The sequence below is a fragment of the Diabrotica undecimpunctata genome, chromosome 8 (genome assembly GCF_040954645.1).
Source record: "Diabrotica undecimpunctata isolate CICGRU chromosome 8, icDiaUnde3, whole genome shotgun sequence".
Taxonomy (NCBI): domain Eukaryota; kingdom Metazoa; phylum Arthropoda; class Insecta; order Coleoptera; family Chrysomelidae; genus Diabrotica; species Diabrotica undecimpunctata.
This window is the reverse complement of record NC_092810.1, coordinates 14,786,048-14,858,136: the sequence shown is the minus strand read 5'-3', so window position 1 is coordinate 14,858,136 and position 72,089 is coordinate 14,786,048. Positions and strand designations below refer to the sequence as shown.

Below are 72,089 nucleotides of genomic sequence, written 5' to 3'. Positions count from 1 at the left end.
GAGGAGAAGCTGTAGACTTACAAAAAGAGACAGAATTGAAAACGCAGAGATTAAGCGGAGAATGGGAGTGCAATCAGACATAATCGACTATATAGAGGAGAAGAGACTATCCTGGTACGGCCACGTCAGAAGAGCGGACAGAGGACGCTGGATAAACAAAATCACAGAATGGAGCCCGATTGGAAGAAGAAAGAGAGGAAGACCCCGAAGGTCATTCAGAGATGAAATCGACGAGGCTATGGAGAAAAGAACCCTGCGAGATAGAGACTGGAATGACAGGGAAAATTGGAGAAAACGGTTGAGTGAAGGAAGACAGTGAAAACTGTGGAAATCCTTAGTAGTAGTAGTAGTAGTAGTACGTTGAAATAAAAGTGAGTACGCCACTGGATTTTCATATGTCTTTCCCCACTTCTCCGCCTTCAAACGATGAATCACTCTTCCAAATAGTGAAATTATAGTATACTCCTATTTTTTCGTATTTTATTTGAGAAATGTTCGCTCACATTCGTTATCACCAGTTTGTTAATAAATTTTGTTAAATTCTGGGAAACATTATTTGAAAATTTATTTATAAATCAATTATGATTCAGTATCGGTCGAATTCACAGACCACTATAATATACTCACTGTGGAAACCATATTAATTTGCTAAAATATTTTATCCAACCCTTATTGTGAATAACTAACTATTTTATAAACCTGAACAGTTGAATAAGTTTTGCAATCGGCAGTTAGCACAATGGAAACTGTTTTATTTTATTGAAATATGCGAATGAATTTCACTGATTGGAAATGGTTTTGTGATATTTAGCCTACGGAATGTTTAATTATTCAGTAAGGGTATAAAACATTTTTGACTAGTTAATGCAAATTCGAAATTTATATATTTTATAAAAAGATACTGATGATAGATAAAGAATAACAAAAGGTGTTGTGTGCAATAAAAACCTGATAACATTATGCTTTTACTGGTATTTTCCATTAACTGCAGCATATTTCTATTGACCAGTTCGGAGCACACTATAGTTTATTTTTATGAACGAGAGAGTAATTAGCATAATTTTAACTGGTAGCTCCGACCACTCCATGGGCGTGCTCAAGATTAATTGAAAAATTAATTTGAATAATTGTAAAAAATAAATGAATTATTTCAGTGTTATAAAGTGTTATGTGTATGTAAACAAAAGTGACCTCTTTTATCACACACTATATTAGAACTGACTGGCCTACATTAAAAAGGGTTTTAAAAAATTCACATTTTTTTTAATTTTTAAAAATTACAAAAGAGAAAAAGAGTTTTTAAAACCGTCTAAGGTATGTTAAATAGATGAATAAAAATATTAATATAAAACTTACAGCTACTTGTTACAAATCCAAATCAGATTCAGAAGATGAACTTTCAGAACCAAGATTTATAATAACTGGCTCGATCATTTTATCAGTAATATTGTCCATCTTCCACATTTTTTCCTCTTCTTTAATAGTGTGATTTACTGCCTTTTCCCAGTTTTCAGGTTTTACATTATTTACGGCCTCCAAAAACAACTGTTTAACATCATGAATTTTAAAAGTGGTATTTTTTCTTGAAACTTCACTCGTTATCTGTGCCCATACCAGTTCAATCGGGTTTAATTCACAATGATATGGTGGGGATCTAAGTACGGTCATTCCACGATTTTTGACAATTTCATCAATTTCGTATTTTTTAAATTTTTTTTTATGAAGGGCACACAACGAATAAAGTTCCTTTCTTATAGATCCGGGATGGTACGTAATATTTTTTGCACTCAGCCAATTCTGCAAGTCTTTTTTTAACCACTTGGTTGTGGGCAGTCCTTCTATAAGTCTGGAGTGATAACATGCATTATCCATTACTATTACACAGTTCTTAGGAAGAAGATCTATCATTTGTTCGAACCATTCTTGAAAGACATCAGCCTTCATGTCTTCATGGTAGTCACCGGTACGAGTTGATTCAAAAGTTAATAAACCACCTTCAACAAAACCGTCTGAACTGCCAATGTGTACTATTATCAGCCTGCGTCCCTTTCCTGATGGTGGGTTTAAACCAGTAGATAAGTTATTTACAAAAGCGTGCCTTTGACTTGTAACAGTTTCATCCTGCCAAAATTTATTTGGTGTATGACCCTCGTTGATCCATGTTTCATCAAGATAAAATATTTTTCTTTTTTGGTTTCTCATTTCCTTTATGGTTCTTCGAAAATGTCTTCTCCATATGACAATATCGCTTCTTTCTAATAAAATAGACTTTCTGGGATTCTTTTTCCAGCGGAAGCCTATTTCTTTTAAAAGTTTTCATAACGTACTTCGACTCATTTCTGGGTAATCCTTATCATCTCAAACTGAGACAAGAACTTTATCTAATGTTGGAAATTCTTGTCTAAAGAAGAATTCATGCACTTTCCGTCAAAGTCCTTCTTTAAAATGATATTCTATTTGAAATTTTGGTTTCCCTGGAGCATTACGTGGCATTTGAAAACTACCACATTTCTCTTCTTTAATAACTCTGTAAATCGTAGATTTCCCAACACCAAGTGTACTGCTAACTAACTCAACGGTCTCATCAACACTTTCACATAAACGTTTGTCTGTAAATGATTTCAAACAATTAAATATTAATGTTTTTTCATTAACTGTTAGAGGACTAATTTTTCGGCGTTTACACGGCACTTCCAAATTTTCCATAACACTAGTATACACAATAAACTGCACCTTGCAACTGAAGTACCTACTTTTAGTGAACTGTTAAGAATTTTGAATACGCCACTTGGACCTTCCTATATACAAAATGGAAAAACCCACTATCACATTTTCTGTGGAATAAGTTTAGAAGGTAATTATCTAGTCAATTACTGTCGTAGATTCCTGGAATTAAAGAATTAAGTGTTTGATTGTTGAAACCCTTACTTCGTGGAATGCACTCATTTCAGATAAAATAAAACGTTTTATTTTATCTAAAGAATTAAACTTTATTTTGCAAATAGGTAGGTACTTATTAAACTTTTATTGGTTATATATAACCAATAAAATAAACATCTTACATTTCTTGCAAATTCATTAGTACCTGTTAACCTCCATCACTCCGACACTGGCAACCTTATTTAGGGATTAGTATCCCTCACAACTATTGTATTCTATTCTGCTCCAACCTTTATACCTGGTGGTCATACTCAATTTAAAATCGTTTTCCTATATACTTCTGTAAACTTGTTGACAAATATCTGTTTTTCATTGAGTCACCCGTATCAACAGTTTAGGGATTTGCATACATAATTTATTGTTTTATTACTCTCTCATACATAAAAATACACTATAGTTCGCTCCCAAGGTCAAAAAACCCTTTTAATTGCATACTAGTTCGCTCCGAACACCATAACCTAGTTCGCTTCCGTGGTCAAGCGGACTAAGTATTTATCTATTAAGTTCTAGGAAAATTAACACCAGGAAAATAGATACTGCGGCTTTTGTATTTTATATTAGAAATTATATCAAATATTGGTACATAGTTACATATTTATATAAATACAGTGATAAGCTCGCTAATAATTGGCAAAAGATAAAAGAGATGAAACTAGTAGAGATGAGAAATTTAGCCATAGAAATCTATAAATTTACATTATATTCACTGTTTCCCACCCTTAGACGTATCAGAGGAGGATGTCAACTAAAACTGTCACTGTCACAGCGGTAGTTTCCAAACTCTTAGGTCTAAAGGTGGGAAACAATAAACGAAATGTAAATTTATAGGTTCTACGCTAAATTTCCCATCTCCACTAGTTTCATTTCTATTTATCTCACAACTTATATGTTTTCCATCTTTTGCGTTATTTTGCCGGTTAATAGAGAGTTTTTGTGCAAGCAAATACGTATACGTAACGTATCTTTTTGACATATAAGCATGCACATTAATGGTTGAACTACAGTCTATCCCAAACCCTTCTTTCAGTGCGTCACTACTTTTGACGTCATATAGGATTTTAAGAATGTCGAGAATTATTGCATGAAATTTTAGTTAAATCTGACAGTTGAAGGATCGTAATCGGCTAAATGTGAAAAGGTTATTTTTTGAAAATGTGGAGTAAAAATTGTAAGAATTTAAATTTGTTTTTTAATTTACATATTAGAGGTGCCGTCCTGTATAAAAAATTTTATTGTGCAATATATTGGAACGGCAGTTTGTCATAATTCCTATTCTATACATTCCAAGGAAAGTGCTTAATTAGCTAAGATTTATTTATGTGTTTATTATTATTTATTACAAACACTATGGCTAAAATGTATAGTATTTAAACTACTAATATGAATATTTTTTAGAATAATTTAAAACTTACTTCACGAACGGCAGAAACTGGTAATAAAATTGTCCCAGCCTCTTTTTCTAATTGAAAATAATTTAATAATTTTAATATTAGTCTTTGTTCATTCTCGGTATATCTCGGCATATTTAAAATATTTTTATGACAATAAATACAAAATTAAATTTTCACTGTAAAATGTCTGAAAATACTATCCTGGAATGACAATTTTCATTTCATCAGTTGACATTGTCAAAGTACTGTCACTATCGAGACCATCTGCGTCAAATTATATTTATGCGTATCATTGATTGGATATCTATTTAGCGTATTCTAAACTCCAACCAATTATATATCCGTAAGTAGAATTCGCTTTAATATGCAAATACCCGTGAACGATATATAATTTTCTAAGTTCTATCTATAATAATCACAGACTCACGTTTTTTTCTGTTACTTCTAACTTAATGCGTTAGAGAGAATTCGATAAACTGTGACGCACTGAAAGAAGGGTTTGGGATGAACTTATAACGTATCTAGATACGTATTACCTAACGTAACGGGCTGGTACGTTACGTTCATACGCAATCATATCGAGCCAAAGTAACCGAATGAGCTCAGGAATCTTACCCGATTACCAAAATTTCAAAATCCACATTTCATAAGCACACGTGGTACGTGTATTTTTACATTTGTGGTTACGTATATTTGTTTTGATTTTTATAAATAATGGAAAGCAGTAGAAAACGACTTCACTTCAGCAATGAAGATGATTTGTTCTTGTTGAAGGAAGTCGTAGGCAAGAAACCTTACGACCATCCAGAAAGGTGGAATTTAATTCAAAAGCGCAAAATATTTTTAATGGTACCAAAATTAAAGCGGCCGTATAGTCGTTCACGACGTGGAGAAGAAGGGCGTCTTCAATGTCTTCGTCTTCTTCATCATCAATAAAGGCACCCACATTTAATATCGCGTCCATTTCAAAAATTAAAAATTGTTCAAAAAAATATTTGTTATTTATTTTCAATATCAAAAATAGGGTTAAATGACAAGGACAAGACTGGCACTGACAATTTATTAGTTAATCACTAATTCGATAAGGGCAACACCATCGTTACGTTGCGTGCAGAACTTTAACTCTCAATTTAACGTTCATCTTCTTCGATACGTTAGTTCTTTACGTATAGGGAGATATGTTACGTTAGGTAGTTACAAAAACTAGTAAGATTGATTTAGAAATTATATTAGAAATTTTGAATTGTTTTTAAAAATTCCTGAAATAATTTTTGTGCCTATTCTAAAATATAGGTATAATAAGAAAGCAATACAAGTGTAAAAACTAACATAATATGGGATATTCTCTACCATTACAAAATTAAACAAATAAAAATAAAACGAGACATTTATTTCGCTAAAAATCTAAATAAAATACATTTGACAAAATCAAATCTACTAATTTTATTTTGCTTTAATTCCGCTATTTTGTGATCAACAAATTTTTGACGCTCTAGAAGTACTTTTCGGTACATTTTTTTTGGTTTCACAGAACTTCGTATTTTTATATAAGTGTCAATTTGAATATCTTTTAAGACTTCTAAAATTTTTTTTTTTTATTTTATTAACGCATCAACCACGCAGGGTCATTAGCGTATTTAGATTAATACAATATAGATACAATAAGTAAAATATACATTAGTTTACAATAATAATAATAATAATATCTTTGTGTGTTACAATATACATTTTAGATCTTTTGAAGAAGTTGGCAGTCTTTAAGATAGGAAAATATTTTTCGGGTGTCTGTATTTTCTTCTAGGGCATCTCTTAGGGAATTGGGTATATATTTGAGTCGTTCACTATTATATTTGGGACACTGTATTAAAAAATGTTTTACCATTAGAACACTGTTGCACACTTCACACTCTGGTTTATTTTTGCGCTGTAATAAATAGTCATGAGTAAGTCGTGTATGGCCGATATGGAGACGGGTAAGTCTGACTTGCTCTCTCTTGTCTTTTATTTTTGGTTTCCAAAGATGTGAATGTTTGTTGACTTCGTATAGCCTTGATGAGGTGTTGTTTCAAGTTTGTTGCCATTTTTGATTTATTTTTTGTTTTAAGTATGGTTTTAAATCGTTTTGTACCAATATATTACTTTCTTCGGACATCGGGTTAGTTGGTGCGTTTTAAGCCAGTTTATCTACAACTTCATTAACTTCAATTCCTATATGAGAAGGCACCCATAAAAAGTGAACTTGGATGTTCTTATTTGCAATGCTTTTAAGTTCTTCTTTAATAAGAAGTAGAAGGGGGTTGTCACAGTACAATTGAGTCAGTGAGGATAATGAACTTAAAGAATCTGTGATTATTATACATCTTTCTTTGTTTTTGTTTTGTATTAACAATAGTGCTTTTAGAATTGCAAATAATTCAGCTAAAAAGATGGTTGTAATTGATGGCAATTTGAAACTAACTGAGGAGTCTTCCGAATAAATTGCTGCTCCAACTCTGTCTTCATTTTTTGACGCATCGGTGTATACGTTGTAGGTATTGCCATATCTGTTTAATAGTGTATAAAACTCTTGTTTAATGACGGTTGATGATATCTCTGATTTTCTTAGGTTTGTTAGACTGATGTCGATATCAGGAATATATATTGTCCATGGTGCTGGGTTGTGGATTGAAGAGGTATCATAGGTTTTTGGAAATTAAAAATTTAATTTGGATAAGTATGATTTTATACGAAAGTAAAAAGGATGATCAATTTAATGTGTTTGTTGAAATTTATTTGTAAATTGATCAGCAAAAACGTTATGCAGTACTGGATTATTTCGGTTTGATGACACTGCCGCTGCATATGTTAGGCTTAGATATTGTCTTCTAAAAGAAAGAGGAAGTTCTCCACTTTCCCAATAGAGACTTTGAATGGGACTTGTGTAGTGAGCACCTAAAGAAATACGTAGACTATTTTGGATACTATACAGTGACTTCAAATGTGTTTTTTTGGAGGAGTTGTAGACGATGGCTCCATAGTCAAGTTTTGATCGAATTATGGATTTGTAAATAAGTATTAAACTTGAATAATCGGCACCCCAGTTTTTAAAGGCAAGTGATCGTAGTAAATTTATACCAGGTAGACAGGATTTTTTCAGCTGTTGAATATGTGTCTTCCAAGTTAATTTTTTATCAAACGTCATAACCAAGAATCGGATTTCTTCTACATAATCTAGTTTTTGTTCGTGTAGATATAATTCTTTTGTTTGGATTTGATTTCTCTTTGAGAAACAGATTGCTTTCATTTTTGTAGTGTTAAACTGAAGTCCACTTGTAGCTGACCATTTCTCAATGTGTGTTAACGCTTTTTGAATGTGATTTTGACTTCTAAAAATTGAAATATATTAGGGTGCGGATTGTAAAATAACGAATTAAATTTAGAATGGAAACTTTCACAGGCATTGGTTGTACGCTCAAGTGATGAACTGTTTTCCGCCCACATCTCAGGAGGGAAGTCTGCCTCTTCAGAAATATAGTTGTCCACCAAGTAGTCAGCAAATTGTGGTACGGTTTGGTGTTGTGCTGGTAATATTTTACTCAAGTCTAAAGCAAAATACTCACCTAATTCTAATGGATCTAGGAAAGGTAGACCAAACATATATCTAAGGTATTATCCGACTTCATTGTCGTTTGAATACTCAGTAGCCAGACCAACTTTTTGAATTTTTCTCCACCATGATTGTCCGAGATGAAACCTAAATCTTTTTATTTTCGCAGATGGAAACACTTCACTTACAGCTGCATGGATCGCTTTTTCCAAATCGGCATACACAACCTTGGGACTAAAATTTAAGTTCAATTTTTGGCACTCCGTCTTTAAACAATTTAAGGCAGTCACATATGAATTTGTTAACTTATTTGAAAGCAAAAAGAATGCCAACGGCACATAATGTCCATTTTCGAGTCCGTGAACTGTAAATAGTTGAATAAAAAATTTGTGTTTGTGTGTGTGTGTGTTTTGTTTTATGGTACTGGAACTAAGCCATTTAGCCAGAATAAAAAAGTTAGTGCAGTATTTAAAAGTTCCATCAACATAAATTGTTTCTGATTGACTTAAAAATGTTAAGTTAGATACACAAGAAAAAGCAGCAAATTTTCTTACCGGATCATTTTTCAATAAAAATTGTTCTTTTTGGTTGGTTGTCACTTCCACGGAGTTTAACGAGTCATGTACTGACTGCGTGCACTTCAGAATTTTGAAAATAACTTGTTTTCTGCCATTATAAATATTTTTTTCTAATCAAATGTACATCTTCCACAGTAAGATTTTAGTGCCTGTTTGTTTAATTTCGCTGTGTATCAACTTCAATGGTTTTTCACACAAATCATCCATTGCCTTCCGCTTAACACTATTACTTAATTTTGCCGGTTTAACACTGTTTTTGATAAACTTTCATGGGTATGGTTATGACTACATTCGACTACACTGTTACAAATATTTAAAGTTTTAACAAATGCTTTGCAACTTCTTTCTACACACTGCCAACGTTTGATATTATTAGCAAGCATTTTATGGAAGTTATACTTGTAATTGTCAATCACTAACATTGACTTGCCCTTTTCACTTACTTCAGATTTCTCTATCATGAACTAGGTATAATAACATTCAAACTGGAATTAAAGTAATAATGTTAAGATTCGCACCACCCCTATTTCTTATCATAAAATTAGGTAAATTTAATTATAATTACCTATCAATCTTTACAAAGAAATATATCAATTGCAACTTCTGATACGGAAAAACCCAATCAAATATTGAACAAGGGAATAAGAGCTCTAACTTCATAATACTTTAGTGATATTATCGTTATAATTTTAATATTTTTTTAAGTAAGGAGTAGTGTTATATAGTGGCATTGTTTTAAAAAGACTTATTCTTTTTTAAACAATGATTGCAGTGTTGTATTAATAGTTAAATACAAAGTTTGAGAAGACAATATTCAAATATCTTTTCTAAGAAATATATGGCCGGAACGAATTTATCTATGCCCCTTTTCTGTGGAGTATTATTTCGCGGGAGCGAACTAGTATACACCTAAAATTCCTTAAAGACATTAATATACTTAACAAAATTTAATATTTATAATATCATAAATATATTAAATCTAATAGTGATAACCTAAGAAGTTGATGCGAAAATGTATGTAAATAAAAAAAAAGTATTGACGCAAACGAAGTTAAATATTTTGATCTTCTCTTCTATATTATAATTTGTCACAAACGTCCCATAAATATTATATTTAACTCTAAAACACATATTTTGTTTATAGAAACTCGTTTATACGGCAACTATCTGATTTCCTACAACAAAATTAATCCCATTAGTTACAGGTAGTAAAAGATCTACATTTTAACCTGTTCCGTTTCAAAACCAGTCAATATGATGCAAAATAATTAAATCACCACCTGTTTATTTACATGAGCTAAGAAAAACAGCAACAATATTACGAGACCCAGTTTTTAATCACTTTATTTTGATAGGTAGTATAAAGATCTATATTTTAACCTGTCCCATTTAAAAACCAGTCATTATCTATTACCATCCAAAATAGTCCAATCACAACCTGTTTCTTTACACGAGCTAACTAAAACAATAACACATTCCCCAAATAAATATACGACACCTGGTTTTTTAATCGTTTTACTGAAACTAGTTTTTATTTCTTAAATTTTGATTGGAGAGCCGGAATGTGTGGGTTGGATTGTTTGTTCTAGTAAAGCCAATAAAAACTACTAGGGCATGTTAAAATAACTGGTTTTACTGTTTTTTGAAGGTTTGTGAGTAAGGTAAAATATTATTTGATATAACTATAAACCAATAAAGAAAAAGAACGCCTTTTAAAGATGTTTTACTTAATTACTTATTAAACATGCAATTTTTCAATTATTTTATTGCAATTTAAAATCTACAATATATGTATAGAATGTTAAAAAATATCTGATAATTTTTAAATACAAGTTCATCTGATACAGACCAAGGAAAAAATGGATAGATATATAAGAAACGAAATTGGGCAAAAAAAAAATGGAAAAACTTAAAAGGAATTAATAAGCAAATAATATAAAAATATTTTGACGACAAATGACATAAGAATTCATGCGAGTATGAAGACATTGTTTAAGTTTAACAGAAATCGTTGACGAATATTCGTACACTTGGTGAATTATAAAAGAAAATTACTGTTTTATTATATTTTTTAAATTTGCAACCGTATATTTATTATTTTTTGTTGGTTGTCACTTCCACGGAGTTTAACGAGTCATGTACTTCCTGCGCGCACTTCGGAATTTCGGGAATAACTTGTTTTCTGCCATTATAAATATTTTTTCTAATCAAATGTACATCTTTCACAGTAAGATTTTAGTGCCCGTTTATTTAATTTCGCTGTGTATCAACTTCAATGGCATTTCACACAAATCATCCATTGCCTTCCGCTTAACACTAATACTTAATTTTTGCCGGTTTAACACTGTTTGTGATAAACTTTCATGGGTATGGTTATGACTACATTCGACTACACTGTTACAAATATTTAAAGTTGTAACAAATGCTTTGCAACTTCTTTCTACACACTGCCAACGTTTGATATTATTAGCAAGCATTTTATAAAAGTTATACTTGTAATTGTCAATAACTAGCATTGACTTGCCCTTTTCACTTAATATTTCACTTACTTCAGATTTCCCCATCATGAACTAGGTATACCGACATTCAAACTGGAACTAAAGTAATAATGTTAAGAGTCGCACCACCCCTAATTCTTATCATAAAATTTAAGGTAGACTACTAATTACTTACCAATCTTTTCAAAGAAATATATCAATTGAAACTTCTGCATACAACACATACAAATATATACGCTGTACAAAAAAAATTCACTAGTGATGTTACAAATAATGAAATTAGGTGTTTTGTGGGTGTTCCTATTTTGATTGACTACGTGGTGTTACCAAGAAGATATATGTATTGGGAAAATCGTGATGATAATCAGAATGAAAAAGTCGCTAGACCTCTATCGAAAGATAGATTTTCCCATATAATGAAAATTCTTCATATGTGTGATAATAATAGTTTGGACAAAACAGAGAAGTTTGCTAAACTGTGGCCACTATATGATGCATATGATGGAGCTATGGTACCATATTTTGGAAGGCACCCTACGAAACAATGTATACGAAACAAACCCCTTTGTTGGGGTTATAAGCTTTGGATGGGTACTCTACGTCTAGTTTAGATTGTATGGTTTACACCGTATCAACGCAACTCAGTGCAAATACCAGCCTCATACAAAAACTTGGGTCTTCGTTCGTCGGTTTTTTTGTCTTATGCAGATGTGCTTCAATCAGGCTGGCCAAAAACGAGATTCCATGCATCTACTAAATAAGTTAAAAACTAGATCTTTTTTCGGTACAGGTACAATAAGGGACAATCAAACATTAAAATGCCCCCTATTCGCCCCAACAGCTATGAACAAAAAAAGAAAGGGGAACTTACGATTACAGATTAGATAAAAACAGAGGAATTCTGGTTTGTCGCTAACACAACAATAGTGTCGTTACAATTGCATCTACCTTTTGTTCAGTAAAACTACATCACTTAGTCAAACGGTTTTCCCAATATGATAAAGCAATACAATTCTTTTGTGGGTGGCGTAGACCGCTGTGACCAAAACATTAGTCTTTACACGATCTCTATAAGAGGGAAAAATGGTACTTTCCGCTAATAGTACATGGAAATGACATGGCTATGCAAAACGCGTGGCAATTGGACCGAAAAGACGGAGGAAGCCTTGATCAGCTTGAATTTAGCAGGCAAATAGCTTGCAATCTTTTGGAAACCTACAAAAAAGATACCTAACGGGGCGCAACAAGACGGAATCCCAACACGGTCTTACATTCAAGATGTGATGGTATGAACCATGTAATTGTTTATCAAGAAAAACAATCTCGTTGTGGACTTTGCAAGAAAAAGGTTCAATTTTTGTGCGAAGAATGTAAAATACCATTACGCCCTAAACAATGTTTTAAGAATTTCCATACTTTGTAATTATTTTTGTATTAATAAAGTTTTACTTTCTCATAAATATACTGCTTCTTACTGCTGTTCTTTTAAAAGAACATGACATATTTTGACAGCTAATGCAAAGATTGTTATTTTAGTATTTTTTGTCGGTAAATAAGACATATTTTCTTATATCTCCTTTAAGTAAAGATGAAATTAAAAAAAAAATAGTTTCAGTAATATGTGGATTAATTAACGAGAAATATCTCAGATTTAATGCTCATTTGTTTTTTAGTACCGAGTACAGTACATATCAGTTATAATCTTGTATATTTTATGTATATATATATATGTATATAAGTTCTGTTGTTATTGTTGTTTTTGTTTATTCTCTTATTTAACTCACTTAAATTACTGTGTAAAGATTTTTGAAACAAAGCGCGTATCGTCCTAATTTCTCAGTCTACCGCCAAACTATCACACACCTACCACTTTGCCGACATGAGCGGCATCGCTGCGCGCCGTAAGACCAGCATTGCATTCTAGCCTTGGTTTCTACTATAGTGCGTACTAAAGTAACGAATAAAATAAAGAATGGCAAAGTAAAAGAAATTAAGGAAATTAAATTATCCACAGTACAATTATTTCTCGTTACACCTATTCAGTATTTTAACAATTCGTCCAAGATGATTTTTACTGATTTTCTTACTTCGAAATGAATAGTCCTATCATAACCTTGATATTAAGTTTAAGTTTCAACTTTTTTTCAAATCTGTGTTATATAATGTTGTTAATAAGCCACGTACCTAGAGAGATGTCTTCGTTATTGGCATTAAAACAGGCATATGTTGGGACCCCATACGATGTTGAATGGCCTATGGAATGGAAATACATGACCCAACTAATAATTCACGTGAACAATAGCCGTTTGTTATAATGATTACTATGAGTCAAAGTTTATGGCTGGCTGAATTAGTAGCAATTGTCAATTTGCGATGGTGGAAAATTATTAATTTTGATAATTACTTCGGTGGTCGGATTGTTGCTGTACATTTTCGATTAATTACTAAAGGGAACTTGATTTGCCTTGTATCAGATTTATATTTAAATGTAAATAATCAAAGCAAATATGCTCAAATTAAATAGAGACATGTATTATGAAACGTACATAATATCAAATTGGAAGCTTTTGATGTTTAATAAGAATACGTTAATCAATAGCAATGGTGACTATTCTATGTGAATGTACATAAATCAATATATTCACAAAGGATTACTATCTATCTCGTGTATATCAATTTTTAGGTTTTTGATATAAAAGAAATGCTTTTATTTCCTCTCTTGTATATGAAGAAACATGTAATAAATAAAATAAATAAGCAAGCAATTTTAAGTGAGTTGTTACTTTCTACAAATAAGAATTGAATTCTTATCAATATTATATTTTTCTTCTTAGGGTGCCTGTCTGATCCAAACGTTGGCGATCATTCTGGCTATGATGACTTTATTGGTTGCTATACGGAATAACTGTGTTGAGGTATTTCTATACCATGCTCTCAAGTTAGCAAGCCAGGATATTCTTCTTCGTCCAGTGGCCCTTTTTTCTTCAATTTTACCTTGCAAAATGGACTGGAGTAGCTTATAGCTGCATTGATTACTGATTATATTATGTCGCAAGTATTGCAGCTTACAGCCCTTCACGATGTTGACCAAATCGGCGATTGTGTTCATCTTCCGTAGTATTTCTTAATTGGTAACTTTGTCTGTCTATGATATCTTCAATATCTTTCTGTATAATGATATCTCAAAAGCCTGAAGTTAAGATAGAGTTTCCGCCGTTAATATCCACGTTTCTACTCCGTACAGAAGCACTGAATACACGTAACATTTAAGGAGTCCCAATTTTTGTTTCTAGGGTGAGGTTATGGCTCTTGAACACAGAGCTCATAATCAAGAATGTAGTTTTTACCTTTCCGATTTAATCTCTTGGGTATTGTCAAACGACTCATTGATTATAGTTCCCAAGTAGTTGGGCTGTGAGACACGTTCAATTCTCATTTGGTTCACATACAGATTTGATCCAGTTATGATCTACTTGTTTCTGTTATTTTGTTCATTAAGTTTTGCAGCCCTTCTATGGTATTGGAAAGCACTATTGTATCATCTGCATACCGCAGGATATTGACTTTGACTTCACTTATTGAGATGCCTTCATCAGTATCCTTTAGAGCCTCTTCAGAAATGTGCTCTGTACAGATTAAATGTCAGTGGTGAAATTATTGTACCCCTGTCTCACTCTTCTTAAGATTTTGACCTGATCTGTATATTCTCCATCTACTCGGAGCATCGCTGATTGATTCCAATACAGGTTAGCTATTATTCCGTCTCTTCCGTTAATCCCTGTCCTCTTCAGCACTTCCATTATTTGTTTATTCCTGACTCTATCGAAAGCCTTCTTGTAGTCAATCAGGCAGGTAAAAACATCCCAGGTGATATCGACGGTGTCACGACAGAAAGGAATAAGCGTCATTGACAGTTTTTTTCAGGAGACACAAAAAACGTTTAATATCGCTTAATATTTCTTTTTTTACATTTTTTTTGGCATTTTATTATTATCGAACTGAGGCATTCTGACTTACCATATGTTATTTATAAAATAATTATTATAAACATGAGATATTTAACATTTTGGTGCTTACGCCTTTAATGTTAGGTTCTGTGGTGTTTAAGCCTCTTTGAAAGGCGGTTACCATATTTCGAAAAAAGTATTTTGATCAAAAAATGTCGCTTAGGAACTTGTACGCCTTTTAATTTTACGGAATTATAACAAAAATGGAGAATAAATCTTTTCATTTTAAAGCATAACAATTAAGTAAAAATAATACAAATTAAACAATACACAATAATATATTTATGAGTTTCTTAAAGTTACATTGGTGTAAAAAAATACAAAAATAAAAGTTAATATAATTATCACGTTATATTAAGTAAAATACAACAAAAACTATTAAAACGTACCATTTTTTCTACATTGATAACTAAGTAAGTTGTATTATAAAACTAATAGAAATAAAATGCAAATCAAAAAATTTGATAACAGAAAATAACATTTATCAATAAAAAAACAAACTAATAGAAACAAAGAACCGATATAACAGAAAATTGAACCAGTTGATGAGCTAGAACGTAGTGAGCTAGAACTAATGCTGTCAATTTCAGTCTCATTTTTAAAAAATACTGTCAAGGATAATGAATCTGATTCGGAGTTTAAAGAATCATTTTGTTGTATAAAATCATTACAACCTATCTTACCATTAACTAATGAACTAAATACTATTGCGGCATTATTACTACTATCATCAGTATCATCACTATCTGAGTAAGGAACAAGCTTTTTATCACAGGTTAATAAATCAGTCTCTTCTTCGGCAGTTTCATCAATATTCGAAAATAAACGGCTGTCAATATTCAAATTTAGACTTGAGGAAAACTGAAATCCACAATGGCATCATCATCTAGAACAGAACTAGGCATTTGTAGTTCTTGTTCATGGTCTTTTAGTACAGGCTCTAAAAGAATATCATGCTTTAGCGCTTCATTGAGGACCTCATTTTCAGTGGAAAATGAACCATGGTTTTTATTATTTCCGCTGGATTCCTGCACATTGCTTTTCTGATTTTCCCAAATGGATTGCAATGCAAGATTCATTATTTTATGCCCCCGAGAAACCATTCTAAAAACCTTTAAAAAAAAAAGAAGTAAGCGCCATTCAAATGTTAGTTTTTTAAAATAATATTACTACCAAAATATAACTTTAAAATTAAAAAAAAGAAAACTATACAACAAAGTCAATATATATTTTATTTAGGTTCAAACCTTATTTAAGTCGGTTAAGTAGTAACTTTTCTATGGCAAATCTAAGTCATAGTGTATTTTAAATGGTCAAATGGCGGTTAGATAATCGAAAAAATTTTTTTTGAAAAGGCCTAACCGACAGTCGGCAAAATTGTACATTCTTATGGTATATTATGATTTCTCAAGATAAATAATCTAACTAAACGCTTAACAAAACATTAAATATTAATAATATTTCAAATTATTGTTTACCTTATTGATATAACCACGTTTTCAGACCCAAGACGTAAGCACCACCTTCCACTACGGATTTTGTCGCTTACTGTTTTCGGTGTCTCATCTTTTAAGAAACTCGTTTGGCGGTTAGAAAATTCAAAGCTTGTTTTAGTCGAGTTAAAATTTTTTACAGCTGCGTCATTTTCATAGTCGATAGGACGTAAAATGTATTTTATTTTAATACCAAAACATAAATTTATAAATTTTGGCGCTTATGCCTTTTTGTCGTGACGCCATCAATATCTCTACATTTCTGAAACAATACCTACACGCTAAATAAAGCTTCCCTCGTACCAACGGCGTTTACAAATCCAAACTGATTTAGCGCAATTTGTTTCTCGCATTTGCGGTACAATCTTTTGTGGATGACTTTTAAAAACAGCTTCAGCAGATGGCTCAGTAGGCTGATGGTCCTATAATCTTCACAAAATTTTGCTCCTGGTTTTTTGAACAATAGTACGAACTCCGATTTAAGCCACTATACTGGTATTTTTCCTGCCTTGAATATTTTATTAAATATTTCAGTTATTATTTTTATTTATTTTGCATCTAATAGCATTAGCAGTTCTGCAGGAATTTTATCAAGTCTCGGTGCCTTTTCATCCTTCATTTGTCTAAAGGCTGCCGTTATTTTCCCTGGTAGAATTTCGGGACCTGAATTTTCTTCAATGGTGGGTTCTTGTATTGTTCGAAGGTCGTGGAAAAAATTCTCCAAGTATTCTTCCCATACTTTCTTTTTATCTTCTTTGGTTATGGCAAGATTGCCTTCATCATCTGCTATATTTTCTCTGTTGCGTTTTCGGAACTTTCCAGCTATTTCCTTCACCTTTCGATGGACATTAAAGTTATCATTTCAACTCTGATACTCCTCTATTTCTTGACATTGTTCTGTTTTTTGTTTCTCTTTGGCTTTTTTTATCTTTTTTCTGACGATGGTATCATATAACATCCATCTTTCAATATCATATTCATAAGGTAAATTACTGTAATCTTTTAAATAAACTGGTTTCTCAAGAAAAGCTTTTAATTTATTACAATCTTATTTGTCAGATAGAAAGAATACAGTAAAAGTACGTAATTGCTTTTCTCACCAGTATGTGTCATCTTCAGGACTCCCACAGGGGAGCAAACCAGGACCATAGCTCTTTACCTTATTTATTTACGACTTGCCAGACTGTATTAAATCTTGTAACAGCTTAATATATGCCGATGATTTTAAACTTTTTAAAATAATCTCTATTAAGAAAGGTGCAGTCAAATTGCAAGATGATCTAAGATCAGTTATTCATTGCTTTAATCTTTATGACATCAAAATCTATCTTCAATCAAAATGACATTTTCAGGTTACAAGCGAAGCAGTAACATCTGCAGAAGATGCCAACCCCTAGTGTTGGCGAAACGTCGAGAACTAATCTCAGAACGGCCTAACAGCCCGAAAAAACAGTTTAACAAGTTAGACGATGGCCGTAAAACCCTAACGCAGTTTATCATATTAGTAATGTTGAAATGAACATAGATATAAACTCATTTAAAAGCAATCAAAACATGGGCCAAAAACTTCTGATAAACACAAAAACGATAAGCTCGTGACAAGACAAGACGAAAAGCTCGTGATCGTTCGGTAAAATGTTCCCATGAGATTTTTTTGCATAATGGCTTTCATGTGATACCCGAAAATAAGGTTTAAGAGTTTTTCAAGTTTCAATTTTCTTTTTAAACAAATTGTAACAAATTTGTAACTCAGATATCAAATGCAAGACAATTATTCCATGTGGCACGTGAAGAAGAAGAACCAAATACCAATTTTAAAAGCTAGTTCCAAACCTACGACTTACCCTCCACCAACCATCTCGCTGCCGTTCGCAGTATATCAATTAGTGACACTTCTGGCTACATTAAAATAAGAATGGTTACAAACTGGCATAACAGGTAATAAAAAATGTTTTTTAAACTTCTTAATACTCAAAATATTTCTCAGATACATAGATTAACTCCAAATGCGTAAAACTCATTTGTCCCTTCCTGTAATCCTTAACGGTTAAAAAAACTTAAACCAAAAAGTAATATAAAATACGTTTAAACCGTTCCTGTAAGTATAGCTGACAGGTCTTCACCCAAATAGCAAATAATGCGTTTCAGAAACAAAGTCAGATCTTCATAACTGTCAGCAGAATGATTTATCATGGAAGGGGATTACAAAAAGGGAAAGATAATGGATACTTTTATATTACTGACGGTTACATTATACGCAGTCATAATTAGTAACGTAAAAAGTCAATCATTCGCGATTTGTGAGTTTTAATGAGCTTTTTTGGCCAAGTGGCATAAACTTGAAATAAAAAGTATATTTTTAAATTCGTGAATATTATAAATCACAAAAATGCTGGGGTGTTTTAAGTTTTGCGATATATTTTTAATGTTTTAAAAACAAAAACTACATTAACTAATCTGTTATTGTGATTATATTGCCTAGCTTCTAACTATTTTAGCATTTCCACTACCTTTACTAGCAAAAAATACACGTTATAACTATCGCGGTATAAGGACGGACAAAAGAGACAATGTTTATGTATTTTTTCAGAAATTTCAAAACTACTACATTTGAAATAACTTTGCTAGAGTTCTTTTCAAAGCCTTCTTTTAGTACGATATAGCTTTCGATTTCTCTCTAACGCATTGAGTTGGATGTGACGAAAAACTTCATCCATGTTGGCCATCCTTCAGAAGTGTCAAAGAGTGAAGTGATCGTTGTCGTTCAGGTCAATATTTAACATTATTTCACAGCGCTGTGCATTATTTTGTGTTTTGGATTATTTATTTTTTCATTACGTTAATTTAAAGTGCTTCTTCTTCTTATGGTGCCCTATCGAATTAGTGGATGTTGGCGACAATTCTGGCATACTCCTCTCGGTCTTGTGTGGCTCTAAAGAGTGCATGGGTATCGAGGTTTGTCCAATCCCTTATGTTTTTAAGCCATGAGTATTTCTTTCTTCCGATGCCCCGTTGTCCTTCTATCTTCCCTTTTATAACAAGCTTTAAGAACTGGTACTTGTAATTTCAATATATATGACCCAGATAAGCAGCTTTTCTTCTTTTTAAACAGTCTCTTCTTAACATTTTTAAGTTCTTTAAAAGTGCTAAGATATACGAAAAAAGAACAAGTACTGATACTGAAATTACTTAGCTATTTTTAATTAGAAAAGGGAGCTGGACAAACTTTATTACTAATTTTTGCTTTTCGTGAAGTAAGTTTAAAATAAGGCTGAAAATAAAATTGTTTCACCTATTGTTTATTTCACCGTGTTACTGTGGCGTTGGGATTTTCTTTGCCAGCTATAAGACGATTGAGAAATGCCGGTATCCAAAAATATTCTGAATATTCTATCACAATAAATTAATTAGTAGCATAATATTAAAATAGGAATATGCCATCACGACTTGTGTACAAAGAATGTCTAGTAAATGTAAAATTAATGTACTATATTTCCTTTTTCAAAAAACACACAAAAAATCGGCCTTGGCCACCAAAAAAATCAAAAAAATACTAACAGAAACCGGCGCAAGCCAATAGAAAAAAACTAACAAAAAACCCCAAAAATCCGAGCACGTAAGGCCCAACCCCTTGAGCACCAAGTCGCCGAACTAAACCTAGCTCAGAGCGGAGACTTGAGGCCCAAGTAATCAATTTTAGTTCGCGGATAAGCCACATTAAGATAACAGGGATATAGCCAGAATGCGCTGTCCTGAGTTTTGAATTCGGTTAGGAAACCATGTTGGGGATCTATTACCCAAGATATCCACACGAAGAGCATTTGGCTGAGAGTTGTGCCCCTATCGCGCATCATAGTGCTATAGGGGGGAAAGGGATGGTCTGAAGCATTGGAGCGCGGTGGAGTGACTCCTGTTTTTACTCGAGTTAATAGACCTCGCTCCAATGAATTGTTACACCTGAACGTAATTCTTATGGGTGAACATTTCTCAAAGTCTGGGTTTAATTAAATTGATTGCTTGCTTGCAGTGAGGATCAGTCGTTGACCACGGCCTCACCTAGAGCATAGGGGGTAGCCGGTCGGGACTCTACTCCGTTACAGACTCTGTAGATATTTTTCTTCATATATCAGAAGTTGTTTTATTTCCAACGACGGTTTACCTGATTACTCCTATAAGAAGTTTCAGTCCAAGTCTTTATCAAGACTTGGTAAAAATCCACAACATCTAGTTAATATGGATAAATGCTTGGGGGTACTTCATACAATATACATGAAGCCCCTAAGCAGAATGGATAATTTCATAGGTCCACTTTTGCTGCGACGAGGCCATTGTAAAATTTAGTTGAACTTGACTTTCATTGCGAGAGTTTGTTTTTGACAACCGAAAACCATGGCTTCTACAAACAGGCCTTGTTGTGTGAATAGCCCGAGCGTTTTTTGCAACATATGTGGAGAGTACATTTTAAAGAAAAAGAGAAAACCAGTTTTTAGTTTTACAAAAAGGACATAGCAAGCCTATTTAAAGAAAGAAAGGACAAGAAAATTATTTAAAGTTTGGTATTCCAATGGTATGAAGAGAACTAAAAAATCATTTTGACAATTTTGCTTTTTTTGTCTTGTATATATAAAGGGCATTAATCGTAACAATCGACATACGTGAACCTGGATTCAGCAATAGGGCCAATTCCACATCAGCTTGAGCAGATACCCATTCCAATATTTAGCAGTCTACCTACGTTACCAGAGGATAATCTCGAAACATTATCTGAAGCACTACAGATTAATAGATTTAAGAAAGACGACAGTGATTTTGAAGGGGATTCAACATGTCCTGAGCGCTTTACTCAAGAAGAGCTAAGCGATCTTATCAGAGATTTTAACTTTCCAAAGGATTTTTTCGAGTTGCTTGCCTCCAGATGAAAGGAAAAGAATCTTCGTCGACCAGACACCAAAATTACATACTACTTTATTATATAAAGATCTTTTGCCTTTTTTTCTCAGCAAGATGACATGGTTTTTTGTTACAATATTAAAGGACTGTTAGAAAAAATAGGTGTATCGGAGTATACACATATAGTTCCAAATAGTTTATAGTACGTCCTACATACTTGTAACTGAATCATAAACTACATGACTGAAATTAAATGTAATGCATGGTGTTCTTTTGTGAAAGTTGTGAAAAGTTTTCTTGGAAACAATAAATCGGACAATTACCGGGATATAGTAAAATAAATACTCAACAATTTTAACAAACACAGGTGTCATATGAGTATTAACATTCATTACCTCCACAGCCACTTAGACCGTTTCCCAGAAAATCTGGGTGACCTTAGTGAGGAACAAGGAGAACGCTTCCACTAAGATATGAAAACGATGGAAGAGAGGTATCACAGGAGTTGGGACACTCACATGATGGCGGATTACTGCTGGAGTCTTCTAAAGGCTTGTTCTTTTAAAGCCTTTACAAGAAAATCATATAAAAGGTAGTTTTTAGATGACACCAAATAACAGATTTGTGTTGTGATGCTGGTTAAGTTAGATGAAAAGTTAAGTTTTTTTGGCAGATTGTACAATAAATATCTTACTTGTTATTCGTGTTTTGTTTATTTGATGGGTAACAGCACTACGTATATGTAGGTAGTGCTGCGTTTTATTACCCTATATGTAAGAAATGTGATCTGTTATCGTATTTTCTGAAAACGATCTGATGGAGCAAATTTGGTAGCATTTTTGGATTCAGCAGACCTAAATTACCTAGAAACAGCAAAAAAATTTCCGGCAGCAAACTGTGTGTTTACCAGTGTTATCTAGAAAATAAATATATCAATAGCAAATGATAAAATTTATGATAAAACATTATCAAAATCAGAAATCTTAGAATTATCAATCAATTTACAGGAAGATCCAGCATGGGCGCTATTATGTTTTAATGCTTAAAGTTCAGTATTTTGTGAGACGGCGACCACATCTGCGAAAATAACACTCGTTAAGAATTGGTAATAGTAAGTATAACGCGATATATAGACAGTAAATGCTGTGCTAAAGGGATTTTATTAAAAAACTTGTCAATTGTCAAGTTGCGACCAGAATTTTCTATGGAAGCGATCAAGGACCTTACAACATTTTCCCCTACATTTTGTTAAATAAATTGACAAAATGTTCTAGTTTACCCCGAAGTATTTTTTAATAATAATTAAAAGTGATATTTTAGTACTTTGTATAGGTATCTACTTTGTATATCTACTTTAAATATAAATTATCCTTAGCACGGTAGTGTTTGTTTCAGAAAAAAGTTATTAAACAAAAGGTGAAAGAAATTTACGTTAAATAAAATTATGCAAGAATACTATTTATTAAAAAAAATGTAACAAAATATGCAAAACTATGAACAACGGGTTAATGACACATATATTTATTTAATACCTAAAATTGAGCAAAGTGTTAAATATTATGGAAAACTCCAATGGTGCAATTTACCGTGCCCTTTACTACAACGAAAAGTTTTCTGTGAATTCCGTTAATCGTTTAGACGTGCAAGTTGGTTGAATGTACTATACTTACTGATATTTTATATTTTCTTGGTAAAGAAATAAAAAAGACAAATAATTTTCAAATTTATACTTTATTATTTTCCTATACGTATATAAATTAAAGTAGGGGATAATTGGCCAATTGATTAATACCGCATTGTGCTTTACCACGAACTAATCTAATATAACCTTCTTCTCCCCATGATGTTCCCCAGGAATTCTTGATGAGCCAAAAATCTTTACCATTTTCTTCGGCATATCCTACTGTTAGAACTGCATGATTCAAAGTATCACTAAAGCAAAGTGCGTGATCGAAAATACCTCCTCCGTACAACTGCCATTCGAAGTTAGCACAAACTGCAACGGATACTGGACCAGCAGTTCCTAAAAAAAGTTAAAGTTTATAAGTATTATTATGCTTATTCCAGAATAAGGTTGAAGCATGTAACCTACTACTTATTTATCGGTTGACCCGATTTAAGCACAAAGTTCAATTTGAAGCTTAAAATTCACTTTTGAATTTACCATATTAAGGAAGCTCCTCACCGGAGCGTATTTAAACTAATTATTTATTAATTTATCCATTTAGAAATTTGTCTCATAGCTCGTCAAGAACCGACTTTAACAAAAGTAAATTATTAAAACTCCTGTATGTTTTATTTTGTTGCCGTAAAATGTGTAAAGCCTAAAAATAAATCTAAAGGCTTTTCAAAATAATTCGCAGATGGAAGTAACAAGTAATATCTCTTTGTCAGATGATAGCTCTTAATTATTAGGGATCAGGGATTTAGTTGTATATTTTTAGTCGCTTAAAAGCACAGGAAATATTACCATGACATGAATCTGTATGTATCTACCAAAAAGATAAATTGAAATGGATTTTTAAACTGTAAAACACATTTTTGTTAAGAAACGACTTCAGTCGTTTGGGTAATTTTAATGTAAGGGATAGTGATGCGCAATACATAGCCTCTCCTATTTAAATGTCAACTTCACCTGCCCGTGAGATGATCTAGATCATGATCATCCGGTACATTCTGCTAGATAACAAACGAGGCTCTGGCGTCCGAGTGATTACCGGTATAAGCAATCCTCCACTTACTGACCAACAGCTTCGGGTGGAACCTTCGGTAAGTGAAAGGGCACCTTCTTGTCCTAGAAATGGAAAATCGTTTCTAAAGGCGGACGAACCAGATATGGTCAACGGCGTGGAGATGCATAAGGCAACGGGAAACCAATGCATTAAAGGCTCATAGAGCATCCCTAGTTAATCATCATGACTAACAATACAACCAAACACTCTACTGATCATGAAACTCGAAAAACACGATCCGGCAGAGGAGAAAACTCACAAGACTGCAAGGCCTCCCCGGTCGTCAACATGCAAAGTAGCGACTTGGAATGTTAGAAGTCTATATCAAGCTGGAAAAGTACATAATGCCATTAAAGAAATGGAAAGGCTGGATATACAGGGTGAGTTATGAGAAACTTTACATACTTCTACCATATGTAGAGTCTCTCAGGGAGCATATCATGTGGCCACTAAAAAATGTCAACTCCTCTTCTTTATTAATTAACAGGGTGATTTGTGTAATTGACCATTTATTTCATTTTACTGTAGTGTTTATACGGCTCATTTGATTTTTTTAATTTTTGCATGATACAGTACACTACTATCAAGCATTCGACTGGTATTAGCTAAACTAAAAAATTCCAGGACTGGCTTTGGAAAAATTAATTTAGGGATTCGTATTAAATATTACACCCTGTATAAATTTTTTTTAAAATGCAATAAGTGATTTTCAAACTACATAAATAGCCAATGAAAACGACATATGCGACAATGTTGTTGCACTTTTATTAAATTTTTAGTGAACGATCAAATCTTACCAAAAATAGAACAAACATAATGAAGTATCAAATTATAAGGTAATTAATTTAAACAAATGTTATAAATTTCAAACATTTTAATTGAAATGATAAACTGAGTCACTGCACAATAAAAAACAGTAACTACTAACAATAACGAAGAACAATAAGAAAAAAAACTAAAAATATGTACATAGTTATGATAAACCCATAAATTAGAAGTGGAAAAGATACAATAATGGTAACAAAATAAAAATAATTCAAAATAGATTTTCGAAATGGAACCCTGCAGCTTTTACACATTTTTGTTGCCGAATTGTTAATTGACGTATTGAATTACGGATACTCTGGGGATCGTTTCTAATAGTATTACAACAATGTATGTATAATTCTATCAACTAATTGTTGTCGGTTATTAATATTCACTGCGTAAACTAGTTGCTTCAATCGTCCCCAAATATGGTAATCAACGGGATTGAAATCAGGGGATCTTGAAGACCACGAAATAGGACCTGCACGTCCTATCCACCTGTTGCCATAAACATTATTGAGATGTTGTCTCACTGCCAGTAAAAAGTGTAAGGGTGTCCCATCATGCTGAAAATACATCCCTCGGATAGCAACGTTCGCGTTGGCAAGCAAATTCGGCAAAATATTTTGTAGAAAGTTCAAATAGACCTGCCCTGTTAAAGGACCATCAAAAAAGTGAGGACCTACTAATTGGTTATTTATGACACCAATCCACACGTTAACCGAAAACCTTAACTGAGAACGACGTTCTCGAATAGCATGGGGATTTTCTTCTGCCCACACATGTGAATTTCGTGAATTATTTATCCCGTCTCTGGTAAATTGGGCTTCATCTGTAAATAGTGTCCTGTATAGCGTTGGTCGATTATTGTTAATCCATCTACAAAATTCCAACCTATCGATCACATCTCCAGCATGTAGTCGCTGAACCATTTGAATGTGATATGGGTATAGATTATTTTTTTGTAAGACTCTACTTACTTTTGATTGAGTAACATTGAGTTCTCGACTTACTTGTCTAGTGCTTATTGTAGGGTTTATAGTAACGGCGTCCATAATGTCATCTTCCTGCGCCTCATCTACATGTCGCTCTGTTGTTCCACTAGGAAAAGTGCCATTTTCTCGCAAATAACTGGGACTTCGACGATTAGGAAATCTCCTGCGATATTCTCTACTAGCAGCCCTACCATTTCCATTACAGAATCCATAAACAAATATTATGTCTGCATATTCTGTGGTCAAAAACTGATGTGGCATTTTGAACGAAAGTAACAAAAGCTCTACCAAAACTAACACAATGTACTTAACGTAGATATGACAGAAGAAATATGTATTCTTGTACACATAAATAACAATTGATAATGACAATAATGACAATGGGTATAAAATATCAAGAAACGTCAAACGGTCAACGCCAACCTTCATTTTAAACTTTTTTAGATTTATTTTTATTTAGTACAGTTGATGCAATGTATTATTATTTGACATAAAATTTTAATCATTTACAATCAACAAAAATTAACACATACAAGAGGTTTGACTTTTTAATACGATCTATGAGTAAAAATTTAAAATTTAAAAAACAATTGATTCTATCGTAGAGATAATACAAAGTGACAGTAAAGATGGTATTTTCTACGTATTAGATTATGTTGTAGGAACTCATTTTAATTAAAATGTTTGAAATTTATAACATTTGTTTAAATTAATACCTTATAATTTGATACTTCATTATGGTTGTTCTATTTTTGGTAAGATTTGATCGTTCACTAAAAATTTAATAAAAGTGCAACAACATTGTCGCATATGTCGTTTTCATTGGCTATTTATATAGTTTAAAAATCACTTATTGCATTTTAAAAAAAATTTATACAGGGTGTAATATTTAATACGAATCCCTAAATTAATTTTTCTAAAGCCAGTCCTGGAATTTTGTAGTTTAGCTAATACCAGTCGAATGCTTGATAGTAGTGTACTGTATCATGAAAAAATTAAAAAAATCAAATAAGCCGTATAAACACTACAGTAAAATGAAATAAATGGTCAATTACACAAATCACCCTGTTAATTAATAAAGAAGAGGAGTTGACATTTTTTAGTGGCCACATGATATGCTCCCTGAGGGACTTTACATATGGTAGAAGTATGTAAAGTTCCTCATGACTCACCCTGTAGATATTTTAGGAATCAGCGATGTCCAATGGTCCGACTCAGGAAATATAAAAATCAACAATAAAGTAATATATTATTCAGGAAGTCAAGACGGTTCACACAGATATGGTGTCGGGATAATATTAAACAAAAACATTGATGAAGCTGTAATAAATTTCACTCCATACTCCAACAAAATTATACTCTTACAATTAAACCAGAACAAACCCAAAATAAACATCCTACAAGTTTACGCTTCAACTGCGGACAAACCAGAGAGTGATATTAAAATTTTCTACGAAGACATTACAATATTTTAAAATCTATTAAAACACGACCCTTGAATTATTCGAAATTATAAAAAAAAATTTCCATTATCCAGTAGTCCACGAAATTATCCGAAAATTAGATAATTATCCGGACATTTGCAACAGGACTCAGTCAAGTTTTTGCTATCAACAATGGATAATTATATTTAATAGAATAAAAAACGAAGTGAATAATCAGGCGATTCGAGTAGTAATGCTAATTTAAGTCAAAAGAAGAAATATAGGAAATATGACGACCAATATTTGGATTTTGGATTTACCTGTGTTACTAAAGGGAATGTAGAACTTCCACAATGTGTTGTTTGTCATAAAGTGTTGGCGGCTGAAAGTATGCTTCCTAATAAACTAAAACGGTATTTGGAATCTACTCACAGTCATTTACAAGTTAAGCCAAGAGACTTTTTTGTAAGAAAATTGCGAGAGCTAAACATCAGACCACGGCTTTGGTTTCAAGAGCATCAATTCCTACCAAAGCATTGATCGCCCCTTACATGGTAGCTTACCGAGTTGAAAAATGTAAAAAAGCACATACGATGTGTTGATGTGACAACAGTGATGATTGGAGAATCGGCAGCTAAACAAATCAAAACTAACTTACCTACAGCTTCTTTAAGAGCTTCTTCAGTTTGATCGATGGATTGATAACCTTTGATATTTTTAACAACCGGTTCACATTGCTTACATTGTCCATCTTTTCCTTGATACTCGTAATCGGAATCAAGACAGAGACCATTATCTTTGACGTAGTTATATGCCCAATGAGGATAACCACCGTTACAACCCAGATTTTGGTAGCCTTTGGAACAATCTACTAATTGTTGGGTACTAAGAACTTCCAATTTATTTTCTTTTAAATACCGTTGTCCCTCAAGGGAACCAGCCTAAAAAATAAAACGAATAGATTTACAACAAGTAAATAAACAATCGTATAAACAAAAGCTATAGAATAAATCTGGACGCCTAAAAAAGAGAAAGATAATATTACTTTGAAAAAGTAAAATGTTAAAAACACTAGAAAATGTTAGCAAAAATTAACGACTTGTCTTAATAATTGGATAGATGTGACGCCGAGTCACCTACGTTTTACACTCACGAGTTTTTTTATCCGTATTCCTATTTGAGGTATTTATTAACTCAGTATATGACCGAACAAAAACGCACGCAGAAGGTACCAAGAAAAAGAGACAGAACCCCAAGAAACCTCACCGATGCAGTTATTAGGTCATACAAGTTAGCAGATAAGAAAATAGCACAGAAATACAAAAGCTATGTGAATAATAGTCTACAAAAGCACTTAAACCAGAACTATGGCTTAGAAGAAACTTGGCAAAAACTTAAAGAATCCCTCCTAGATGAAGGCAAGCAAATCTGCGGAATAGCTAAAATCAATAAAAACAGACAATGTACGAATTGGTGGAGTAATGAAATAAAAGAAGAGGTCAAATCCAAGAACTAACCAAAAACTATTTTACAAAACTCTGAAAAGCCTAAGAACAGAGAACAGACAACAAACACCAAAACAAATTAAAAACAAAGATGGCCACATCCTCTGCAAGAACGAAAATATTATGAACAGGTGGAGAGAATATTTCGAAGACCTTCTGACTCAAAAAGACTATAATATTGAAATAGACAACACTGAAGAAAACCCATATGAGAACCCAAACCAAAACGAAATAACAATAGAAGAAATAAGAGAAATAATACTCAGGCTCAAAAGAGAAAAGGCAGCTGGCTATGATAAGATAACTGCGGAAATGCTAAAAATATGGGAGAAAATGGAAATGAAATGCTTAGAAAAGTTTGCAATAAAGCATGGAATGAGAATAAGATCCCAAAAGACTGGGAAGTGGGCGTTATTCTACCCATTTTCAAAAAAGGTGACATACGAGAATGCAGCAACTACAAAGGTATAACTCCCCTGAGTATCCCTTCCAAAGTTTACGAACGAGTACTGGAGAAAAGACTACTACAAGAAGTAGACCATAAGCTGGAGCAGTCACAGAGCGGTTTCAGGAAGGGAAGAAGCATCCAGGACATGTTTTTACACTTAAGCATCTAATAAAAAATGCACGAAATACAAGCACGGAACTATACCAAGCCTTCATAGACCTCGAAAAAGCATTTGATAGAACCCCGCGAACCGAAATAGACAAAAGCCTAAGAAACAGAGAAGTAGACAGCAAACTCAGAAAAGCTATTATGAGCCTATACAAGAACACAAGAAACAGAGTAAGAACAGATAATATGGAATCAGAAGAGTTTAGAGTCAATGATGGCTTACGACAAGGAGGTGTACTAGGCCCCATCCTGTTCAATATTGTACTAGATGATGTAATGAAGGAAACTAGAGAAGAAACATCGAGAATATTTGTTGGACATAGAAACCTGGAAATTATACAGATAGCGGAGTGCGCATTTGCAGATGACCTCGTCGTATTTGGAAGAAACGAGGACGCACTTAAGAGAAACCTCCAGATATGGAGAGATAAACTTGAAAAACGTAACCTGAGAATTAATGAAAGTAAAACCAAGGTCATGGTATGTGGGAAAACAGACCAACATACAAACATTAAAATCAATAACTATACTTTAGAACAAGTCGAAACCTTTAAATACCTGGGAGTGCAACTAGAGAGTAGGGGTACACAAGAAGCAGAGATAAACCATCGAATAGCAAACGCTTCCCGGATATACCACGCAATTAAGAGCACATTCCTATCGAAAAAAGAAGTATCCCAAAAAGCAAAGATAGCTATCTACAACACAGTTTTTGTACCTATCTTAACATTTGGATGTAAAAGCTGGACGCTCACCACCAGACTAAAAAATAAACTGCAAAGTATTTCAATGAAGTATCTAAGAAGAGTACTAGGGGTGACCTGACCAGAATGGACAGGATACAGAACGATGAAATAAGAGAACGCCTTAAAGTCCAATCAATCGAGAAGAAAATCGAAGAAGCCCAACTGAGATGGTACGGCCACATGGTAAGGATGGATAAAAAAAGCCAAGTAAAACAAGTGTGGGAAGCGAGAAGAACCTTGAAAAGACCGAGGGCCAGACCCATGAAGACCTGGGACGATGAAATTGCCGCCATCCTAGACAGGAGAGGAGTCACCAAGGAGCAAGCGAAGAAATTGGCAAGCAACAAGAAGAATTGGAGGAAGTTTGTATATGAAACCCAAAAAGAAACTTTACACCCAACACCTTAGGGTAGAAGGGTTATTGATTATATATATATATATATATATATATATATATATATATATATATATATATATATATATATATATATATATATATATATATATATATATGACCGAAGGATTTTTATTTTTTTTTAATGTAAATGCAATTTTCTCTTATATAACTCATTATTTCCAGTACTTCTCTGTTCTTTAAATTGCTATATATACACGCACTCCCACCACAAGTTCCTCTTCCATCGATGCGGTGGAGATGTAAGGGGACAACCGTCTAACACAGCGTACATCACAAAAGAGAGGCAAGTTCCGATAAAGTGCTGATCTAGTGGGAATCTAGTGGGATCTACGGCCTCTGGGTGTTTACTAGAGGCCAACCGTTCGGAGTTCCATCAGAGTGTTGATTAGATCACAACTCCACTGGCCTTACGGTATTGACTGAAGGCTAACCGCTTCTGCTGGAATGTTGATCTAGTGGCCATTCCGTACCTGGTCTAAGAGTATTAACCTGAGACAGAAGCATTTTTTCCCGTGGCTAAGTCTTGATTTGTCGCTTTTCGCTTCTCGCCGGATCGAGTGTTGATCACCCCATTCCATCTCTATTCTTTTGACCGGTCCTTTCCTTCCTTCGCTACGTGTATATTAACACATTGTAATTGCCGTTTAATATATCATAAAAGAAACACTTAAAGTACAAAGCAAAATTCGAATTCAAAACGAACTAACAAATACAATTCATGTGAGAACGGGCCTACGACAGGGAGATGCCCTATCCTGTATTCTATTCAACATCACATTAGAGAAAATAATTAGGGAGTCAAAAGTCAACACCAGAGGAACAATAAAAATAAAAAGTGTACAAATATTGGCATTTGCAGATGATGTTGATATCATAGCCAGAAGCGAAAGAGAGATGATAGAAGCATTTAATGCGATAGAAAGAGCGGCACAAAACAGTGGCCTAAACATTAATGAAATAAAAACCAAATACATGAAGGTCAGTAAATCGACAGGCCAAAGAAACCTACAGAATCTGACAATAGGAGACTATAACATCGAAAGCGTGAAAAATTGTACATACCTAGGTTCACTAGTTACCGCAGATAACAATGTCAGTGAAGAAGTTAAGAGAAGAATACATATCGCTAATAAAACATATAATGGACTAATTAAACATCTAAGATCTAACAACATCACAAGAAACACCAAATGCAAAATATACAAGACCCAGATAAAACCGGTCCTTGTATATGGATCAGAGACATGGATACTATCGAAAAGCGATGAAAACCTATTAGGCACATTTGAACGAAAAATCCTTAGACACATATATAAGGGGGTAAAGGAAAATGACATATGGCGCAGAAGATATAACTTTGAACTGTACACAGCATACAACGAACCCGAGATCATAACATCCATAAAGATCGGACGTCTGCGCTAGATGGGCCATGTTGAACGAATGTTGGAGACTAAAACACCAAAACATATTATGAGACAAACACCAGTAGAAGGAAGGTCAAAGGGAAGACCCAAACTTAGATACATGGAACAAGTGGAACAAGATCTGAAAACACTTAAGATTACCAACTGGAAAAACAAAGCAAGAAACAGAACAGAATGGCGGAAAATCCTAGAACAAGCCAGGACCCAGAAAGGGTTGTCGAGCTACTGATGATGATGATGAATTGCCGTTTAATAGAAAAGATCTGAATAACTATAGGCCCATAACGCTACTGAATGTAATGTACAAACTGTTAACTAAACTACTAACAAATAGATAAACAACTAAGTTAGATAATTACCAGTCAAGAGAGCAAGCCGGCTTTAGAAAAGGTTTTAGTACAAGCCGCCATCTGCTTACGATAAACATATTAATTGAAAAGGCCAACGAATATCAACTCCTAATGTATATGGCATTTGTAGACTTTGAAAAAGCATTTGACAAGGTGGAACATTGGGCAGTAAAAAAGTCTTTACAAAATGGGAGAATAGACTATAAATATACGGACTTAATTTCCAATATATATGATCAAGCAACAACATCCATCAAACTAGTTGAACAAACGGAGCCCATTAAGATACGGCGAGGAGTCAGACAGGGTAACACTATATCACCAAAACTATTCAATCAAGTTTTGAAAGACGTTATGAGGAAATTACAATGGGAAAAACAAGCTATTAACATAAATGGCCAATACTTGAATTACTTGAGATATGCAGACGACATTGTATTAATAACCAGAAGAATTAATAATTACAATTGCACAAACAACTATAGAACAAGTAAAAGGATATGTATATTTGGGACAACTAGTTAAATTAAATAAAGAAAATCAGACCGGAGAAATAAAGAGAAGGATACGGTTGGCTTGGGTATTATTCGGAAAACTTTCCTATATACTAAAAAATAGAAAATACCCCCAATATTACAAAACAAGAGTCTTCAACCAATATATATTTCCTGTTCTCACCTACGGTTCTCAATCTTGGACGTCACTTACTGTTTCTCTGTTAATACCCTTTTATGATAAAAAAAGACATTAAAAAAATGAACACTAAATTTGAACTTACTGCACTAAAAGCCCAGCATGATCCACAACCTCCTTGGTCCCTTATAGGAGCAACTGCCCCTTTGTCTCTCCAGTCAATTGATTCTGGAACAGCCAATTGGGGATCAGCTACAAAGCGGGATGTAATGTTTGGTTTAGGCATGTGAACGATTTGAGAGTCGAGCATAGCCTTGAATTCCTCTGGAGTCATATCGGCGAACTGATTGAGAGCCAGGTAGTAGGACACTTCACCGCTTACGTATCTTGCATTGTGTTCTTCAATTTTGCGCAGATTGTCAGAGAAAATCTGGAAACGAACTTGCTCCTCTCTAAGATGTTCGTATTTCTTTGAATGGTCAACCTAAAATTAAAATGATTAAGTATGCAAACAAATTTAAAAATGTATGTAAAAGAGTTTATAAAGCTAAGTTATGTTTTTCTTTATCTACCCTAGCTATCACTAGTAATAACTTAAACAAACTTATTGTTTCAGACCACTTTAACTAAAAAATCAAGAATTATCAGTTTTATTTTGTTCACAAGCTGTATGTGAATGTTTTTTGGTAAAATATTGACCATGAGCACGTACGAGTGTTTGTATAGTAATTTCCAGGCATTGCCAGTTAATCAAAATTTAACACTTATTCTTCTTCTTAAAGTTCCATCTCCTATCGGAGGTTGGATATCATAACGGCTATGGTCACTTTGTTGGCTGCTGCTCTGAAAAGTTGTAGTGAACTATAGTAGTGAACTATATTAACACTTATAGCAAAAAATAATTACTTAATTCTTTAGACAGTTGGAACTGGGATTAGCGAACCCTTTTTTATACAGCACATTTAATTGAGTATTCAGCAAGAGATTTGACAAAACGATTAGCAAAAAAGACATACTATAGTATCACAGTAAAATAATAAAGTTTTATTAAGTTCACATTTTATATTTATAAAAACTAACTCACCTTGAATTGGGACCATTTTTCGTGGCTAGTCAGAGCATTTGCAGCTACAGCCAATGTTACAAGGAGAACAAGAAACCTCATTTTTGAGTACCTAAAAAGGAAATTTAAAGCTATTTTAAAATGGTAAAAAAATTTCTTTTCATATATAAAAATTTTGAATTTGGACAGGTAGTGACTTTGTATTTGATTGATTGAAGACTGATTCTCACAAAAGCGAGTATAGCTCTTCAAAGTGAAGCCTCAGCCTCTCTCTAATCAAGACCATAATGCATGATAAAGAACCATGTCCTTCACGAAGTACCCCTGTTAACGCTGAACATTGCGTATCTTGACCGAAAATGGTAAGCAGCATTTCCAGTACCAAGTTGCGGCCTATGGGAATCGGTCCTGGACCAGCGCAGTACTAGATATTAAGAAGCAAGACTGCAGCAGTTTTTACTGGTTTTTTTTACTGCAAATTACGTTCGATTGCGTCTTTCCAATATCAACCCTTTTATTCAGATTTATAGGAATTGTACTGAACCTTTTACTTTCCACAATAAAATCAATTTTGTCTGATTTTAATAGATGCACAGTTGGCATAACTAAATAAGCGATTTATTCTTGATTTATGTGAATACCAAAAAAGTTGAACGAACGGATTTCCATAATTACAGTGGGTGATCAAATTATTAGGGCCATCTAGTAAAATTCAATTTTTTTACAACAAAGGTATGTAATTGAGCTGTAGAATGTGTTAATGCGTTTTTTTCCATTTTATTTTATTGTAACATTTTATGACAACAGTGACAACTGCAGGCGTAGCAATACGTGACTCAGATGCCATTGTTTGTCAGTGCTGTCCAGCCTAGCTTTCAACATGTGTGCATATTATTTTGTATTCTTGGTATTTCGAGTTATCATTACCATTTTATAATAAATAGTTTTCATTGCCCTTAAATTATATTCTGACAGTCGTATACTATTATTTGTGAATTTAACAAACATTGCATGTTCTGTACACCAGTGGTACCAGAATTCAAGCAAAATAGCAAAAATAAAAACTTTATTATTGAACACTAATCACTCCAACAGAAAATAGCATTAATTTCTAATGTTTCAAGAAAAACTAAACGAAAAACTTGGATTTGACCCCACAACGCAAACAAAAATTTGGTCGAAAAAAAATACCGCGAGTCGAAAGAAAAATTCGATATATTGTCTTGGCAAACAGAAAACAATCTCGAAGAATTATAACGAAAATGATGCAGGAATTTGGCATCAATATAATACCAATAACAGCTTGTCGAGGAATAAGGGATCTGGGGTTTTTAACCCTGAAGAAAAGCCGCTACTCACCAGCCATGGAAAAAAAGGCTTCAATGGGCCAAAGATTATAAAGATTGGATCAATGCTAATTAGAATCAGGTAAATAAAATTACTTAACATTGTTTTTCTTTTATGTAGTTTACAGTTGATCAATTTGTGCAGATTCTCATGGATAGAGCTGAATTTGTAAGGAAAAGACCTGGGAGAAAATACAAAGGGGATTGTATTATAAAGACGGCAAAGCACTCCCTGGGCATGATGGTGTTGTCTATCATAAACAGTCAAGAAACTGCTAAACTCTACACTGTCGAAGGAACAATGTGACAGGACCAGTACTTAAGAGTACACTGCAAACAAAAATACTCCTCAAGTCCAGGAGTGGTTCCCGAAAACGATTTTCACGTTTATGCATGACTCAGCACCTTATTATAAGGCAAAAACTGTTACAAATTTCCTTGCTGACAACCAGGTAAAGGTGCTCAACTGGCCTAGTAATTTGCCTGATCTGAGTCCAATAGAAAATCTTTGGAAGCTCATGAAAAGAATGACATATAACCACGAAGCGTCAATTAATCGAGCGCTTAATATCAGTATAGCACAGGCGTAAAACAATTCAACAAAATTGCCAGAAATGCATAGAAATTATGCCAAGAAGGTGCCAGGTAGTCATTTCTGCAAATAATCACACTACCAAGTATTAGGCTTAAGGCACAATTTTAAGTTTTTTCATGTAATTGGTCATTTTTTTTATTTTCCAAAAATTTTTATTTTATTGAGCAATTCTTTAAAATTTTCTTTTTATAAGAACCTTTTATAAATTATGAGAAAGCATAAAAAAGATCAATCAAATTGGTAAGGCCAAGGCCGTCATTTCTGCCCAAAGGAAATACAGATTTATTTTTATTCATATAGATTCTATGACAATATAATGATCACGTTGCACCCTAAAGAATTCGATTAGCCTTGAATACCTTATTTTTCTATGACCAATAATTAGATGCAAAATTTCAAACTCTTCTTAGAGAAGAATTTTTTGTAATGGCGGAGATTGTTATGGGGGTCTTCTTCTTTTAATGGCGCTGCAACCCCTTGTAGGTCTTTTAACAAAGTTCTTTGTCTCTACATCGTCTAATCACTTTTTACGGACCCTTTCTCTTGTCCTATTTCATTAGGATTTGCATCGTTTTTTTTAAGGGATTTATGTGGGTACCCTTAGTATAATACCGTAAGAGAATCAAAAGTGTGGTTATTTCTATTAATTGATTTAATATATTTTGAAAATAAGTTAGAAGTAAGGCTTGTAAAAATGAGCTTATAATAAAGAATTTAATGAATTTGACAAATTTTGGACTTTGAATTAAAATATTTCCCCAATTTAAAAATCGTACAAAAATTAATGAAAAAAGTAATACATATATTCAAATAAAAATGATTATACTAAAAGTGTGTTATTAAGATTTAAAAATATTTTACAGTTTCATATCAATAATAAAAAACAATAAAATTTAACATAAGTCTTACCTTAGGAACGTATTTTCACAATGAGTGACAGATGTGATAGTAAGTTCTCTTATATTCTATTTTTTTTTGTGAGTAGTGATTATGTCGATTTTTAAATTGATTATCAATTGTATTAAAATGATTATGCCACTTCATCAATGAAATAGAATAGAAACTATTATTTGCAATTTTTAAGTTATAATATGCTAGATAATGTCACTTCAAATACTGTAGGGTTATTTGATCTAAAACAAGGCCATTGGCCATTTTCATTCCTATTGGCTTCATTCTCTTCTAAGCTTACTAAAATTAAACAAAAATGAGGTAAATGCCTACGTAATATTTTTTCATGCGGAATTTAAACCAACCTGTAGAACATTCAGGATTAATATCAGTCTCGTGGTCACCAGGATCCTCATTCGCCTTTTTGTATTTGCTTTCTTCTACAATACTTTCAGCAATATGTTTACCTTAAAAAATAAGTAGGTTTTTACTTTGCTGCTATTATTTTAAATAAAGTTTATTATAAATTTACCTTCAAAAGAACGATAAGAAATATCCGTTTCAGTGTTTTTATACGCTTTCTCAGCTAATTCCAATATTAACTCACTTCTGCAACACATTATGGCAATTATAACCAAACTAAACTTTTGAACATAACCTTAAACTAACGCAGAATACCGTAGTAACTCATGTTACGATACCTATGCTATCGCCTCAGATAACAACGAAGACTATTGTAACTCAAGATACGATGATTTTCTACGGTTGTTTTTCATAAATCGGAGATACTATAAAACTCTTACACGTAATATTGGTTGCATAACTACGTTTACTGAGATACGATTCTTTCCTGGGGAAGATGTCATTATGTTTTATTGTTTTGCGCTCGTAACTCAAAAAGTGGAAAATTTGAGTTACTACAGTCTTCGTTGGACCAGTCGATTTGTTATTTGTTTGCTTTTACAAGCAAAAATGTTTGCTTTTACTACAATTTTCAATTTGTTTAATAAACTTTTTTAATGACTTTTTGTTCTTATTTCGATGCCACCTTTCAAAACTAGCTAGGTTATCAAAAATTTTACAAAATGTATAATGGAATATTTTATCTTTAAAACTAACTTCTAAATTTTTCTTTCTAAAACTGAATTCTAAATTCTTAACTTTTCATCCCTAAATTTGATCCCCAATTACAATTACGTTATTGTTGCCTCAGTTATTTTGTGGCAACAGTGACGTAATTGCAATTGGGGATCAAATTTATGGATGAAAAATTAAGAATTCATTTCGAATGTGTAGTAGAGTTACAGTATATCACGGTGGCTAAGTGTCTAAGTGGCTAAGTATAATTAAATACTAATCCACTTGCGTCTCAAATTTCTTTTTTCGGTTATCATTTTTCTGATTTCTTTCGGGTAGTTATTTCCTTTTATTCTTTCGACATTGTGCGTGCTGTAGTTCCAAGCAGCTTGTTGTACATTTTTAGTGAGTAATTCTACTTTTGCCTCTAGTTGATCAATGGTTCTTAATGGAAATGAGAGGTTAATTTTCTCTTCAAGGTCTATCTGGAAACTTTTCCAGTCAGTATTTTTATTAACAAGTCTAGTGGGGCTTTATTTTTTGATTATAGTGTCACTGAGTGTGAGAATACTTAGAGAATTGTCCGAGTTCATATCCAATGCCTCTTCTATCTCTATGTAATTTGTTGAAATATTTCTGATTACAAAGAAGTGAATAAGGTCTGGGATTTTATTTGTGTTAGTAGGCCGGTATGTTGGCTTTCCCGTTGATATTCCGTCGCATTTTCTATATTTCATTGCTTCTAAAAATTCTTTCACTTTGGTGGTAGTCAGTCGTGACCCTCAATGTGAATGTTTTGCATTGTAGTCTCCTCCAAGGATAAATCAATGATTAACGTCAATATTTAAATACCCAGGAGTATTATTTACATTGTATCAAAACACATCAATTTGGTTTATTCAATTTTAAGATAAGTGAATTAAACTATTTGCCTGATTATAAAAAAGTACCGTAGTAGTAATCAGTCAATGATAAGTTAGTCATTTCTAGTGATATTAAATAAAAAATATTAAGAGTATTCAAGTATTAGATACGGATCTCTCAATTTGTAAAATACTGTGATATAAATAACTAGATTCCACAGGTATGCAAGTACAGTTTGCACTTACTAGTTGCAATTACATTACAATTTCCAAAAATAAAAATTCATTGAAACTTGTATTCACTGTTTCATATTGCGTCTCAATTTAAATTCCACAAGGAATCTACGTTCCTGTATTTGGCTGTATACCATATATTAAAAAATTAATTAAAATCCTTTGTAAAAGGTATATATTTAAAAACCCAAACGGGCTGTGTTAGACAAAACGTTTTCGGAATACATCATTCCATCATCGGTGTCTAGGAGTACATGAATGTAGCCACTAAATATATGGGTAAAAACCCGTTATAAGATATAATGTCGAACAAATGTAACTAATTATTTGTTTACGGGTTTTTACCCATATATTTAGTGGCTACATTCATGTACTCCTAGACACCGATGATGGAATGATGTATTCCGAAAACGTTTTGTCTAACACAGCCCATTTGGGTTTTTAAATATATACCTTTTACAAAGGATTTTAATTAATTTTTCAATTTAAATGTTTTTGTATCATATAATATTCTTGTTTTTGACAGTTTTGACGTCTATGTTGTTGTTTTCTGTAGAGCTGTTTATCTTTCAAGTTGAATACATTTATTTAATTTAGATTTAAAAGCGTGGATTATAACTATCGCATTGCTATAAGAAAGAAGAAGTCAAGTTTATATATCTAAAACTTTAGGTATTTCGAGAACTTAAGTACGAAGAGCTTTCCATTGCTTTAATACTCATAATACATACTCACGTCGACCTGGTTTCGGTCCACAATGAGTTACCTTGCACAGAAATAATCGTTTTATTGTGATAAAACTTTTAATAAATTGCCATTTTTCTGCAATTGCTGCAAGAAACCATCTGCGGGAGGTTCAAAATGTGAATTTAAGTGAAAGAACGGTTAGAAGACGCCTTAATGAAAGAGGACTTATGGCAAGAAGCCATGGTTCCCGAATTACAATCCAGACACTGTAGGAACCGATTAATTTTTGCTCTACAACAACACTGGGATATACATGATTAGAGACAAATGATCTATACTGATAAATCGCGCTTCTGTTTGAAGTATGGCGATGAGAAGAAAGGGGTTTGAAGACGGAGAAATGAAAGGTATGCTAAAACATGTATGTCCCAGAGAAGAAAATTTGGCGGTGGTGGTGTCTTGGTTTGGGCTGGAATCTCATTTAAAGCTCGAACCGACCTTATTTTTATCAATGGCCACCTTAATGCACACCGGTATATGAAGGATATTTTGGCAAAAGCAGTAGTTTAATTTGATCCATTTATTGAGGACAATTTGGTCTTTATGCATAATATTGCACAGCCGCATACTACACTAATCATGACAAATCACTTGGAGAGAGTAGAAATTAATACTCTAGGATCACCAGCCTGCAGACCTGCAGAATGATATGAATATCATTGAACATCTTTGGGATAAACTTCATTGTAGGGTTAGAAGTCAACCAGACCAGCCAGAAAGCTTTGCAGAACTTTAAAACATGCTTTGTGAAGAATATGAACGTATTTCTACAGTTTTTATTCAAAATGTATTCCTTTCCCTTTCAAATCGTATGAAAACTGTTATTGATGTTTTAGGGCATATTATACATAATTTAGACAATTTTGTTTAAGTTCACTCATAACACTCGTACCTTTTATTGTTTGTAAATCGTTTCGACATTACACTATTAAGTTTTTAGGCCTTCTATGTAAATAAATTATGCTAAGGATTCACGCAGTAATGGCATTTTTAATTTTAAAAATTAAACATTTCGAGTATATAATATTATACAGTGCATAAAACTTCCAATTAATTTTTATTTTCGGAAATTTATAGGGTGGCCACTTTTTTTGCCTATTAATGTAGACTAACCTTAACGATTTTGGGATCTAATAATATCCGAAATTTTTACGTATTAATTTTTAAATAATTTGAATTTTAAATTACAACACACCAGTGGAACTCCGACAATTCATATTATAGCATTCTAATTAAATGTTATAAAATATATACCAATTGTAAATAAATTTTGCATCTTTTAAAAATTCGCAAGACAGATATTTTTAATAACAATATTATTTATGTAGGTACATACATTGTCATCTTAACGAAATTTTAAGTAAATGTCTTTCCATTCCGCTAACCTATTCAGTGTTATCCATGTATATTGGAAGGCATTAAAACCGAAATATCCATAATACTAAACTTGCTGAAATGATTATGCAATAAACTTTTTATCGCCATCTCCGTAAAGTTTATAGACAGCCTTAAAAAACTTTTTTCATTTTGTCTCTTTTGTCCTAACCTATATCTGTTATTTTGATAAAAGTTTTTGCTTAGTTAAAGGGAAAATTGGCAAGTTCTTTACTTTTTACATACTTGTTTTTGTGCGTGTAGACTATTTTATTTCTAAAGAGTAGCAGTAAAATATATTTACCGTATATTAATATCATAAAAAAAATCATATTAAAGGCAGCTATCTACAAAAATAAGCAATAAAAATTGTAAACAATATTAATAAATCTGTAACCTGGTTTCAAAGATGGCCAACTCCATTTAGCAAAATTTTCAGGTAAAAAGTATAGGTAAAAAACTGTTTTAAACTACTTCCACACAGTTGGTACTGTTGAATTCTTTTTTTGTTGATTAATAAATATTTCCAGAGCATCTTAGAATAACAGTATTTATGCTTTTTACTGTAGCTAAAGGGAGATTTAACGTTGAAATATGGAGTTGGCTGTGCTTGTAACCAACATGTGGAGATCTTTTGTGTGGAGTCGTTTTTGCCACCAAAAATATTGCTGATGATGTCGCTGATATCAAGTCAGCTGTAAAATATCAGTAGGAATGCATCAGGGTTTGCCTTATGTTCAAATTTTTTTGATTCGATTTTTTTGAAAATAAAAAAAGTTGAAATATGTGTTATGAATATTAATAATATATTGGGCTTATACAATATTTGTCAATAACATTTAAAAACCCGATTAATACACTAACCACATAAGTTCTTTAGATACCTGCTTGATCGGTAGACAATATCTAAATTTTACAATAATTCTGAATCAAAAGTCCACTACAACTTGTCTGATTTCCATGACTTCATTACAGTCTGTATTATTTAAGCACTCACATTCAGGAAGTGGATTTTCAGACATAATTTCATCATTGTTTATCTTTAACACGTCTTTAATTTTTAACACATTCACTTTGACTCCAAGCGTAAGTCCAGTTGGATTTATATTCCACACATTTTTCCCTGGTGTCATGACACTCAAACTTAAATTAATTGGGAAATTGTAGTTTTGTTCGCCACTGACAGTTACTGACTTTTGTTGCTTGGTCAGAATTAACTTATTGACTTTTGAAATGAAGCTTTTTGGGTCTTTAACACAGTTTTTAACTCATGACTTCCAAGCTTCGTTGGTCCAGTCTTCTTCTAAAAGTTTGATTGTCCCATGCTTACTAAACACTGAATGATACTCTTCAAGCTGCACAATTGTATCTCTTTTCTTTACACTTCGTTCTATGCAGCCAAAAATTCTATCACTAGGCACATATGAGTGACCGGTAACAGGAAACACAAGCTCCAATGTTGTGAGTAAAGTAGCAGTCCTGTGCAGCCAAGCAATGCACATCGTTAATACAATACTATTCTTGTTTTGGCCTGGGCACCCATCAGCTACCAGCCTGAAGGTGTCTTTTTCTTCAAAGTAATCAGAATTAGATCTGCACTCAAGTTCTTCAAATACTGCAGAGGCTATTTCATTCGAAGACTTTTTCATTTCGTGTTCGGCCCAAGAGTAAATTGAAACATTTTCTTTGCGTAAATCTTGGGTTTAAGTAGAACATCTAGAAACTATCGTCAGATTATAGCAGTATAACTGTCTTTAATTTTTTCTTTGTACTGAAGACAGGTTATACACACATCTGTCGAAGGCCTCTTAAAGCTAATGTAGAGCCTAATTTCGAATATGTGTCAAAATAATGACTCTTTAACTTTAAATTCATCAACAACTGATTCTTCGTACATCTTCCACATTTTCTATAACCACCTAGAGTTTCAACGGTGATGAAACATACGTCTTTTTAAATCTTCTGAAAACACCTTCAACTCTGTGTTTTGTGATTTTCAATATATATATATATATATATATATATATATATATATAAACGTGTTCCTATATATATCTAATCTATTTCCTGCTATTGTTTCAATACAATATTGGTAGGTTACGCCTTTAGTATGTCTTGATCCGTTTCCTGGTCTGGTTTTTTGGTTGTTCTGCTCTGCAATACTTAAAAATGAAAACATCTTGGCTGGCTTTTGTCTTTTCAGAATAAAATGCGCTATGAAACCAATTTATATCTTGCATCTTCAATAAACTCCAATTTTTCTTCCCTCTGTGGCCACATGAAGAAGCATCAGGTAATCTCTTTGAACTGTACCTAAAACAAACAGTGGATTGAAAACCAAAATACAAACTGTTTTATGTCGTATAAACTTATTTTATTCTAACATAACTTAAAGAAAAATAAAAATAATGTGAAGTGTGCATAGGTTAGGCCTACTAGAAATTGGTCCATTTTCACTCTAATAACTAGGCCTAGGCCTAATTATTAAGTAATAGTAACTTTGAATTTAATAATGTTATTTAAGTTTGTCTATTAGTTTATTCAATGTTAGGTTACGGTTTAATACTAACTCCAAAATCTTCTGTTTGGTTCTTTTGCAATTTGAAGGATTTGGTAGTTTCTTTCTTTTTTTCAACAAAGGAGACTCTTTAGCATTAGTTCCTTCCATGCTATTTCTGCAGGTTTATTATAGTAATATCTTTTTGGTATATTAGTAAAACTTTAAAACACTAAATAATAAAACAACGCCAGTCAAAACACACCAGAATAACTCAGTTCACTGTTGTCTTCTGTTTCACCTGAGGCGGTGATTTCACGTGACAGATTAAAGCCATCTGATTGGTGCTTTGTGGAGATGGCTATTTTTGTCATCAACATATTTAAGAGCTGGCCGATTTTGTAACCAAAGGTACTATTCAAATGCAGTTTTAACATTGTTCTGGCCATTTTTGACACCAAAACTGTTTAGATTTGGATTACCCATGTTATTTTACACAAGAATCCGTCAATATCTGAATTTTCGAAAAAAATTGAGTTAGCCATCTTTGAAACCAGGCTACAGAAATCATTGATTTTTTTAAAATTTATTTATCTTATAATAAATTATTAAAATACGAACTAAAACATACATACATATCTGATTACTATTTATTCAACAAACAAAGCACCCATACCAACATACAATTTTTCTAATATGCGTTTATAGAAAAAATTTATTTCTGCCACAAGTATTACCTTACCTGTTATTATTATTATTATAATTTTATTTACGTTTACGTGGCAACTATGGCCAATCGCAAGGAGGTGATTACAAATAACATTACAAGAGGTATTGATAAGTTTTAACTATTAATATTATTAAAATAATTATAAGAAAAACAAAATTGCATGCAACACAATAGAAATTACTATTAAAGAAACGCACAATTATAATAAACAACTAAACAATACAAATATTTTGATATACAAATCATAAAACGACTGTTTCTTTTTTTTTTTTTTTTTACCCAGCTATTAAAGGAAGGTTCGTTATCTACTAATAACAAAAAGCGGTAATTTTAGACGCACAACCTTCAAAATAGTTGGAATGAATCACATACGTGCATTTCATTAGTGGAGAATAAAACAAATAGAAAACACTATAGGAGATATTAGAAACTAATTGGTCAAGAAAAGAACCAACCACCTGCTTTAAATTGATTCATTAAAGGTAAACAGGTGGATCATTTAACGAACTTTTGGGGTCGCCCACATGGGCGTAGGAAATTTCGACACTAAGCAGGTAGCGACTAAAGTTTAATGGCAATTTTCGACACCAGCCCCAATTCCCGTTTTTATCTTACAGGTATATTCGACACCAAATAAATATAGCTGCGACATAAATAAAATACCATAATTAATTAATTTTATTAAAAGTAATGTGCATTTTATTTCTTTATAACTGTAATAATATCTAAATATAATACAACTAGTACCTAATTTTTGTACATTTTACCGTTAATATACTTATATACAATGATTTATTTGCTATTATAGGAATGACAAGATACAGCTTTTATAAAATCTAACCTACGTATTTGTTGGGATCGTAGTTTATCCATCATTTTCTCCAAAAATGCCAATGAAGCCTTAACAGTAGTATCTTTGATTTTTGCTGGTATATGTAAACTATTTATTTTGACATAAGTGTCTACTAGAAATTCTTTTAAGTTTTCAATAAAAATAAAAATAGAAGGATGTGTTGAATAAAAAGAAGAATTAAATCTCGAATGAAAGGATTCACAGGCATTTGTGGTCCTCGCAATAGACGCATTCTGATTAGACCATATGTGTGGTGGAAATAGAGCGCTATCGAAAATGTAATTTTCCAGTAAATAATCTGCATATATATCAAGTGTTGTGTTTATAGGTTTATATGACATTAAATCATAAAGAAAGCATTCTTCAACTTCTGCTGGATTTAAATAAGTTAAACCAAACGTATGCCTTAACCATTTTCCAATTTCTGAATTTGTATCCTTATATTCTTGTACCAAACCCAAAGATTGAATTTTTTTAAACCAGTTCTGGTGTAAGTGAAAACGGCATCCACTAATTTTTGCATTGGGCCACATATACAATAAAGCACAGTGAATTGCTTTTTCAAAGTCCACAAATATTTCAGTTGGCTCTAATGATAATTAAAATGTTTAAAAAATCTTAGACCTTAATAAAGAAAATAAATTTTTGAATGTCATTGACAATTTGTCCTTTAACAAACAGTATGCTAAAGGAACATAATGTCCATTTTTCAAGCCATGTATAGTAAATAATTGTAGAAAATATTTGGTACTGTATGAAAATGTACCATCCATATACAAAGTTTTTAATTTACACAACAACCGAATATTTGTCTCGCATGAAAATACAATTACATTTAATTCAGGATGATTTAAAAACAAAAAACTTTCATTGCGACAGGTTTTAGGAGAATAATTAATTCTGATATGCTTCTTGGTAACGGACCTGGTAACAGTTTACGACGACAGTTGTAAATGTTCTTTCTTATGCTAGCTATGTCAGGAACCGTCAGCAAATTGGCATCACACTCAGCAACAGCAGTTCTTGTAATTTTGGCAGGCTTTTCCGATATGTCATCTTGGGCTTTTCTTTTACATGCATTGGTTACCATCTTTACTTCAAGCTGTTTTGGATCGGCTTCATGATTATGTACCAAATCACTTCTTGTGATGGTGAGGTCCTCACAGCCTATTGTAAACACTTTTGCGGAACACTTAGTGTTTCTTTGGATGCAGCGCCAAAATATCTCGCCGCTTTTCAACACTTTCTGTTTCGAGAACGAATGATGCTCCACCACTAATAAATCTCGACCACGGGAACTTTTTATCAAACTCATTTTTTAAATATCCGTATACGTGCACAAGTCAACGTCAAACAAGAAATAAATTACAACTGAAATAATTTAGTCACAAGTACACAAGTGCCACGCCCCCCGCCGTGACAATAAATATTGGGAAAACCCGCTTGTCCTGCTTGGGTGCAAATGTCCATCGCCGCTAATTACCTACCTACCTGCTTTACGCCGCGGTGTCGAAATTTCCTATAATAAAATTTGACCCTTCGATTACCCCAGGTACAAAGACAATTTGGTGTTCGCCCGCCGTATATATCAGGTCAGTAAGGAATAAAATTCATATATTCATATAAATAATAACAAAATAAAATATTATCAGAACATAACTTTATAAATTATAAGATATATTAATAAAGACAAAAAATGATCTTTACAAAAAATTAGTAGAAAATACCCAAATCTTATTCCGAAGATTTATGGAATGTCATCAATAAAATATTAGGCAATAAAAATAAAAAGAAAGAAATTAGGTTAATATTCTTTTTTCTTCTTCTTCTTCTTCAGGCTGTTTGTATCCAGTCCTGAACAACGGCCTCCCCATGAGTTCCATCTTTCGTTGTTTTGTCGTGCAACGTGTCCACCCAGTTTAATTTCATTTGCTTAATTCTTTCAATTCCATCTTCCACCTTTGTCCTGCCTCACTTCCTCATTTTGTATATGTTCTCCCAGAGAAACTCCTAAGATAGATTGTTCAAAGGCCGTTTTTGTTTTACTTAAACTATTGGCTGATAACCCTGTAAGTGTCACGGTTATTTAAATTTATTGGTATCTTTTTGCTTTTTAAAACGTCACTGAGGCTTCCTACTGCTGCCCAAGTCATTCGGATCCTTCTTCTTCTAGATTGATCGTGTGACCTAGATATATATATATATATATATATATATATATATATATATATATATATATACATATATACTCTGTCACATTTTTGATCCCACTTCCATTTAATCTATTGTTATATTTTGATTTGACATCTTCCGAGTTCTCAGTCTCCCGAGCCCCCAGACACTACAACACTGATCAGAACCAATGCATTACCATTGCTGGGAATAGAGGATCATTTATACCGTCGATGGTGACGTGGTTTGAGTGGAGGTTGACGTGGGGGTTAGCGTGGGGATTGGCGCGGGAGTTGGCGTGAGCACTTTTGACAGTAGGATTTTGATTGACTAGTGGATCGGACGACAGTTTCTTTATATGAGGTCTTCAACGAAGGTAACCGTATGCCCTCATCTCTTTTATTGAGACAATTTGGCCTTTTTTCAATTTCTATGGCTTCTCGGACAATTATTGGTTTATAGCGAATGGAGGCTATAGTTCTGGAGTTCTCAAAATAAATTTTGTGGCCTGTATAAAAATGGTGTTGCTCTAGAGCTGAAATTGAGTCGGAATTGCAAACAGAAATGGAATGTTCATAAATCCCATTTCGGATTTTACGATTTGTTTGGCCTATTATAGGATCGGGGGCAGTCTACACAAGGAATTTCATAAACACTGTGTTGTTCATTTGACATGTTATCTTTGATTGGTCGGACAAAAGATAATAGTTTTTGTTGGTGTTAAATATTGTCCTTATTCCTATTGAATCAAGAATTTTGTCGATTTTATCAGTTTTTGTAAGCGGTGTTAGATAAGAGTGCATATCATTGATTTTATAGATTATACCTAGTCATTTGGTATAATTGTGTCATTATCATCATCTTTGGCTCGACAATTCTCTGGGGATCTTGGCCTGCTCTAAGATTCGTCGCCATTCTGTTCGGTTTCTGGCAACATGTTGCCATCTGCTAATTTTTAATATCCGTAAGTCGGTTTCAACTCCATCTAACCACCTAATTCGCGGTCGGCCTTTGCTTCTTCTTCCTACAGGTGTTCGTGTGGTTAGCTTTTTGGCAATCGTATTTTCTGGTATTCGTATTATGTGTCCAGCCCATCTAAGTCGCTGTGTTTTAATGAACGTTATGACATCTGGCTCATCAAAGAGCTGATACAATTCAAAATTATATCTTCTATTATTTTACGCTCAAATATTCCCAAAAGTCTTTCATCTTAATTGGTATAATTATGTACATAACTTTTATTATTTTCTCGGTAAGTTAACAATAAATTTTATTTTTATCAGTTAACATTACAATACCCTATAGGAAATATGCTGGCCTAAATTGACTACCGATATTTTCTGTGCGAACTTTTTTTAAAACATTATTGTGTGGCCATTATTACAATGCTACTGTTTTTTTAAAATAGAATATTTATTTTGGGTTACCTTTTTTATTTCGTTGTAAACTAAACATAAAATAAAAATGCTTGTTTATTTTTGAAAAATTTTGCAATTATATTAAAACAGTAAAGGCTATTATTATAGAAATGTAACGTTGAGCCTTAGATTAAGTTTCTTTAATCTAAGTGTTGGGCCAACTGATATGGGAATGGCTTGGTATTTATATTTTACCAGATAGTCTAGTTTATCTTTCTGAATAAAGGACAACAGTTTTAAAAAATTATTGTGTTATATTTTTATTTGATATGTTTCTATTTAAAGGATAGAGTAAAAATCATTGTAAAAATGTTTTTTTTTTTTTGGAAATCATTTCGCGGCGCCTCAGCTCTTTAACGCGACGATCCCCCAGTGAGTTACGAGTTACAGTTTGGGAACCACCGTTCTAAATAAAAGAAAAGAAAAAAACCGCCTACAAAAAGTTAAACATAATTATCGCACAGATTTTAAATTAGCGAAACTGTATGTAAATCTCTTAGTGTGGTAATCTTTGAGGCACAGCCAACTCGTTTGTTCTGGGACCCAGGTCAAAGTTATCCAATTAATTTTGGATTTAGGAAAAGAAAAGTTCGTTGGCGTTTCCAGCCAAACTTTTGTGTACCATTTAATAGATCGGGTATTTGCTACGTACGTTTTAATCCTTTCCTAACGAAACTGCTTGCTCAGTAATCCTTTTTGGAAATTTTGTAATATCGGCAAAGCACCGGTCTGATAAAAGCCTATGAGTTATTTTCCTGGAGGTATTTTAAATAAATATGTGTTTGGTGGTGAGTTTATTATTAGCATGAATATATCAGCGGAAAACTTTTATGTGAATCGTTTTAGTTGAAATATTTAATTTATAAAAGTCAATTAGAGAGCGAAAATCTATGTATACAGATTAATTATTATAGTACGTATAATATATATAGTAAATATGTACGGAGGGTGTATCATAGTTCTTTTTCTATTTTAAATGCATAATTACAATTTACTCGTAAACTGTACATTGAGTACTTAGTAAATGTAATGACAAGAATGATTTGATTTGGATACCATCCAGCAACGGTCCTTCATGTTTACCTATGTAACCAGGTCTTCTGGCCAAGACCTCTTTAGTCTTCGTTCCTCCATTGGTGGCTGATATAATTCACTGATAATTTGACTGTGGTGCGTTGAATTATGAAATTTGTCCTTGTTGGAGTGATATTACATCTTTTCCTGTTGGTGCTTCTAGTTCATTGTGGTTTAAATATCAATGGGCATTACCTATTCTACACAATGTTTTTGATTGGTTTTTGAGTAGGAGGTCGGCAAATTTTTTGTATTTGAAGACTTCTGGGACTAAAGCTACAGTCCCACAGTTCTACGCCGTAAGTCCATATTGGTTTTAGTATAATTTTGTAAAGCAGTATTTTGTTCTTTAATGACTGTTGTTACTTTCTGCCAAGTAACCAGTTCATTTGTTTAAATTTTATCTTAAGCTGAGTTTTTTGCCGTTAATGTATCGCTATAATCCATTTCTAAATGCGTTTTAGGTAAACCTTTTAATTTTTAATGATTTATTGGACCGTTTTTTTTTTTCAGGCCGCTATTCTTATTGTCTTAGCCATTAATTTGGGGCCCCAGAATAAAGAAGAATATCCTGACTTGCTAACCTAAGAGCATGGTAGAGAAAGACCTCAACAAAGCTATTCCTTACAGCAACCATCAAAGTTATCATAGCCAGAATGATCACCAACGTTCGAATCGGACAGACACCCTAAGAAGAAGAATTAATTTAATATTTTGCTTGTGACTGTTACTAGCATGTTAGGAATCATACTGTTCTGGTTAATCAACTAATTAAATAATATTCTAAGTTTATTTAGTTTGGTATCACAAATTCAAAATAAAATTTATATTGTTCTGTTTCTTTAACCATTTTGATACCGTGTAAAAGTACGATTTTTATTTGCAGCTTTGATGAGCGAGCGCCGTACTATTAGGCAAATTAATCTCCATCGTTCAAGCTCTGTCACCGTACATTTTTGAGTATTTAAATCTTTGAAGAGCTATAATCGTAATAGTACGTTCTACATTGTTCATCTTGCTTACTAGTATCGTTCATGTACGTTACAATCCGCAAATACACCATACTGATGTCGGACATCCACGGCAGCACATCACCCACCCTAGCGCCGTACTTTCTGAATACCGTTTTTTTGAAGTTTTACGAACAAAAATTCCACTACTTGAATTGATGAATATATTAAAGACTAATACGTAATTATAAGTGGATTAGGAATCCATTTTAAATTACAAAGAACTCTCCAGTGTCGAAGCAGAAACTTTCATAGACTTCACGGCAAATCACGAAATTAACAGACAGTTTAATAATAAATCCCTCTTTGAACTTTGGTCAGTGGTTCTGCGTTGGAAATCAGAGCCTTCCGTATAATATTACCGTTTTCGATGGCTGCTTTGAACACCAAATATAGTTCGATCCAAATATACAAAAAGTAAAAAGAGCGTCTCTTTCTAATATTACACAATGTTTCGATAAACGTTTTTTTAATTGCCGTATTGCCGGATTTCAGTAAGATCCAAAGAAGGTATCCATTGAGTTCTGACAGGAAACGGTGGGGAAAATCTTTTTTGGAAATCTACGTCACGGAACGTGACACCCTGGCATCTTTTTTATACATCTTCGTCACGGAACAAGACACTCTGGCATCTTTCGACCGAGTAGAATACTAGGCCAGAAGTCCCAAGGGTGCCAAATTAACCGTTTTTCGGCTAAAACATTAAAGTCTTGCCACTCAATGAACAACTAAAATAAAAAACTAAAAATTTATAAATAACCATACCTATTACCGTTAACCAGAAAATGTTTCAGACGTTAGGCCATAAACGAATAAAAAATAACAACCATAAATCTTAGATCCCTGGCTTAATTTCCTCCTCTGTCCACCTGCTCCTTTTTCTTTATCATCCTAGAAATCAGAGGGTGTACTTCTCTTCACTCTTTCTCTCTTCTCAACATTATGTTTTCGATAAGCTTGGCTCTGCAAAACAGACCCAAGAAAATCACTAATATACAATAAACTTGATGATAATTTAGTATTCAGTGCCCTTTATAATTCAGTGTTCATGTGTATTTTATTTTTTATTTTGTCAGAATGTTGTTTTGCTTTGATTTTAGTAAATATGTCAATGTTGTTGGTGTTTTTTTTGTTCTCACTCCCCCTCACTAGTAAAAGCGCGCCACCCTAGGGAGATGCACACCACAGGTTGAGAATCACTGCTTTGATATCTCTCGGGTATCCGGTTTAGATAGTCTTTAAACTCTGCGAATTTTATTCTGGCTTTTTCTTCTATCATCTTTAGTACCCCTACGTACTTCAGATCTCCAAACAGAAAGCGTTCAGCTACTTATCTGCGCATATTTACAGCTTCTTTTAAGCATCGCATATGTGCTGCTTGTATATTATTTTTGTTGGCGTTACATGTGTATCCATATGCAACAGATGCATGTTATTGTAAGTATTATGATACTGTTTATTAGTCTTAATTTCGTTTTCATTGCTAATTTGCTTTTTTTCCTGTGAGCTCTCTTATTGCGGCTCTAACAGTTGCCATTTTTTGGACTGTTCCATTTACTTGTAGTGTGAAAGTTAACCCTTGGTCCCTTAGGACTCATAGATATTTAGCCCTAATCTGCCATCCATTATTCTGTCTTGCACTGCTAGCTGTTCTTCTGGCGTATCTATTTTCTTTTTTATTACCGCATTAGTTTTTTTTGAATTCATGGATAACTGATACTGGAAACTCTATTTTTTACTTTATCCAATGTTCTCTGTAAATTTGTTATAGCTATATCCAGGTTCTGGTGTTATACCGTGATGGCAGTGTTATCTGCATAAAGGTTGGGTAGTGTTTCGAATGTTCTTGTATATATTGTAAATTCTGCTGTATACAGTGGGTGGCAAAATTATTAGAGACAGTAGAATGATTTTTTAATTTTCTAGTTTAACTGAATTTTTTTAGCAAGTTGTTCGCTCTAAAGCTTGCATCTATTTTTTGTATAAAAAAGAGTATGGTATTAAGATCACAAAAACAATAAGAAATATTTTTTTTAAATAAAATCACTAATTTCATTATTTAGTAATGCCACCCTTTGCTGTAATTACAGCTTCTATACGTCGGGGCCTGCTCTGAATACAAACTTCTGCATTGTGTTTTAATTTTGGGTTATGACGCTATTCTTTATTAAGAGCTTCAATCAACTGCCGCTTCGTTGTAATAATGTCTTTGGCGAGTAATAATGTCTCGTTTGGTTAACTTCCACATACTCTCTATGGGGTTCATGTCAGGTGAGTTTACCGGCTATGTATAAGCGTTCCATACCCTTGGCCGAGATTATAAACCACACCATCAGACTACCGTATGTTTAACTCTCTCCACAATGCAAGCTGGATGGAACTGCTCCCCAGGACGTTGTCGGACGGACGCACTTTTGTCCACCATAATCTAGAATGTTGATTCATCGGAAAAGCATACCTGAAAAAATAAAAATATTTGCTGTTCACGAACTTCATTCGTTAAAAAAAGTTGTACTTACTCGACTCCGGTCTCAAAGGTCATGCTTCGTTGCTGCTTGGCCCATTGGAGTCTCTTTCTCTTCATGGCTTCGGTGAGCCGTGGTTTTTTCATAGGCCGGCGACCTATCAGATTCTCTTTGGCCAGTCTTCGTCGGACTGTTCTTCTGGAAACATTAATTCCTTCAGTATTTATCATTATAATCTGATGTGCCATACTCTTATTACGATTTTTGAGATAAATCTCCCTAGTTTTGCGGTGAGTACGAGGAGTATGATCCATTTCTTGCCACATTTTTCAACAGTGCCTTGTTTAAATTAATTTTTGTTTTAATTGGATTTACTAAAGACTTTGAAACTCCTGCAGTAGTTGCTATCACTCTTTGGGAAAGTGCAGAGTACAGTACCATCGTTTTTATTTCTCTAATTTTCCCTGGAAGTAAGTCTGAAATTTTTCGATTAAAAAAAAATAATTTTGATTTTGAACAATGTTTTTAAATAAAATCGTGTCATTAAAGGCAGTAAAAATAACTAAATAACAAATATATTTACCTTTTAAATATATCTTACACGAAAACCTAGCAGAGAAATTTTGAAAAAGTTTTAAACAACTTGCAAATAATTTTAAGCCTCACTGCGATAAACAGCCGATGACCAACTAAGATGCAACAGCAATTATTATTTCATACATAAAGAGTCTACCAGTGTTGCCGCTTAAAAAAAATTTTAATAATCATACCAGAAGAACTGTCAAATATAATACAGAATAAATACCAATTTTTTTTAGTCAAAAAACCATTTAAAGTAGAAACTACAAAAATATATGTAGTGTTCCTAATAATTTGGCCACATACTGTATACGCTATAGAGGAATGTATATATGTTGTAGAGCTTTCAGAACTCTGTGTTCTATAGAATAAAGCTTATCCCATTTGGACTTTGCACCTCCGGTCTCTTAGATACGAGATGAATCTTGTCATGTCTCTGCTGAATACATAATATCTCATTTTGTATGTCAATCCTTTATGCTACTCTTATTTACTACTACATATTAATCTGGTAAATCATTATTACCAACCTGTATGTATCCACTGCTGGATGTAGGTCTCCCTCAACTCTTTTTATCTCTGGTAATTAATATTTTGTAAAATTTGATGAAAATTGAAATTTATGATAAACAAAGCAGCATCCAGAGTTATTTTGACTCACCTTCCCTAGATTAAAGTTAAGTCTTGTAGCAGAATTAAAAGAAATAAATAAAACCATTAGAAGTAATTTTAAAATGTCTAAAAAATTTTTTCTTTTTTTTTGCACAATAAATTAACTTTACTTTACCGCACACTACCGATATTAAACATATTTTCAAACAGCGAATTGTACAAAAACAGCCATCAGAAGCCGCAGCGTTCCCAATTAATTCGGGAGACCAGCATCTGATGGTGTCTGTGTTGTTTGCGAGACCATTAACTGGATGACTAGAGCCCATTTGCAGACTTAATATACAGTTGACACCCTCTTTTGAAGCTATCACGTGCATAGGAATAGATCCGTGAGTTTATCCGGTGTGAATTTCCAGTTTCTAAATGGAATCATGGAAGTAGTAGGATAAACTATTGCGAGGATTAGGGGTTGAATAGTTCCGTATGTTAATGTTTTAGTTCTTTGATAAGTCGTTATTTCAATATTTTAATTTAATTGTAAATATTTCTAATAGGCTAGTGTTCTTGACAGAATGTGACATTTATATATGTGATATTAATAAATGCTCGAATAAAACTTTAATCAAATAAAAAGCAGATATCGAGCATAGTTTTTTGTACATGTAAATTTTTAAAAATAGCTAAGATTTTACTAAAGAATTGTAACTCGTAAATGAAATTTTTAAATTATAATAAACTCTAATAAACTATCTGATCATTAAATACGTAATTAGTTTGCATTACTTAACTTTGAGTTATAGATAATATACTTTTATTTAGCTACATATAGCAACCTCCACCACTGCTTTTGGAGATATATATTGTAGACACAAATATGGGATTGAAGTCAGCGAAACTAAGTTCCAGACACAGTTGGGAGGTCAGAACATTGTAGAACTATGGATACTTCTGCAACCCTTCCCGTCGATTCTCTAAGTAACCACAAGGATAAATGCATTGTTAATGAATGCTGAGGTACATATCGGTTTAATTCGAAGTTTAGTTTTCATAATATCTTGAGTATAAATTATTAATGGTATATTGGGTAAATTACTTGCAATAGTATTAAAAGAGATTGGGAGGATTAAGTGAAATACGGTCTAATTAAGCTCTATTTAATCGGTCTGTGGAATGTAAAGGGGTACTTTTCCACTGAAGTTAAAACATCGTTTCGATGAACATTATTTAGTTCGTTATCATCATCATAATCATTTAACCCGGATCTATCCACTGCTGGATATAGGTCTCCCTCAGTATTTTCCATGTATTTCTGTTTTGTGCTGTTTGCATCCAATTTTTGTCGATCCGTTTTATGTCATCAGACCGTCTTGTTAGTGGACGACCTCTACTTCGATGTGTTTCTTGTCTTGGTCTCCACTGTATTATTCGCTGTGTCCATCTGTTATCCGACATTCTAGCTATGTGCCACGCCCAGTTCCACTTAAGGGTCATAATTCTTTCTTCAATTCTTCAAGAAAGAAAGTTCGTTATATTTATGGTCAAATATTTGGACAGAATATGTAATTTTTCCAATATAAGTCTTGCATATGGTTATGGTTAATGATAACCGCAGAAACTAACCTAACAAGAAAATGTCTAGTCTATAATGCTCAAAAATTTAGTTAGTGCCTGCGGTTAGCAGTGACTTTCATAAACTTTATCAAACATATTTATTAATAACAAAACTAGAACAAACTAACAGTTCACAGATACCATCACGGTCTGACAGTGGAGGGATCTATAAAACTTATATATTGATATATAAAATGAGGACATGTGTACATGTTAATTGAAAATGACACAATCGCTGACAGATACAGATATGTACATCTTCACCACGCTTACTTGGTAAATCATCAGATAACTACAAGTCGATTACCTTATCATGCGTAAAACCTTCTGAAAAAATTAGAAGCAAACTCTCACGTCCCATAAACTAAGCAAATGTCAGCCCTGAACAAATTTTACACAGGCACAATTTTCATCGATATAACAGCTGTCTATGACTCTGTATACAGAGATTACCATTTAAGTTCGTAATAGCTACCAAATGAAAAACGATGACCTTTGTGCTAGAAAACATTTTGTCCAACAGTGTCTTCCAAGTATCAATTCGGCAATCACTCAGTAAATCAAAAACCTGAAAACATAGCCTCACCCAGGACTCTTGTCTCTTCTGTTCAACTTTTATCTGACTAACGCACCAATTACCATATACAGAAAGTTTATGTATGCTGATTACATTGCCCTCACCACTCAACATACCAATATAAACGCACTTGAAAAAACACACTCAAAACCTATCACTGATGTTTGAATATTTCAGTAAATGATGTCTTATCCCAAACAATCACCTCATGTTTCCACTTTAACAACATTATTGCCAACACACTTCTTAAAATATCGCTAAATGGCACAAAATACCTGGACGTGATAATGGATCACACTCTCTCCTTTAAGTAGGGTAGAGTATTAAACCAAAGGGACTATCAAATCGACTACAGTCTTCTGGTTGCTGATTTTGAGCAACATCGAGTAGCCTTTAGTACAAAGATTTAACATACTTATAAGACAATTTAAAAGTATTGTCAATAACCCAGGATTAACAATATACTATAACTTAATTAATTTCAGAAGAGGGGGGTTATGGATTTGAATCTTCTGAAACTCCTCAGTTGGGGAGGACCGCACAACAACGCATAAGCCAAAGTTACAAACAATATCGAAGCCTGGCAAATAGACTGGACAAATGGAGTTAACCCCAGATGGCGTAATCTACTTAATCCTTCAATTATCCAGTGAACTTTTACCTACCAAAGTAAACATGGGCAGCCTTAATTATAATAGATATATGCCATGGCCATAGCGGACCCTCCCTGTTTAGATAAAATATGAGGCCCAACTCTAGCAGCGATTGTAGAGCCCAAGAACACACCATCGACCACATTGTCGTGAAGTGCCTGCTTAGGGCTTTCACTAGTACTTAAAACGATCTTTTTAAGGCAACCGCACTAAATGAAAAGTGGCTGTAGAATCTGAAAGTATAACTGCGATTATTTTATTGCTGAATTAGTACTATTTATTCGAGGACATATTTTAATCTTTTTAATTTTTGGTGACATTTAGTGATTTAATTTTTTTTGTGTTTAAGAAGAAAAAATATAAGGAGAATGTTTAGCGTTGGTCAAGAAGGAACTAAGTTAAGAACTTAGGAACTTAAGAACGCTCACCTACAAGTAAATGCCAAGAAGTGTGATCTCTTCAAAAAAAAAGTTAGTTTCCTTGGATATGTAATTTCATCGTCAGTAGTTACAGCAAACCCGGCAAAAATAAAAGCAGTACAAGAATGGCCCATACCAAGAAACAAACATGATGACCTTTCTTGGCCTTCGCAGTTACTATCGTCATTTCGTGAAAGATTTTGAAAAAATTGCGAAACCTCTCCATAACCAAACTAAAAGGAAGCTGTCATTTGACTGGACACCTGACTGCCAGCCTACCTTCACCACACTTAAGCATAAATTGACAACGGTTCCAATCCTGGCATATCCAAAAGAACAGGATCTCTTTGTGCTTGATACAAATGCTTCTCAAAATGGCATCGGGGCGGTGCTTTCCCAAGTACAGAAGGGCTAAAAACATGTCATATGTTTCTTACTTTTTTAAAACTCTTGGAAAAGCAAAAACAAACTAATATGTCACCGGAAAGGAGTTATTGACGGTCGTCAAAGCAGTATAACACTACCATTCGTTCCTCTATGGCAGAAGATACTTGATGAGAACCGACCAATCCGCTTCGCAATGACTCCTTAATTATAGTCTCGATGTAGCAATAACTCAATAAAACTATTGAATTTAGGTATAGGTTACATTCCATGGCGCCATACCATAACAATGGCGCTACAACTCTTCGTGAGTCTTTGCCGCGTTTACTATTGCCTTCCATGTTTGTCGGTCCTGTGCCAGTAATTCCCATTGTCGCACTCCCATTTTCTCTAGATCTTCTTTGACTGCATCTTTCCACCTTTTTTTTTGCCCCCCTATAGACCTTCTTCCCTCTGGCCTTTTCCAGAACACATTGTTAAGGCGATTGTCGTTACTGCGTATCACATGCCCTGCCCATCTGAGTCTATTGGCCTTAATATCTGACTAGATTTTCTTTTCCGAATAGAGACTCTAGCTCGTTCTTGTATCTGCCCCTCCATTCGTTTGTTACGCTGTCTCTGGAAAGGGCCATATATCATTCGAAGGAAATAAATTAGTATCATTAGATTTCTAAAAAAAAACGAAGATCTGACGACAATGTAAATATCACCATAGTATTGATCACATCACAAGATCCTTATTCACCAAAATCTATAAAAATTCTGCAAGTCGTTTCGAAAATAATTGAGGCGTTCCGTACATAAAACTCACTGTGTACTATATAACATACATATTAGTTAGAAAAAGCACTTCTAAATATCTAAAAAAAAAAACAGGTTTAAATCTTCTTCCGAAGCACAATATTTTATTAACGAGCTCCAAATATTAACACACATCTTCAATACAACAGCCAAGAAATACAATATGATAATATCAGCAAAAAAATCAAATGTATGACAACATCCTAATAGCCACTACAATGAAAAATCGAAATGTATTGAAAAATAATTAAGCAGGAAGCAAGGTTTAGATATCTGGGAATAGATATAACTAGTTACGGAGATGTTGAAGAAGAAGTAAGAGAACAAAGTTTAAAAGTAAGTAAAGCGGCGGGATCTCTTAATGACAAAATCTGAAAGAACAAACACCTAAGACAAGACACTTGTCTGTTTGAACTGCATTTGAAATAGTGGACCAATATAAAACGGTGATAGACATTGTATAAAATATCGTTCAACTATCTGTCTCCTTTAAAGGAAAGAGGAGCTTGCCTAATAGTCGGAGAGATAGAGCCGAAATTTTGAACTGATCAGTAATATGACATTTCTCTATTGGAATATATTCATTGTAACTGGGTTAAGACTTTGCCTTTCAAGCGGACGCCACTCGTGGTACAGGAGGTGGCTATACAGGGATGAAGTTGTAATTTTTTTCGGAAAAATTAACGATCGATAATATGGCTGAAAATTTGCCCAGAGTAAGATCTTGGTATAACTAGACGAAATCCCAAAGGGCGGACGCGAGAGTAGATACATAAGGGGTGGCGGACAGGGATGAAATTGCAATTTTTTGGGGAAAAATTAACGATAAGTAATATGTCCGCCATTTTCATGGCTCATTATTTAGCCCCTAAAAACTCTAAATCCAAAAGAGCGAACAGATGGGTTGGTACAGAGAGCCATAAAACGGGGTCAAATGTACCACTTGCCTGCGCATTTTAGGTCTCGGTAACAATTTTCAAACTGATTTTATTATGATATTTGTATACCGATTGATTTGAAAATTTGTATGCTCACTTCTGTTACTATTCTGAAAAGCGTCAAGTAGAGTTTTCCTCAAAATTTTCCAAAAAAATTTCCGTAAATGAAAATTTTCGTAATTTTTTGAGGTAAAATCTAATTTGTAGAATCCTTTCGATTTTCTGTCAGTTATACCATGAATTTTTCCAAAAATTTTCAAACGATTTTTCCGATAAGAAAAAAAAATTTAGAAAAACTTTAAAAATTTCGTCATTTTTCTCACTCTCACTGATGTCATCACATTCATCATCTTCGTCACTTTCACTTTCAATAATATCACATTCATTATCTGCTTCATTTTCAATCACTACTTCTCGAATTGATTCTGGCATCTGAGGTCCACTAAACCATTTGAATTTATATGTTTCATCTTCAAACTCCCAACCATGTTCTTCAACAATCAATTCTGTTGGTACTTTTTTATGAGCATTTGTCCAAATATTTGAAATATAATGGGCTCGCAGTAGATGTTGGTGTAATTCATCTTGACATGGTGGTAAGCTTGAAGCATCGAAATTTTTTAGTTTTTTTTTTAAAAAGGCTCGTTCATATCATGCAACTTATACTGCCGGTTAAATAGTGAAAATCTGACATCGTTTACTTTTCTTTTTGGAATTGTTCTCGTCAGTCCTGTTCCATATAAGTGACATATGAAAGTTTCTATGGTTTCAAAAACTTCATTACAATCGAAGTCAGTTTCACCAAGTTGGATAAAAGCATCTTGATACTTATTACATTTAGCGCATGCGTCTAGAATTAATGATCTAAATGGAATGCGCATCATTATTATTTTAATATTTTAAAATAATAATGATGCAAAATTAATGTCCAAACAGAATTTGTAAAATTATAATTAACTAATGAAAAAAAAATTCAATCAATTTGAAAGTTAAAAAAAATATTAAAAATATCTAAGTACAAAGTAAATTTCAAAACTTAAAAAATTGATAATTCCACTATTAAATTGATTTTTATTAATAATTATTTGTAAAATGTTAAAGGAATTCTACAAATTGAATTTTACCATTGATAAATAGAAATAATATATTTTGTATTTGATTATTAATGTAATAATAAATCAAATTATTCTTATATCTGAACAATCATTATTTATGCAATATAAATTTAAAAACCTTTTTATTGTAATAAAAAATAAGTAAAATTACTATTTGTTATACCAAAAATATTTAATAGTTAACATTATAAAATTACTTTAATTTAATAAAATATCAAATATCAAACATTTATTCAATTAAAAATTAATTCGTAAAATATTTATATTTAAGGAAAAAATGTGATTTGTAAAGTAAATATGACTTTAGTTTGAAAAAAAAAACCATTTTAAAACTACAAAATATTCTATAAAAGATTCAGACGATGACGTAGAGTTTTATCAAATGTTTTAGAAAAGTTTTTTTAATTTTTTTTTCTTATCGGAAAAATCGTTTGAAAATTTTTGGAAAAAAATCATGGTATAACTTACAGAAAATCGAAAGGATTCTATAAATTAGATTTTACCTCAAAAAATTACGAAAATTTTCATTTACGGAAATTTTTTTGGAAAATTTTGAGGAAAACTCTAGTTTACGCTTCTCAGAATAGTAACAGAAGTGAGCATACAAATTTTCAAATCAATCGGTATAAAAATATCATAATAAAATCAGTTTGAAAATTGTTCCGAGACCTAAAATGCACAGGCAAGTAGTACATTTGACCCCGTTTTATGGCTCTCTGTACCAACCCAGCTGTCCGCTCTTTCGGATTTAGAGTTTTTAGGGGCTAAATAATGAGCCATGAAAATGGCGGACATATTACTTATCGTTAATTTTTCCCCAAAAAATTGCAATTTCACCCCTGTCCGCCACCCCTTATGTATCCACTCTCGCGTCCGAACTTTGGGATTTCGTCTGGTTATACCAAGATCTTACTCTGGGCAAATTTTCAGCCATATTATCGATCGTTAATTTTTCTGAAAAAAATTACAACTTCATCCCTGTATAGCCACCCCCTGTACTACGAGGGGCGTCCGCCTGTAAGGTAAAGTCTTAACCCAGTTACAATGAATATATTCCAATAGAGAAATGTCATATTACTGATCAGTTCAAAATTTCGGCTCTATCTCTCGGACTATAAGGAAGCGATAAGTGGTTTGACAGGATAATAACTGCTTGTGTAGTCTAGTTTTCACAGTGATTCTAGGCAACCTATTTGGGTGGAGTTTTGACTTGTTCTTGAATGAATTCAGAATCCAGCAGCCCGCTGAAGTAGTGGATTTTTATAATATAATTATTTGACAACCTTTTGTTGGCCAACCACCTAGAGCGGAGTTGAGCCGAAATACATTGATTTCGTATGTTCCGTTTTAAATTCGTTCAATCTGTATAAGACACAACAACACTAGGTCACGGGGAGGAGGAAGTTATACAAATGGTTTAAGACAAAGGTAACAAGATTAACTAAATAATTTTTAGAAAATTATAATGATAATTTGCTGTCTTTTAAAAATTTAATTAAGGAGTTGTAAATATCTACAGAGCCAAGTGATAATAAATATAGTATATTCCAAGGAGCTGCTATTTTATATTTTAATAAATCATTTATAAGTTTGGATGAGAAGGCTCTGTTTTTAAAGACAAGACACAAAAACAAGAATCTATAAAGCAGCAATTAGACCTATATTAAAATAGACGGCGGAGACAAGACCTGCCACATCTAAAACGAGACGAGTACCAGAAACAATAGAGATGAAAATACTTCTGTCTGTTGGATAGGGAGAGAAGCGAAAACATAAGAAGTGCATGGAATATAGAAGACATAAATGGATGGGTGACAAAACGGTAACAGGAGGGGAATATATTATTAGAATGGCAGAGGATAGGCTATAGTAGGAATAGCACGAGATAAGTCACCAAATAGACGAAAAAGTATTGGCAGAACAAGAAAAAGATGGTGCGATAATTTAAACAATTTATTAGGCTAATAGCGAAGAACAAACAGGCTTTAAAGCCTACATAAAAGAAGGAAGAAGAAGAAGAAGATGTTTTAAATAAAATATAGTTTAAATCAGTAATAAACTTTAAATTTTAGAGAAGCCTTTCTAGTTATAATGGATCACAGTGTAAAATGCTAAAATAAACAGATTTTGCAAAATATTTCAACACTTCAATATTTTAGCTAAAATTTTCCATAATCCTAGTATCACAAGCGAAAAAGAATATAAGATCTTAAAACCTCTACGACTTTTAAGAAAGTGGGTGGATGCCACAATAGGCTTATACGAATCTCAACAGAAATTTCCATCTACGAAGTTGAATATTCATGATCCAGAAAATACACGAAATACCTAAAACGCGGAGAAGAGAACTTGCACTTAACTGACAGATTAACAAATTTCGAGGAAGGTGCTTCCGGAATTTCCTTCCACTGCAATTGATCAAGGGAATAAATTTGTAAAGTATAATAGAGATAAAATCTACCTGCTACAGGTTTAATTCTTCGGATCGCCTCGGTAAGACCGATTTATCTGTTTACTATATAAAGTTGTATTACCGTTTAAAATATTTAAGGCAGTTTGCGAATTTATCAATATTAATAAATGATGTTTTGAAACTGTTTTATTGTGGAAACTAATTTTTAACAAATACTTCCTTATAAAGAAATCTAAGTTTAATATTTAAAAACATAATAGTTTGGTAGCGAAAACAGTGAAACTTACCAGAAAAGTAATCAATAAGATACAAGTGAAACAGCGAACAATGTAGAGGTCAATGTTAAATATATCCCTCAGAGACAGAGTTTTAAATCAAATACATTATAGTCCAAAATAAACAGTACTAAACTTGTAATTATTTTATTGTTTTAAAAAATACATATTATTGACACTTTATAACAGGTTCTTAATGAGCTTCTCCTCTCTCAAGACAGACTTCATACCGATATTCCAGATGTCTCGTAACTTTATGGAATAAAGGTTGTCTGAAGTCCGCGAGGAAGGCTCTAACGGCATCCTTTAACTCATTGATGGTTTGTGGTGCCCGTTTACATGCTGCAAATGTATGCGTCTGGAGATGTTAAGTCTGAAAAATGTGCAGGACAGGGGAAGTCAATAAATCGTGAAATGAATTTGTTTGGAAAATGTCCCTGAAGAAATTGACGAACTGCGACAGCAGTATGGCAAGTTGCCCCATTCTATTGGAAAAATTGGTCTCGCAATTCCAAATTACGTGCACGCCAAAATTGAAGTAGGTCAGGGATAAAGCGTGTTAAAATTTGTATGTACCTCTGTTGATTAATTAGTGTGACTTGCCTACCGTTTTCTTCGATAAAGTATGGACCAATTATTCCGTGTCCCGAAACTGCACACCAGACACTTATTTTTGCGTTATGTAAAGGAACTTTTTGAACTTCATCTGGTCTGGCAAAGCCCAGAAATCGAATTGTGCGGCGATTAACATGACCTGACAAATGAAAATGTGCTTCGTCTGAAAACCATACATTTTTCAAAAATTCAGGATTTTCGTACTGTAATGCAAGAATTCTGGCACAATATTCCACTCTATTGTGATAATCCCTGGGACGTAACTGTTGATAATTGTTGACGTAAATAAAGGACTTTATTAATACGTCCATGCCTGAACCACATACGAAAATGCACCCAGCTCCTTCACCATTCTTAGCAAGGAATTTCTTTGGAAGAACAGGAAGATACATAAACGGAACTGAAAGAAATTACAGCAGGGCTGCCACAAAGAAGTGTCTTTACCTTTTGTATACGTGTTATATTATTGTTCTAGAAAATAATACAATTGCAACATTTACCGATGATACTGCTATCATAGCAATATGAAAAACCAGCGAGGAAGCGACAGAAAAATTACACAGATGTTAATCAAATATATACTCCAGGGAAATAAGCAAAAAATAGACCATGTTCGTGACACTCAATAATCCAGGTCGCTGACAACTTTTTTAGTTATTGTAGACCTTATATGAAGAAAACCTACTTGTTTCCTGCCTTGAATTTGGAGCCGTTTTTTAATTATTAACAATTTAATGCAAAAAACGCGATTTTTTCTATGATTATTAATGATACTAGGTATCAAGTAAAAAATAGATTTTTGGAAGAAAATTATTTTTTCACGAATTGTTTAAACAAACTAGACCATTTTATTAATTAATTAATATATAAACAAATTACATATTTGTAATATACGTAGAAATTACATACAAATTAAAAAAAGAGTGATCAAAATCCATTGAGTAGATCCGGAGATATAGAAAATTTTATTAGTTTAAAATTGTTTGTTCGGTATTTAAACGCCATGGATTTGTGGGTTCTTCCTAGTCACTATTTGAACTACATTTTTGAAAATTCGTAGAGGGTCCTGTAAAGGTACAATGTTTGTGCAAATTTTTTAACAAAAAATTCAAATCCCATTCTTTAACATGGCGTCAATAAGGTTCCTTAATTATTATAATTAAATTAGCTGTAAATTAACAAAAAAACATGGCTAACTTTGGCCCAAATTAACCTAGGCCAAATTTTTTTATTTGAAAATTCGGGTGAAAATACTATCTTTTCAAATGTAAAAAAAGATTTTTTCTAGGGACAATTTTTTTAAAGTTATTCTAAATGTTTATAAACTACATAATTTCAAAAATTTGACATCAGGATTTTTGACTATAATAAATTATTTTTTATTTTTTTTAATGCATATTGATAGTATGTCTTTTGCTTTCATTTGTCACCCACAGAATTACCCTATCTTTATTATTTTCTATCTCTGTTGTTATTGTAAAAAAAAGGTCTCTGAGATAAACAAATACAATAACTTTTAAACTAATTAATATATCGGTCCCAAATTGTGAGGGTTTGTTAAGTACCCCAATACCCAACTTTGGGTGGAACTCTAAAGTTTAAAGTTTAAGTTTGCTAAAAGTTTTTAACAAATATCAATTGTCACTTATTTTGCAGTTTGCGAAGCAACAAATTGACTTTTTAACTTTAAAAAATCGGCATTTTGAATCTTTGTCAATATTCTAAAAAATAAAATTTTTTAATTTTATGTCAATTATTTAGCTTTCTAATGGAGTGCAAAAAATAGAAAAAATCGCGTTTTTTTCATTAAATTGTTAATCATTAAAAAACGGCTCCGAACTTTAGGCAGGAAACAGATAGGTTTTCTTCTTAGGTCTACAATAACTAAAAAAGTTGTCAGCTACCTGGATTATTGAGTGTTACGAGAAAATCCTTATTACCCTGGACTAATACGACTGGACAAGCAAGTGACGAAACAAACTTCATATATTATGTAAACTTTACTAACAAAAACGTTTAAAATAAATATTCCAATAACTATAAATAATCAAATTCCATATTCAAATACTGCAAAATATTTGGGTATTGTCCAATAAATATAAATAATCAAATTCCATATTCAAATACTGCAAAATATTTGGGTATTACTCTTTAATAAGCCCTAATAATGTTATTCAACATTATTTATGAGAGAGTGTATATTTCTTACCTACCTGTCGGCGAGAATCCAGAAGCTATCGACAAAGACAGCCTGTACTGACCGAGAGAGAGAACATTTAGCAGAACTTTGAGATTTTTTAAAAAGTTTATATCAAATAGCTGCTTTGTGTTACACTTTATGTTAAAAATAAAAACAGATTCGAAAAGTGGGTCAAATTCTGTAGTGCCCTATTTCAAAAAAAAATTTTTACGTTTATTTTAACCAAAAATATTAAAAAAAAAATATTGTTTAAACAATTTATTAATTTACAACCAAATAGTGCACTAGAACTTTTTAAGACCTTTCATAACAAAAAAGAATCATCTCAATATCTGTCATAGTTTTTGCGGATAAACTTTTACATTGGAATTTAGCTATGCCCAGAATCACGAGGAACGGCCTTAAGCCAAGATGCAACGCTGTTCTTGTCTGGCTGGCTTTCGGATTTTCCAAGATTCGCTCAGAAACACGTTCATGGTTATCGTTGTTGTTGTAACTGTCCTGGGACGCCCTGAGTGTTTTCTTTTCGTTGGCACAATACATTGCTCGTATTTCTAAACTGTTCAACAACCTTCAAAATCACAGCATTACTTGGAGGACGTTTATTAAACCGTTGTGTGAATTGATCACAGGGCCGCTGCTAAGGTATTGGCCGCCCGTGTGCAACTTAATATTTGCCGCCCCCCTTCCAACACCTTTGACATACATACTATTATTTAAAGAAATGTGCAGAAGATGCATAATATAACAATAATAATTTGTAAATAGATAAATACTTACTTGAACATTTAGACTAATCTCCATGATCCAACGTCCATATATTATCCTAATGTATATCTTAATGTATATCCTAATATCCCATCCTAATATTCTAATTTAAATGTCCTTTATCCTAATTTAATAACCATGATCTAACGTCCAGAATATGTATATCCTAATATCCTTATTTAAACGTCCATTTAATTAAAATAAACCGTGAATAGAAACATAAACATATAAAAAAACTAAAAACACACTTTTCGGGCTTTCGTCTCGGCAAACTTTTTGACAATATCTTTAATGTCCAATGTCGCACACACTTCGTGTTCTATATTCTATATTCTTTATCCGCAGGAATATTCAATTGTTTGGTACTTTTTTCTATGGTTTGGACTTCGCTTGAAGTTGAAGGTCCCAAATTTATATCCGAATCTTCTATATTTTCATGTATGTTTTTCATCAAAAATGATTTCAGTGCACCTCTAAGTTTTTTTCCCCTCAGTTTTTGCCTCTTTTATTTTTCTATATTGAAAGCCTAAAAGTCGTTTTCTTTTTCTTTCGGACATTTTGAAATTATCACTTATTAACGAAGCCGGGCGAATTTAACAAAATAAATCCAAAAATACTTCAAATAAGTTGTCCAAATAATTTTTCTCCAAATAATATGTAGCCGTAACGCATATACGAATAAAATTGCTCTAATCTCGACGTTACTTTGAAATACAGTACCTACTGTGCAAAAGAAATGGGTACACTACTATATTTTAAAAACAAAATCGTTTATCAAAAGCGTGTCTAAATTGATCGAATTCTTAACTAAGACTGAACAATACATAATAACCCATCTATAAACATAACCATAGAAACAATATTATAACAGAAACTTTACAACCACTTGCCTAAATTCTTGTAAAGTATCTACGTGTGAAATCCCAAATAACTGAAGTCCGAAAGCCGCCAGCCGCTTTCAATTAAAAAGTATTCCCAAAACTGCTTTATGACTGTACCTGCAAAAGGGCGGCAGTTCATGCAATAAATAATATTTTCTGACTATTTTTTTTAGATTAGGATGAAAAAAGAAAGTATACGTGATAAATGAAACGCATTTGAGTATTATTACTTACTGAATAATTATTATTGTTTGGAATATTAGAGTTCACAGAATTATCTGGATCATAACTATTTAATTATTTGAATTTATTTTCGTTTTAAAAAAGTATTATCATCAGTGGACTGCTTTTGGCCGCCCCTATTGTTGGCCGCCCGTGTGCGATGCACACTTTGCACACATGGTAGCGGCGGCCCTGATTGATCACACACGTATTGCAGACTTGCACTATTACGTCGAACGATTCCGTATGAGCAAAAATATTGCTCCACAAGAAACACTTTCTCCTCTGTACTTAACACCATTTTTAACAATTAGACCTTAATAATTAATTGTTTAGGGATTACTTGACAGGTCTATACTAGTTAATTTGAATATGACAGTGCGCACAAAGAGACATCTATGTTTCAGTTTTAATACTGTTTATTTTGGGCAATACTGTAGTTAAAAGAAAAACTTGTTGAAAACATGTTGCTAGATTCAGAGATGAAAGATCGACCAAGAACATTTTTTGGATAAAGACCTACACACGATGCTTATTGTAATCAAGGACGTCTTCGAACAAGGTGGTCCTTGTTCGAAGACGGACTTGGCAGATATTGAGAGCCTCGAAATAGGTAGACTTCAATTTTTTTACAATACAAACTACCTAAGATTGTGAGAATTGACTATTTCCTATACACCAGTTATTCCACCTGTTTAATGCAATGAATATAAAACTGTACTTTTTTGGCATTAGAGTTACCAGAAAAAATATAAATTCGATAATCCAGAAGATGTCGAAGCACTTAAAAATATGATTATAGGTTATGATTCGAGTAATAATGAAAATTTTTTAGACGACAGTGACATTGATACAGTTGAGACTATCCAGGAGTGTGAAGGGAATTCTAAGTCAGAATAAAATGCGATAGAATCTGGGAATGTAGATGACATTAAAAACTTATAATTTTGGCTTTATAAAGCATTTAAGAGAAAAAAAGGTAACGGTGATTTTTTTCTTAAAAATGGCCTAAAACTCAATTATTCCAATACAATGACCCAATTTAATATAAAATTTTTATTTTTAAGCTACCGAAGTTGATTTTATTTTTAAATTATTAAATTTAGCTTATCATAGACTGATTAACATCAGTTACAGTAAAAGGTGATGGTTTGCTCCTAGCATTCTTGATTACGTTTTCCCATTCTTTAGGCATTTCGACGCTTTCAGATTTTTTATGCTTTTCAATCAATGAAAAATCTTGAACGCAACTTAAAAATGAATGGCTTCGAATAGGAAATACATGTGTGATAGTTTCAAAAATATGTAAACCATGGACAAGCAAGTACAAAAAATTTATAAGGACATAGTTTTTATTTGGTCCGGCACATCCGTCGCTTATTAGGAAAAGATTCTTTGTCGTCACCTCATTAGGTCTTAAATATTGGAACAATAATAAAGCTACTTCATTTTGTCCTTTTCTTCCAATGGTTTCATCGTAAGAGAACATAGTTGCAGTATTATTTTCATCATTGTGCACACAAAATACGTATAACCATAGCTGCTTAACATAGAATGTATTCTTACGTATATGTGCCATTGGCAGGTTTTGCATATAGTCAAAAGACAAGCAACTGTACTTCTCTGAATCATCAAGTGCTTTTAACTTATATTTTCTCAGTTCATAAAACTTCTCAGCTTAGAATCTCAGATACCGATGGCAAATACCACATGTATCACTTCTCGGTAAGCCAAATTTAAGGTTAAATATATTGTATAAGAAGACTTTACACCGGGATCTTCTGCTATAAATATTTTATACATCTTTTTTACAGATAGCGTCTCAGGGAGGTAGTAGGTATTCGGATTTTTTCTTCTTGAATAATGGGACTGTCGGCTTTTAAAAGATTTAATATGACTCTTAATCAAAGCCAATGTATTTCCTGCCGTTTTATTTGGCCGGTTTGAATGCTTGCCTCGTTTATCCTTTGGTGCTGATCAACCATTAAAGACATGAAAAAGACAGAAAAGATTTGATTTCATGTTCAAAGCGTCTATGTATCTATTGATACGTATTTCGACTTAATAAGCCTCATCAAAATAGTTATTCATAGCCGTTCTTAACGTGAAAAATAAAATTCTCTGTCTTATTAGAAGCAACAATAACATGGCTTCGTTATGGACGCAATAGCGACATCTGATAGAAAAATCGGTAAGATAGTTTCAAAACAAATTCAGATCAAATCTTTTCTGTCTTTTTCATTTTATTCGGATCTACTCTGTATGAGTACGAGAAACAAATTCGTTAGGATTTCTGCCTAGATGAATAGACATGTCGTGGAATGCAAATTTTAGATTCCCCATGTCTTCTTTAACATCTTTATCATCGTCTGGTCATGTCTTGCAATTTTTAGAAGGCTCCAGATTAAAGCAGAAATCTGAATTTGTTTCGAAACTATCTTACCGATTTTTCATTAAAGACATGTTTTTGTAGCCTTCAAACTCTTTCACAATGTTATTTCTTGAAGACCGCAAAAAGCCTTTATACATACCGGTTCTTCTCTTTTTTTCCAATCTCATTTGATAATTATAGGCAGCAAAATATTGGTCTTTGAGCATTTGCGAAACATTACCTTGGCTTAGCTCATCATTTTCTACTTCTATTAGTAAAATATCCCTAATTTTAGCGTTTTTTCGGCTTCTTCTTTGCTTTGGAATGTGAGAAGATTAGTCCTACAATAAAATGTACTTGTTAATTAAAAGTGAAACTGGAAGAAAACCATGAAGTGGAGATATCCAGGATCCATGTTCGTGTGTATCAAGGTAGAAAAAAATGCTTATTAAAAGCTTAAAACTTTAATTTTAAAGAAGATCTTTTCGGAATTGAATCATTCCATCATCAGTTTAATAAAAAATTGTTAAAAACATTGTTTGGCCACAGAAAAACATTGGAAGGACATCAGTAACAAAACAATCCTCATGGAATTTACAAAGGTAAATACAATACCAACGAAGTTAACAGTCTATTGCATTTACCTTTGTAAATTCCAGGAGGATTGTTTTTGTTACTGTTGCCCTTCCAATGTTTTTAACAACTTTTTATTAAACTGATGATGGAATGATTCAATTCCGAAAAGATTTTCTTTAAAATAAAAGTTTTAAGCTTTTAATAAGCATTTTTTTATACCTTGATACACACGAACACCACGTGCTTTGTATACTTGTTAATATTTTAATTATTTAAATAAATCGATTAATTTTTCCTGCCAAACAACTATCTTGCTCGTTTTTAGTTTCCAAAGCATAAAAGTGATCAAAAACTCGAGATTTCTCTTCATCAATAATTTTAGAATAACATTGAAATCGTGAACACCTAAAAGGAATATAAATTGTTTCACTCATCATTTTACCCTTAATATTTGTAACATACCTGCAATTGATCAATTTGTACTATAATAAAATAAAAATAAAAATAAAAATAAAAATAAAAATAAAAACGTTTATTGCCATTCTAAGATATTTACATGTCAAAAACTTAAAATATTTTTGCCTTCTTTCTTTTTCGGCGTCCCGCTCTTGCACCGCCAGCGCTTGAAGATTTC

The 72,089-nt window shown here is 32.9% G+C and overlaps 1 protein-coding gene across 1 annotated transcript; it reads right to left on the bottom strand.

Annotated features, from left to right (window-relative positions):
• Positions 1 to 23,095: 23,095 nt before the first annotated feature.
• On the bottom strand, positions 23,096 to 37,021 carry LOC140447200 (cathepsin L-like proteinase). The gene is made up of 5 exons (XM_072539713.1): positions 36,950 to 37,021; positions 34,121 to 34,211; positions 33,182 to 33,520; positions 28,000 to 28,282; positions 23,096 to 23,406 (listed from the first exon to the last, which is right to left on the bottom strand). The coding sequence occupies exons 2-5, from the start codon at positions 34,199 to 34,201 to the stop codon at positions 23,141 to 23,143; spliced, it is 969 nt and encodes a 322-aa protein (XP_072395814.1). The 5' UTR covers positions 34,202 to 34,211; positions 36,950 to 37,021; the 3' UTR covers positions 23,096 to 23,140.
• Between the last annotated feature and the right edge of the window lie 35,068 nt (positions 37,022 to 72,089).

Coding starts and splice junctions, on each gene's coding strand:
- LOC140447200 (XM_072539713.1), bottom strand. CDS start 34,201: ATGAGGTTTCTTGTTCTCCTTGTAACATTGGCTGTAGCTGCAAATGCT. Junction 33,521..34,120: donor AAAAATGGTCCCAATTCAAG/GTGAGTTAGTTT, acceptor TTTTAATTTTAG/GTTGACCATTCAAAGAAATA. Junction 23,407..27,999: donor AGCTCTTAAAGAAGCTGTAG/GTAAGTTAGTTT, acceptor AACTTTTTTTAG/GAACTGCTGGTCCAGTATCC.